The sequence below is a fragment of the Amphiprion ocellaris genome, chromosome 20 (genome assembly GCF_022539595.1).
Source record: "Amphiprion ocellaris isolate individual 3 ecotype Okinawa chromosome 20, ASM2253959v1, whole genome shotgun sequence".
Lineage (NCBI taxonomy): Eukaryota > Metazoa > Chordata > Actinopteri > Pomacentridae > Amphiprion > Amphiprion ocellaris.
The window spans coordinates 10,280,084-10,331,784 of NC_072785.1; the positions used below are offsets into that span (position 1 = coordinate 10,280,084).

General features: G+C 40.4%; 5 protein-coding genes and 1 long non-coding RNA gene across 12 annotated transcripts; 1 reads left to right on the forward strand and 5 right to left on the reverse strand.

Moving 5' to 3' along the window:
• Positions 1-817: 817 nt before the first annotated feature.
• Positions 818-6,964, reverse strand: si:ch211-266g18.9 (transforming growth factor-beta receptor-associated protein 1). The gene is made up of 11 exons (XM_023277381.3): positions 5,541-6,964; positions 5,190-5,384; positions 4,835-4,989; positions 4,117-4,199; positions 3,611-3,958; positions 3,410-3,467; positions 3,183-3,326; positions 2,889-3,023; positions 2,660-2,810; positions 2,158-2,579; positions 818-2,039 (listed from the first exon to the last, which is right to left on the reverse strand). The coding sequence occupies exons 1-11, from the start codon at positions 6,214-6,216 to the stop codon at positions 1,896-1,898; spliced, it is 2,511 nt and encodes an 836-aa protein (XP_023133149.2). The 5' UTR covers positions 6,217-6,964; the 3' UTR covers positions 818-1,895.
• Positions 6,965-7,074: 110 nt separating this feature from the next.
• fhl5 (four and a half LIM domains 5) lies at positions 7,075-11,379 on the reverse strand. 2 transcript variants are annotated; one of them, XM_023277336.3, is made up of 6 exons: positions 11,251-11,379; positions 10,879-11,056; positions 10,474-10,648; positions 8,924-9,093; positions 8,578-8,764; positions 7,075-8,416 (listed from the first exon to the last, which is right to left on the reverse strand). In XM_023277336.3, exons 2-6 carry the CDS (start codon positions 11,038-11,040, stop codon positions 8,265-8,267), a joined length of 846 nt encoding a protein of 281 aa, XP_023133104.1. In that variant the 5' UTR covers positions 11,041-11,056; positions 11,251-11,379; the 3' UTR covers positions 7,075-8,264. The 2 variants fall into 2 exon arrangements, with proteins under 2 accessions (XP_023133104.1, XP_054862197.1); XM_055006222.1 differs by lacking the exon at positions 11,251-11,379 and having other exon boundaries at positions 10,879-11,216.
• A 6,101-nt stretch (positions 11,380-17,480) lies between these two features.
• On the reverse strand, positions 17,481-24,248 carry fut9a (fucosyltransferase 9a). Of its 3 annotated transcripts, none has more exons than XM_023277385.3 (4): positions 23,982-24,248; positions 23,775-23,867; positions 21,622-21,865; positions 17,481-21,316 (listed from the first exon to the last, which is right to left on the reverse strand). In XM_023277385.3, exon 4 carries the CDS (start codon positions 21,306-21,308, stop codon positions 20,226-20,228), a length of 1,083 nt encoding a protein of 360 aa, XP_023133153.1. In that variant the 5' UTR covers positions 21,309-21,316; positions 21,622-21,865; positions 23,775-23,867; positions 23,982-24,248; the 3' UTR covers positions 17,481-20,225. The 3 variants fall into 3 exon arrangements, with proteins under 3 accessions (XP_023133153.1, XP_054862017.1, XP_023133150.1); XM_055006042.1 differs by having other exon boundaries at positions 23,978-24,248; XM_023277382.3 differs by having other exon boundaries at positions 23,775-24,248.
• Positions 24,249-26,265: 2,017 nt separating this feature from the next.
• Positions 26,266-33,319, reverse strand: manea (mannosidase, endo-alpha). Of its 2 annotated transcripts, none has more exons than XM_023277354.3 (5): positions 33,162-33,319; positions 31,121-31,733; positions 29,734-29,843; positions 29,500-29,576; positions 26,266-29,359 (listed from the first exon to the last, which is right to left on the reverse strand). In XM_023277354.3, exons 2-5 carry the CDS (start codon positions 31,632-31,634, stop codon positions 28,726-28,728), a joined length of 1,335 nt encoding a protein of 444 aa, XP_023133122.1. In that variant the 5' UTR covers positions 31,635-31,733; positions 33,162-33,319; the 3' UTR covers positions 26,266-28,725. The 2 variants fall into 2 exon arrangements, with proteins under 2 accessions (XP_023133122.1, XP_023133123.1); XM_023277355.3 differs by having other exon boundaries at positions 33,027-33,232.
• A 1,823-nt stretch (positions 33,320-35,142) lies between these two features.
• LOC129347815 (uncharacterized) lies at positions 35,143-37,316 on the forward strand. Of its 3 annotated transcripts, none has more exons than XR_008600086.1 (3): positions 35,143-35,412; positions 36,765-36,940; positions 37,061-37,316. It is a non-coding gene; the product is annotated as an uncharacterized LOC129347815 (long non-coding RNA). The 3 variants fall into 3 exon arrangements; XR_008600087.1 differs by having other exon boundaries at positions 36,803-36,940; XR_008600088.1 differs by lacking the exon at positions 35,143-35,412 and adding an exon at positions 36,067-36,137.
• A 118-nt stretch (positions 37,317-37,434) lies between these two features.
• Positions 37,435-51,358, reverse strand: LOC111573267 (serine/threonine-protein phosphatase PP1-beta catalytic subunit-like). Its single transcript, XM_023277340.2, has 8 exons — positions 51,258-51,358; positions 47,582-47,713; positions 41,141-41,371; positions 40,930-41,034; positions 40,736-40,807; positions 40,322-40,473; positions 39,526-39,660; positions 37,435-39,405 (listed from the first exon to the last, which is right to left on the reverse strand). The coding sequence occupies exons 1-8, from the start codon at positions 51,307-51,309 to the stop codon at positions 39,301-39,303; spliced, it is 984 nt and encodes a 327-aa protein (XP_023133108.1). The 5' UTR covers positions 51,310-51,358; the 3' UTR covers positions 37,435-39,300.
• Positions 51,359-51,701: the final 343 nt, after the last annotated feature.

Below are 51,701 nucleotides of genomic sequence, written 5' to 3' on the forward strand. Positions count from 1 at the left end.
GATTTTACCATCTTCTTCTGCATCACATGAGAGACCTTTAAATTGCACCAAATCATCTTCTCTGGAGTCTTATTTTGTGCAAGCGTATTTGTATTTGCGTCTGTATATTTTTACCTTTCGGTTACTTGCGGCTGTTGGTCAACATCAAAGGTGAGAAAAGTATTTCTGAGGCGCAGCATAACCACAAGTGTTCAAAACAACATCAACGCTCCCGGAGGATGTCGTGAGAAGGAAGGAGTGGACATAGTCTTGGCCGTGGGTGCAGCCAGTGGTCACCGGTCATCAGGCACGGCCCAAAGATCAGCCAGTCACAGAGCAGCAATAAGTCAATAGAAACCCTAAGAGCCTCCTTCACGACTTAAAACGAGTATAAAAAGGAGGTGATGCTTTATGTTTTCCTCTGCACTGATACCTTTCAGCTGTCCACCTAGGAGCGCTTAAAATGACTTAACAGCAGATTAAAGTTAAATGCCCAGATTATCAAAATTACAAGGAGCCGATATGGAGGAGTGGATGTGGCAATTTTCCTGCAACCACATCAAAGCAAAAAAAAGCTGGAAATACAGTTTTTGTGGGTCTTGTGAGCCAGTTTACTCATATGAGTCAGAGGTTAAATTTATCCGCTCAAAGTGACAAATTTCAAGTTAAGGCTCAAGTCAAGGGTATCCTTTGTGAGTCCCCTAATCCTGTTTCATAAGATTGTGGAACATTAAATGAACACAACCCTCAGATGCTCTACGAGAACAATGACAAACTCCCCCAACAGCCTTATTAGGAGAGAAACTGAAGAAATCTTGGCGAGGGAATAGCAGAGAGATAGGCCTAATCCCTTCCAACATATTTATTCAATATTTATCTACATTGCAATTAGTGAGTCACCCCCAGCCAAAATCCTTACAAGCAGTCTGGCCAAATGTACAAGTTGTCGTTCCAGCTCCTTTAGGCGTCTCCTTAGCTCTTGTCTCAAAATGCATCAGGATAAAGGAACAGTTATGGTTAGCCTTAATGACAAAATTACAGCAGAAATAGACAAATACATCACTGTGTCATCTGACTTAATAATATGTGTTTGAGTTTATTCATAAGATTCCACAGTGTACATGTGGACACAGTGGAGTTTGTGTGTTATTATTTGGGATCCACATCTATGATGCCTCCTAATGATACAGGGTTGATGTTGGTAAAATAGCCGCTGATTTCATATTCCATACACAGCACCAACATGTCATGTGGTTGCTTGTAAAATTAGTTTATGAAATAAAAGACCCACAACTCTGCACTTCCTCGACTTGTTTGCATTTCATTTTAAACCTGTAATTGTGATTTTTATATTGGGTGGTCATAAATGTATATTAATGCATGGGCTCAAAATAAAAGTGTCTCACGTCCAGTTGTTGACTTTCTATTTCCTGCTTTATGCAGACAAATATACACAGTGGAAACCATGATGGCAGGGATGTATATATACAGCATTGGAAGATGGTCAAATTCTCTCTGGTCGTCAGGTTGACCACACGTGGTTTCCAAGCAGAACACCACCGTCTGATCAGTGAATATATACGCATGAGTGTCCTCCACAGTTCACTTTATAGCTATTGCTGTCTACAGTCTCTCAAGGAAATGGCTCAGAGGTGCCGCCTTGAAAAAGTGCACTGCTTGCTCTTTTGCATTTTCAAACCAGTTATTTACACAATCTATTCTATTTTATCTAATTAGAGAATGTGTGTGTTCCAAGGTCCATGAACTGAATCCTTGTACAGAGTTTACATCGATGGCACAGTCTAATCTAGAAAAATGATCAGGTAGAAAGCAGATACTTATTCAGTAAAAATGATTCTCAACAGTGCAGAGACATATAGTGCAAAAACAGGAAATAGACCGGTGTATCAATGTCTTTACGATGCAGAGTAGCCAGTGCAGCTTGTGTGCATCAGCTCACCTTGCATGTTACGGGCGAACTGTGGAGCTGCAAGGTTTCTCTGACAAACACTGCACTTCTGCTCCTTTTCCACTCTGAACTTTGTTTGTGAAGCCTGCATCTACAGAGGAGAGAGCAAAACAACAGTGATCATAAAATGGAGGCAAAAATACATGCAATTTTCATTGCAGTGTAAAAAAAAAAAAAAAATGTGTATAAAAATATGTCATTAAACTCACCCACATGACCTTGAGCCTTAAGAGCTCGGCCTGGGCCAAAGCCTTTTGCACCCTTGCCATCTGCCTCTGGTGGAAGGTTTTCCTCAGAGATCCAACTATGAACGGGGAGACCAGCTGAACAGACCAGGATTCAGGAAGCAGCTGGATCACTTTCTCTAATGCAAACAGCTGAGGGTGGTTGTTGAGCAGATCCACAGCAGCACCTGTGAGAGCCTCAGAGCTCAGGTAGATCTGGAGCAGGTTCAGCAGCAGGACCTGTCTGAAGTGTGAGCCTCGGCCTTGAGCCGCCCTGCAGCAGAAGGCCTCTGCAGCCTGGAGGTCTTTCTCCTGATGAACAAGCAGCTGCAGTGCTGTGGAGTGTTCACCAGCCCTGCCGAGGAGAACGGCTTTCTCCGGGTGTAGGGTTGTTGACTTCACTCTGTCTGCAATGAGAAAAAAAAACAAGACTTTTACCATTTTAATGTTGACAATTCTGTCATTTTCTTTTAAAATGTCCACTCACCATACACAGTGGAGATGTCATAGAATTCGGAATCCCATAGCATCTGCTGCAGCTTCCCTCTGGTCTCCCTCGCATCTGACTTTGTTTCCTCTTCCTCTTGCAGCGTCTGATTAACATATGCCACGGCCAGACGGTTGTGATAGCTCTCCTCCTGAGGGCAAATGATGTCAATTATATCTCTGAGCATTTAATAAAGGCTGTTAGATTAAGTAGCTGCTGCTGTACCCACCTCACTATTCAAATCATGTATTAAAAACTCAAGATACAAAAGCAATGCCAGGGGATACTTCTCCAAGAAGGTGAGGACATTTTGTGTCTCAAATTGATCATCCGGAGGACGCTTGGTGAAAATCTGCACACCTATCTTAATCAGATAAAGGAAAACTGTTTAGTTAAATGACAAAATTAGGCTCATAAGTGAGGCAATTTAATAGAATGTGTTTACATCTGTTGCATATAGTTACACTGAGCAACTCTGCCCTCTGCAGTTTAGTTGAGACCTTCAGAAATGTAAAAAAGGTACCTCCTGGTTTCGTTGCAGAGTCCAGTCTGCAAATGCCCACACAGTCTCTTTGTCTTCCAGCTGACTGAGAGTCCTCACTATGTGTCCATACACATCTGAGCAGGAAGGGTCTTGGTGGAAGCCATCTGTAATCTTCACCCAAGTCTGGAAGAATGTAACAAGCTCAGACACACTACTTTCAGATGTAACGTTTGCATAGTTATGTGTGATGTTTGGGGAAATAATACCTTTAGTGCATCATTTTGCAATCCATGGCTCTTGTAGAGTAAACCTAATGCAAAAAATCTGAAAAAAAAACAAGTCAAATAGCAGAAATTGTGCAGATGTCCCACACACACTTAATTGTTTGAGACAGTTCCAAACAAAAGTCCTGAATCATAAGTGTGATTGTAGGTCATCTGTGAAAAAAAATAATCCTTTATTTTCACCTGTTGTGTTGCTCCAGAACAGGAACACACTGGTTCAGGCTGCACTCATTAGGAGAATCCACAAGCTGCAGTAGATTCTCAGTGTCTCCCGGTTCTACATACAGCCTCAGGAGGGCGCCGTCCACTTCCTTACTGCACTTCAGGCCTTGCTCTGTGCCTCTGACTGCTCTGAGAAAGTCTCCCAGGAAGGCCAGGTAATGATGAAATGTGTTTCTGTCGTCCTGCCAGAGCACCTGGAGATCTCTGCACTTGTTCACTTGATCAAGATGAGATTGAAAGTCCTCGCCGAGACACAGCTGCATGCCAGGATAGAGGCGGATGATTTCTCTGGGGTCCAGCTCACCTTTACTGCTCCAAGTGGGTAATGAGTATTGATTTGTGTTAGACTCTCAGTGTAGAATTCAGCCCAAAAGACACATTTCACATACTGCTACTGTGCAGCTTTCTGAGATTTATTATACATGTTTTTGAATTCGGAGTGTCGTGTGAGGGGGTTTTACTCTCACATGAATAAATCTCTGGCCTCAGAAAAATCCTCCTGGTAAAAATGAGCAAATCCAGCCAGGCAAGTGATGGCCTTCTGCAGCTCCTGCCAGTTAAAAAAATAAATAAATAAAAAATTCTTTTAAAAAACAGGCACACATTGCATGACCATATTTAATGTGGCAATATGTGAACTGAAATAATTGGGACAGATGACATTTGTGACTATATATTGAGGGCAATATGTTACACAAACAGCACAAAACCATACAAAGGATTCAAAATGACTGTGATTAATAAATGTGTTAATGCTGATATCTTCATCTTTAACCTGTATCCTGAGCTCTGACACAGATTTCGCTCAATTTCAGACACCATCTGCTGTCCTCAGTTGCATTCATCCAACTGGAATACACCTACAATGCACTCACACTGATGTAGGCTTGATATCCTGAGCCAATCTGTTCTGCAGCGATGAAATGTTAAATCCAAGCCACACTATGATGCAATGCCAGCTGGGTTTGTAATGCATACATATTATCTACACATCAGTAGTATACATGAAATCTATGCAGCCCTAAATATTGCATTACAAAAGCAGACAACAGAGAAAAAGTCTTGAGTACAAAGTAGGTTTGAAGTTTAGTTTAGGCTCCTTAGCCAAAGCATGTAACAGCCAACTTAGATTTCAAAGCAGGGGCATGTTTCCATCCTGCAGTGAGTCTGTAAATCAAATTTCACCTTGTATGAGTCAAGTGGACGATGGCTTTGAACTCCATCCAGCAGCAATAAGGCCTCCTCCACTCTCTCGTGTCCTACAAGTGCTTGGATTTGCTCTTCGAACGGCACCAGGCTCAGGCTGAAAACGTCTCTCTCCGTGAACACTAACGCGCCGTCTTGAAGGGGAGATTTGTTTTTTGTTCTCAGTGTGTCGGAAACGGTAGGTGCAAGAATGATTGACTGAATTAGTACAAACTGAGACAAACACAGTGACACAGTCTATTAAAAACACACACACACACACACACACAATTTGGCAGGCTGGAGGTGTACAATATGCCTGGATGAGTTGATGAATCGACGTTGCCTGGTTTACCTGATGTGGAAATCAGACCCTTTGCTCCGCTGAGACTCACAGTCTGTTTGTGCTGCTGATCTAACATGCTGCAGACAGACAGCATTTGGGGCTGCAGGGTTAGGATGTAAGGGAAACAGACTCCGGCTGCCAGCACCTCCTGAGGCCACTGCAGGGGAGGGCGCTGGCATATCCCTGTCTTCATCACAAACATGCCTGAGGGATGAGGATGGAGAAATGATATCTTGGCAAAACAAATATCCTCTGGCTGAGTGATATGAAATGATTAAATCTATAACTGCTTTGGAAACTGAGCATATAACGACACATGGAGTTTGCACTAAGCATGTAGAACATTTTGGCAGCTCTCACCCAAATATCCGGGGCCGTTCAGGAGGAACTCCCCTCGACCCACTGAGGTGACGATGGCATGCTGCCTGCTGTGCTGATGAGGAAAAAGCTCCTCAGTGCTCCCAGTCTGGATATCACACAGGAGATACCTGTCACTGGTGGCAAGGCACAGACTTGTACCATCTACTGCCAAAGCCACAGGGTCTTGGAGCAGAGGGACTTCCTTTACAACCTCCCACCTGTCAACTCCCACCACATGGATCCGGATCACTTTCCGGCGGCTGGAGGACGTCACCATCTCCACACATGCTGCCTGCGCTGCCAGCGATGAGTCGCACAGTTCAAACAAAGACACATGCTGGATTTTCTTCAGAGCAGGAACAGGCTCCAAGGAGAACATGTTGAGGGCAGTAACGCATCGGTCCCACAGGACCAGCAGATGGTTGAAAAGTGGAACTGCCCTCAGTTGGGTTACTGAGCTGCTTGAGCCTAGTTTTCTTGCCCTACCTTCTCTGGTTTTGCTCTGGTCTCCATTTGTACCAAGGGTAAGAAAGAGGTGCTGGACTGTTGCATCTTTGGTCCCTATATACACATTTCGGTCATAACACTCAAGGCACTGGATGCTGGATTTGTCCCTCTCTTTCAAGGCTGCTAGCTTTTCGTAGACTTGTTGTAGTGTGAATGCTTTAAAAGCCATTTCAGAAATTTATGGATGTTGGATATGCAAAGGTAAAAGAGGCAAACGCAGCTCGAGTCGAGTAATAATTCACCAGCATGCAGGGAGAAAGAGACTTCTTTAATGCCAAATCTTTTTACTGTGAAAAGTCCTTGGAAAACATGTCTGACTGAATCAAAGCTGCAGTTCTTTTTCTGTGAAAAATGTACAATAAGACGTCCCTACCTCTCTGCTGTTCAACCTTCCTCTAATTCCTCCACAAAGTTTATGAAGTGTAAAGTAGCTTCACCTCCCCCGTGTGACTGTGTACTGACAGGAAATCTATGTCAGCATTTTACAGCGCTCATCCTGCCATGTGAGGATACTTGCACAACTCTTCCAGCAGCCACACCAAGAAAAACGACTTTCTTTTAAAGTATGAAAACAAAGAAGATGGATTTTTTGAGGTGGCCACAGTTATGGTCACTTGTACTTTTACACATACATGTATATATCCATATGTATAAATATATGTGTAGTATGTGCAAGGACTAAAGTGGTGGCTTTGGTCAGTGTGTAATGGACAAGAAGGAAAGCAAGTCATCTGCAGCTCAAACTATATATGGTCTCTCTGAGCTTGTTTACAACATACATGAGGTCACGAGGCAACAGAAGCACAGCAGCGGTTTGTTTTACACCAATGATTGTCTAAAGGATGGCTCTGAGGGGATACTGTGGTCATAAAAAGATCAGCATTTTAAAGCTACAATCACAGCTATATTTGTTACTCTGAACTTTGAGTCTTTCTGTTTTCCCTGAGGAGTTTCAGATAAATATAAAGTGGCCTCCTCTGGATGGCATTATTGGAGCAGAAAAAAGACAGATTAAGATGAAGAAAAGCAGGACTATAAAAATATTTATTCAAACAAGCTTCAGTGTGCAAAGCACCGAGGGAACCAAAAATCCATGTATTATTCTCTGTTTACATAGTGTAAGTACATTTTTATGTAGGCATCACCAATGTACAATAAGCATACAGTAGCATGCCACAACATTAAAACCACTGACAGGTGAGATGACAAATACTGTTGCGATGCATGTTTTTGCTGGCAAACTTTGGGTCTTGGTGTTCATATGGATGTTACTTTGACACTTATAACCTACCTAGACATTGTTTCACTCTCAGAACAGGACGGTGCACCCTATCACACCGCAGAAACTGCTCATAATGACTCAAGGAACACGACAAAGAGCCCACGGCGTTCAGCCTCCAAGTTCCTGAGAGCACAATCCATTTAGCATCTGCTGGATGAACTGGAACAAGCGTTATCCACCCCCTGAGCCCTCAGGAAGCAAGGGATCTGCTGCCAATGTCCCAGAACTGGACACCACAGGACACCAACAGAGGTTTTATGCCCATCCTCTGATGGATCAGAGCTGTTGTGGTGGCACAAGGACCAACACAATATTAGCCAGGTGGCTTTAATGTTGTGGCTGATTAGTGTATATGTATAATGAAAGTCAGACCTGCATTCAAGTGGAAAATATGCTTTTTAGGGCTCCACCTAACAATTCTTTTCAGCATTTAACTACTGGTTATTTTCTCAGCTAATCATTTTGACCATATAACATATAAAACTAATGAAAAATGCAGGCTATTTTTCCAAAGTGACATCCACAAATTTCTCAATCATCAGTTCAAAACCCAGATATATTTAGTCTGTTGTTGCAGGTAAGTTTTTGCTGATCAAAAAGAAAAAAATTCGAATTGACTAATATTATTAATAAATATCTTTGTTAAAAATGAATGAGGAGAAAAAAAAACAAAAAGATTTTTCATTTCAAGACACAAGAAAAACATTCATCAACAATAGCACATTCAGCAGCCTAACTTATTAAAAAAAAAGATAGATGTTTGTCTTTATGGAAATACCACAGTCATTTATAACGCAAAGATAAGCATTTGACATTCAGAGTTTAATTTTGTGCCAGGCATGCGAACAGGAAATATTCATGGAGCCACAGTATTTTTATCAGAATATGAGCTGTTGTTGTCATTCGGGTGAAGCTGTGATCCCTCCATGAAAAGGTTATTTCTCCCTCCCGCAGTCAGTGCACAAAATGTTGTCGCGCTGGGTGAGAAATCCACGTCCCACCAGTGACACGGAGCACTGCATGCAGGTGAAACACTCACTGTGCCACTGGCGTTCCTCGAAGGAGATGTACTTGGCCCCAGCCAGACCTGCACACACCAAACAAACATCCATGTATCTCCCAACAGTAAAAGGTTAATGCTTACTCTTGACCTCGTTTACCTGCAAGTTCCTACACAAATGCAAATGTCTATATGAGGAAGAGATGGTGTCAGAGTGAATGAAAACATGATGGTAACCAGTGACTCACTGGTGATGGCTTTGGTGCAGCCCACACACTTCTTTGCATACAGGTTGCTGAAACATTCGAGGCAGTAGGGGTAATTTTCCCTGGAGGTGAAGCGCTGGCCTGACAGCTGCTTTCTGCAGCCAATGCATAGGAAACACTCGCGGTGCCAGGGCTTGTCTTGGTAGGTCACTCCACCTGTTGTGATGGCCTAGAGGAAACACAAACCCAGGCAAAGAAAAAGGAGACACAACACGATGTCAGTCCTCTTGACATGCAGTGGCAGTATGAGCAACATTAAAATGCCACAGCCGGGGGAAGGATTTACTGCGGTGGTCAATACATATAAACCACTCAGCCGTAACCCTACCTTCTTACAAGCGCAGCACTGGTAAGCAAACTGCTTCTCGAAGCAGGGAACACAGAAGTAGCCGGTGTCTTTGGGGATGAACGACTTGGTTCCTATTGGCTGCTGGCAGCGGTGGCACAGGAAGCAGGTCTCATGCCAGCTGTTCCCCTTGTATTCCATTTTGCGGGAACCTGGCACACGGGACGAGAGCAGCTAAGTCAGCATATGGTACCACTATGACAGAGACACTGAGCATCCCAAAATAGTCCTGCTTGTCTGTAGGGAGGGGACGACACAAGCTAAATAATCGTGAAGAGAATTTTGGGAATGGAAGAAATTCCGGTGCTCGAAATAATCAGATGGAACATAAATTTCATAATTATCACACCATATAGCTTGTAATTGTGGTCAAATTTACATTTTCATGACCATATCCTCTGGACCATTTATCTTATAAAATTGTAAGTTCATCCTTGATCATGGAGAAAGCTGGTGACAAAATATTTATTAAGCAGCTGCTCTGGTGCTTTTAATGGCACTATGCTCACCAGCTGTCATCATTGATTTGTTGAATTTCATTCAACATCTCAACTGTAAAGGCCAAAATAGATCAGATGTAAAAGGGAAAAATGGAAATTTGAACGTCTCCAACTGAGGCAGGTGAGAAAACTCCATCTGCTCCGATCAGCTTGTTTCCGAGGTCAAGATTGAACTTTAAATCTCAGATTATTTTTTCTCAAATGCGTAACCGTCATCATCATCATCATCATCATCATCATCATCATCATCATCATCATCATCATCGTCATCATCGTCATCGTCATCATAAGGACTTGGCAATAGGCCAAAGATATCAAATTGCTAACATGATAGGACTCTTAATAACAAGTTTGTTCAACCTACCACTTTGGATAAATGTCAGAATACCATCTAATTAACAAAGATTAGTAACAATAGCCAGTGATGTTTAGAGGTTTAACCGACCATTAAATGGTCATATATTAATACATCAATACGTCAACATTTCAGAAAATATGCTTTTTCCTGATTCCACTGCAACAGAGATGCAACTTTGTGGCTTTTAGAGGTGCGAGTAGGTAAATGTTGTTATCACTAGATAGTCAGGCTAACTTTGCGAAGCTAACTGTCTCTCTGACCAAAAAATTGTATCAGTCCTCTCATATAACTAGAACAAACATTAGAAGTAAACAAATGCAGGTCAAAAATGGTAGTTTAGTCATTTAATAGCTATTCTAGAGCTTTCAGTTGCATCACAGTATCTTCCTCTTCACTTAGAGTTTGACCAACTGTAATGGAGTTAGTATTTGCTGACTAAAATCAGAGACTGAAAGTTCATTCTGGACTTTGGATGAAATAAACAACACCTGAAACAGCTCATGAACAGACTTTGTGAGGATGGTTTTGTCAGCAGTGTCCAATGCCACGGCTGAACTTCCAATCTCATGAAGCATTTATGTCTCTATAAAGCTTTCAGTTACTACGTTACATGTGCATGTCATGAAAGTAAGTGTTTCAGGCGACATTGTTCATCCCCATTCATCCCTACATACCTGGCATGATGGTTTTCTTGCAGGTGCTGCACTTGGAGGAGTAATCATGGGCGTAGCACTCAGTGCAGAGCAACAAGTCATCCTTGGCAGCAAAGGCCTTTTCCACCAGAGAGCGGCTGCACTTTGCACACTTGAAGCACTGCTCATGCCAGTGGCGATCCTTATAGGACAGGTCCTGCCAATATTATTTTTTTTTAATTATTTCAAACATTCGCTATCATTCCTTAAGATTAATGGTGCATTTAGAATTCATTTAAGAACAGCTATAAAAATAAAATGCATCAACATGTTACTTATCTTCTGATCGCTTTTAAAAACCGTCAGCATTGTAATAATTACAATCTTATTTTGCACACTACTGAGGTGGAAGCTACTCCTTTCTGGAGAACACTGGTGCTTCCTTACCTTACAGTTACAGCCAATTGATGAAGAGCAGCCCTCACAGCAGTTAGCGAACAGGTTCTCATAGCACTTAGTGCAGTACTGTGTGTCCTCTTTCATTATGTACTTCTTCCCCAGCAGGGAGTCTTTGCAGTAATGGCAGTCGAAGCGCTCGCTGATAGACATTGTTTGCTTTTCTTAGCTGCGGGTCAAAGAGAGCAGGAGGAGGAAAATTGGACAATAAGGAACAATAGAAAAGATTGAAAATGCCCTGTAATAGTCCAGGCAATTTCTTCTCCCTCTCATCAAGCAAGTAAAGAGGCCAAGCTATTTTTTCCCCTTTCTTTGCGAAAAACTGAAAAAAAAAAAGCTGTGTCGTATTAAAGAAGTCTCTACCTCAGCTGATGTGGGGTGAGGATGAGGCTGAAGCCGGGGACTGCAGACACTGGGCTGGAGCAGGGATGAAAAGGGGTCAGGCAGGATTATGGGGTATCCACTGGGGGGCTCTTCTATAAATACAGGCCCTCTTATTAGCGGTAATCTCTGGGGAGAATGGACATACTCCACTGCATCATTCTGCACCTTTTAAGGGAGCTGATGGTGCACAGAGGCTTGAACTGGTTTAATCATTGTTCTTTTTTCCCCAAAAACAATGAAACACAAAGAAAATAGCAACTTTAGGTCAAGAAGGTTATCGTTGGGGAACCATACAGCCTATTAGCTCACTAATGTCAGTTCAGTTAATGATGAAATTTGAGCCGAAGCAACCAAAATCTTTACCACTCCCTAATATCACTTTGGACATTGGGGCCACAGCAGAGCGACTTGGCCACTTGGATGCTGTGACGTGTCTGGACACACTTGTGGCCTTTGTCAGCGCCTGCTACACACACAAGCAGTTGCAGATGGCTTATGAGAGGTAGGTGCCAGCAGCTTTGTGGTTGCCAGGTACTGAACTATACTGCCAGGACCTCTCAGTGGCTATTGAGAGCGCTTTGGCAGCACTTCAGAACGGAGAAGCTGCGGGCCGGTGGGTGTTCAATGCATCCACGGCGAAATACACGAGCAGAGAGCAGAAATGACACTTTAAACGACGACAGTCTTACTAACAGTGATACTCCCGTTACTTCATTTAAAATCAATTCGGAGTGTGTCACTGTGGAACAAATGGTGCCATGCCCAGATCATAACAACACAATTTATAATTCAGGTGCTTCACGTTTCTCTGTGTAAATGTTTGTCTTGTTCAACCAAGCTAAGTGAGTGCACAGGTATGGTTGTCCAAAACAAAAAAACAAAAACAAACAAACAAAAAACACACATCTCTCTTTTCCAAGTGGTTAAATATTAAAATGCATCTGTTTTTCTTTGACTGACAGATAACTGATTACATTTGAATTTCGGAACATGTGCTCATATCAGTTTTCCAAGGGGATCAAGGGGGGCAGACATCTTCATAAAAATAGCCTGGGAAGACCACCAGCCCAGCCCACAGGCCTAATCCCTCGTATCCACACACAGGAAGGTCAACGACAGTGATGAGGTTGAGAGGAACGCAGCTCTGTGTACATGAACTCTCTTTCACTCCGTCTTCGCTCTACATTCACTTGAGTGCCGCTCCTTGTAAAGAAAGCGATCTCGAATTACCCCTTGCAATAAAAGTAAGCCATTTTTGGACCGGCAGATGATGTAGGAACACGGTTCTGCAGTGCATGTAGGTGGTACCTACATGCCTCTGAGGGATAACGTAAGGCTATGTTATTTTTGACCTGCCCGATGTGTGTTATGTAAGGCTTTCAGCGAAAAATAACCGTATCATGTCAGGAATTCAGGTGTGGGCAAGGTTTTGTGAAATATTTCTTGATTTAAAATCATGCCATCCTACAGGTTCTTCTTATTTCTAAGTAGGCAGATCTGCGGGATTACACGAGTCATCTCTTGCACTGGATTAAAGCATTGAATCCTCGCTCCCTGCTGATGTCCAGATCAGTGACAGTGAATCACAAAGGCCTTAAATATACCCAGAACCAACTGCAGGACAAATACAGTCAATGCCTCGCAAAAGCTTCTAATCTTTGTTGTTTTGCTGCACAGTACTGTACGTCTGTCATCATGTGACATCCAGGCGGCAGGATGGAGGTGACCTATATTCTCCAGCAAACAAAAACTCTCATCTCTTGAGTGTGTTGGCATATTATGAAAAATAAATTGCATGTCAACAGGCAGAGTCATTCACTAGATCCTGAAGCAGAGGTTGTTGTACAGTATTTTGTGTTTAATTTGTTTCCTGCTTGCATGTCTAATTTAACTGCTTTGATTTGCTTCTGATAGATAACAGGTGCTGGTGTTTGTGTCTTAGATTATTAACTTCTACACCAGACAGTGCCAGCTCTGCCGAGCAAAAGGCATGCTGATCTTGCATATTCCTTTTTGCCTGCTTAATCCTCTGAAGTCAACTAGTGAGCAGCTGCCAACAGATTTCGTATGCGGCCTGTCTAGCCTCAATAAATAGGCCTTTATTTGACCTGGACTTGGGTGTCCTCTTATCTTAATGTATTCAGGCTTTACAATAAGGTGTCAGTGGCTGTTTTTTCCCCTTAATCAAATGATCTCCGAGAAGAAGAGAAGCATTTACTTTGGTGGCTCCTTTGAGGTGGTGACTTGCTGTATGCTGAGACAGATCAACACGCCACAGTTGCATCTCTCTGAAGCACAAAAGCCTCGCTGCACCGAAGCTGACAGCTGGTTGGCATGGTGATGACAGCATAAGTGGGATCCATTAGGGTTGAGATGAGGGGCGGCTCTAGTAGTTAATAAGAGGACTCACACAAACCCGTCCCTTTGAGCGAGCCTCTGTGGTCTTCTGCGACATAGAGAGCTCGCTTTCAACGCGGTATATTCAACAGAACAGGATAGCCACATAGGGGGCTGCAGGGGGCCAGGAGATACAATCTACTAAGTCTACAATCTAGCAAAACCTTACACCCCTTCAGGGAGGCCCTGAGAGTGCCTGGGTAATGCCTCCACCAACTCCGCCTGCCACCCCCATCCCAGTTCTCACCAAAGTGAGTCATGGTATGAGTGGGTGACAAGACCTGTCACAGAGCCAGACATATGATCTGCGCTGCTAAAGAGGAGAGAAAATCGTGTACTCCTTGGTATGTACAACTCATTAAAATGTTCTCCGCTTCCACCTCCTGCATCATGGAGCTTGTGGTACTTGGATTAACTGTAGACAAAGTTAGTGATTGCATTCGGGTGACAGCAGCAGCAGGGCAGAATGCAAAACATCCCAGTTTATACCTAGAATTTCAATCAATTATTTACAGCCTGCAATTGAAATTCTCGCATAACTGTGACAGGAACAAACTTCAGTAAACCTCAGCCAGCCTCAGATCCCAGGAAGAATTGCATTTTTTTTTAACTCCAGCTTTCAACAACACTGTCCAAGAACAGTAACTTCATCCTCAGTGAAACTCGTCCTAATATATAAACAGTGCAGCATAAATAAACACACTTCATTAAACAGTAACTGCGTCTGATTTTTGGGAAGATCTAAAAAAAAGAAACAACAGCACTCATTAGTTTGGCAGGAATCTAATCTGGGTTTCATTTTTTTGAGTTAAATGCCAGAAGAGGTAAATAGTGCAATGTTTGCTGGCACCTTGATGACACATTTTTAATGGGAATATGCTACAGCAAAAACTTGCAAAAAGCGATGTTTTTTATTGGGGTTTTTTTGCCAAGCAAAAACAAGCTGGCACCATTATCACCTGTAAAGCTAATGTTTGCTAAAACGTGTTAGCAAACATTTTCCTGCTTACACGTGTTTTCTAACTTTGTCAGTGTGCAGCAGGACTGTAGAAGTTTTCAATGATAACAGCCCAAATTTTCTGGAAGAGCAGTTAGATTGAACCAAAGCAGCTAAGTTAGATACTGGAAAACCAAAAAAAATAAAATAAAAAAATAAAAAAATTAGCTCAAAGATGCTAAACTGCACATTAGATAGGGTTGCCACCCATCCCTTAAAATACGGTATCGTCCTTTATTTGACAATTAATTGTTGCAAATTGTTCCGTATTTTCATAAATGCCCCGTACACGTCTGTCACACACACATCAAAACTGCATAAGGAACAAAATAAAACACAGGAAATACTAAGGGCAGCCAATTTAAACTTCGTAGGACCTACATAGCGAGGACCCGATGCCAGGTCCAGCAGATCACGCTGCACCCGCATGTTTAGAAATGTTTACACCCGAAACTCCACCACGTCCATAGAAGCAAAAACGTTTGCAAATGTACCAACGTGAGTGAGAAGAGAGGAACCACTGGCAATGGGAACAAGGCAAACTGTGTTTTCTGTTGTTCATGGACTGGCTGAAGTAAGGCAGCATCAGGAGACCAACATGTAAGAAACATGAGAACAGAGAGAACCCAACCAGCAGGTCACAGTTTATCATCATCTAATCATCTCCTGAAGTCCATATGGTGAGAGACATCAGTATCTGGTTGTTAATTTACCAGAGGATGCTTATAATCATGCTGATGTGGTCTGTACTCTACAGTATTTTAGTGACTCAATAAATGCCTAAGTTGTTTTTTTTTTTTAAATGCTTTTTAGTTTTTAATAAACATTTAAGAGCCTATATGTAATCAATAAATGGCCTTTGCTTATCTAAAGAAAAACTCACTCAGAACTCTATGTTAACAGCAATAAATAAATCAACAAATAATGCATATACACATAAATAAGTTAATACATTAACTGTGTTAAGATAAGATTTACATTTAGATTTAAAAAAATGTCTGTAGAGAATTTCTTTGTCCAGTTCTCTGCATTCAGTTGTTTATGTTTTTGCAGGATACAGTATTGCTCACTGGTTGCTCATTACATTTTATTTCATTAGTATGGTTTCACTGTTTAAAATGATGCCACTTCTGTTCAGACAGAACCTGTGATCATAAAACAATACAAAATTCTTAGTTCCGTGTTAATAAAGCACTTAAAGCTTTAAGTATGGCTAAATGCTTTTTTCAAAATTAAATATATCACTCCTTAGGTGGTAGTGGCCCCAAGTTCAGTAAAGTTGGAAAGATATTCACAGATTCAGACTTCTGACATCAATAACTCATTAAATATAGGTTATCAAAACATAAACGATGCCTCTTTCCCCTCGTTGTAAGGCAGACAATGTGCTACAAGCCCAGTTTTATCAACAGTAGCTGATTTTCAAGCTGCACAAGTAACATTGATGTCTATGTGCAGCCGGCTGTGTGACGAATGCACAGGAACTGTCTGCAAAACCACTGCAACAGCAAAGAGAGACACAAATATTCAATAACTTCAATCTTGTTCTCTGTAGGTACACAATATGCTACAAGCCCAGTTTTATCAAGTAGCACATTGTGTACCTTATAATGATGGAAAAGAGGCATTGTTTATGTTTTCACAACATATATCTAATGAGTTATTGATGCTGGAAGTCTGAATCTGTGAATATCTTTCCAACTTTACTGAACTGTGGCCCAGAGGAGCCGTGGTGGGCGTCCTTCATTTTCATTTCTGAAAGGTGGCAACCCTAACATTAGAGCTTGGTGGAATTGCAGAGTCAGTGATAAATTATATCATCAGTCATTTGATCCATTGCTGTTGTAATAACATTAATAAGGACATTTTGAGACTATCGTTTACGCAGCTCTGACTTGACTGATGTTCTGTGTTGCATTTAACCAAGCAAATGTGACACCAGCTGCTGAGGACAACGGTCTTCTCCGAGGCACTGTCTTGACATCTATAAACCAGGGAGACAATCCCCCCGCTGCCACCTGAACTTTCACATTAATCCCCAACTGACATGGGTGGATTATTAGCACTGCCGATCCCAGCAACACACGCACTTATCGCACACTTTGACCCGTGGCGTCGAGTGGGGACACTTGACAAGGATGTGTCATCTCTGCATGGTGGAGGGAGACGACTGCAAATACCAGAGTGCTGGTGAGGATATGGGGTAACTAACAACAGCCAGGGGATCGAGGCGTAACCAGCACAACACTCTCCTCCCTCTCATCAATCACTTATCAAGGCTTCTGGATAGCTATTTATACCTCCGCCTGCATTACATGGCACTGTAGAGGAGCAGTGTGGGCAACGACTGTGGAAATTACATTCGATATAGATGCAAGAACGCATGCGAGGTGATGTCGTGTAAAAAATGTGTCGAGAAATCTGTCCAACCTGGAAAAAAATTTCAAGATTGTACAAGACAAGACTTATGTGAAATTTAAAGATGCAGTTTGACATTTTGGGAATGTTTGTACAGTAAATGCCGCCAGCAGCTGCTCAGCTTAGCTTAGCACAGACACTGGAAACAAGTCGAAGCAGCTATATGAGGGATTAAAGGGGTAGTTTTTTATGTGTACAAGTTGTTGCGTTGCTTTTTGTGCTGCTTAAAGCGATTGAGGCTTGTTTTTTGCAATGAATTCATCACAAAAGATGACAGTTGAAGAGATTTTCTCGTCTAAATTTTGGCAGGAGAGCAAGTAAGTGTTTCAAAATGTCGCCACATTCCTCTTGTATCATCAACAAGCATCTCTTTTACAAAAAGCACCGCATGCTCCACTCACGTTTGCTCATTAGTCCATATCTTTATTTTTCTTTTTCACACTATCAGACATCTACAGTTAAAACACAACATTTGGCAAAATACAATGATTTGGCAAAAAACTTGTACTGATTGACTCACTGATTACTTCAGTGCACTGGCAGAAAGAAAAAATAAATAAAAGTGAGAATTTTGGAGAAACCACACACGTAGATTTCATCCCACTCAGTGTTTTTTAAGGACACCAGCGAAATCAGTGCCAGGTCATTCAGTATCCAGAGACATCCTGATTCACTCTCTAGTGCTGTGACACATTCACAGACTCAGAGGAGGAGAGGACGGAGAAGCTACAGCTCCTTGTGTTTGTTTTTGTGCAAAAAAGAGAGAGAAAGAGGATGAAAGAGACAGACAACACGCAGAAAATAAAAAACAAAAATATTAGCTTTTGTTTCTTAAAGTCACCAACCACATTGGACAAAGAAAGCTTTGTTTTCACATGAGATTGGACTGTACAGTATGAAACCATGAGTGGCAGTTTCATAGTTAATCTGCAGGAGAGGCCGAGGTCTTGGATGACAGTTTTTCTGAACTCACAATAGCCTCATCTAAGACCAGCACAGTGAGTCACACAACTCCACATGAATAAAAGTGCTATATCTCTGCTGCATTTTGGCACAACTTTTTCAATTAGGTCATGCCAACAGGATTACCACCAAATACAAATAGAAAAAAATAACTTCTTGAATGTAAAATTGCCTCCCCTGATGAAAACATCCACCTCACAACACTGAAAGCATTGTCTCTGACGTCATTTATCCTTTTCAAGTGTCTCTCTCCTTTCACCTTGATTCACAGCCTCTCCAAGCACCAGGCGTTACTGACGAAGGTACAGCAAAGTCACATTCACTTCCCGACAACACTTGCATGTTATAAAGAGATCTGAACATTAAAAATATATACAACACATTGTTTCTTTTCCCCATGAATGCAAACACCCACTGAAGCTCCCTTGGTCTGCTGCACATACAGGAATGATCTGTGTTAGTGGGCTGGTTTGATCCGACTGATGCTTCAGTTCACTACAAGGTTTATACACAGGTTTCACTATGGCATTTGGAACCATACTCCATAAGAAAAATAATTGAATTCATCCTAATTTACATCAATGGTCCCTTTGACAGTGAAGAAATATCAAAATGATAACCTACATCATGTTTGAGACTTTGACCAAGTAGCCGCCGGCTCATCTTGCATAAAATGTTGACATGGTTTTGCACAGTACTTTCTGTAAAAAACGTAATCGTCATGTCAGTAGCTGCTGAGTGCTGTTAAAATGCATTGTTCAGTGGATTAGCTGTTCATACGACATGTAAAAATGACGCGAAATCTACAGATATTGAGCTGTCTGGTGTTGTAGCGTGATCCCGAGTGTGTTTTGCAGTGCTGTAAACAGGAATGGAAACAAAAAAATTGTCTAGAAACACATCTTTCACATGCAAATGCTTAACTTCCAAACAGCACAGTGGTGTCATGAATCCCAGACAGAAATATGGATAGTCTTGTGATTAGCATAAACCTTTCATATCTTTTACATTTATGATAACATCTGGTGCAAAAAGTTGAAAGAAATATCAGTGTCAGTGGTTAAGGTCACATTATGGAATGAGAGTACAGTACACAGAAAAGTAGATTAATCCAATGATTCACTTGTGTGTTAATTTTGTGCTCCTTCTTGACACTGTAGTCAGACAAAATTGCAGACTTTTTAAATCAAAATGCAACATAATGAGGTGTGTGGGAGTCTCATATTGCAATACAACAGCTCTGTACTGTACTATCATCATCTACATGGGATCAAAATGCACTGTCTGTGACAATGAACAATTCACAACATGATTAAATAGCAGCTTCCCTCTCACAGAGCGGAATCTGCTGTCGGAGGACTACCATGGTGGTAAAGATCAGCATGTGCCATCTGCAACTCTGTCACACGATGACCGTCTGTGTTACTGTACATATGTGAAGATAGGTACCAGTTGGATCAGCAGTAAATGCAAACCTATAAAAATATGAAAAAAGTAAATGACAGCTACATAATCCCAAAAATACACAATATGTACATGATGCTGTTGAACTACTTTCACATTTGAGTTCAGTAAACACTGCATAGGTGACTGCATCACTAGCACAGATGAGATTGTTTTACCGTGTAATGCCTCACTTGAATAAATATTACATAAATATTTTCACTTATACATCAGTCTCCTTCTCGAGCCAACACTTTCCCCGATGCATACCGTGTGCCACTTCATGAAAAGGTGATATTCAAAGAAAAAAACGCAACCTTGGATCATGAATGTTATCCGTCATACAGGAACATTCATACAGTTAAGCAATCGTACTAATAATAGAACCGAAACGTAAAAATAGCAGCAAATGTGGTCATGTTAAGCAACACACGGGTTGAAATAACAATAAGAAATGTAGTGCATCTGTAATTAATAAAAAAATAAATAAAAATAATAAATGAGTAACTTAAAAAGGCAAATTAAGGCTTAGCAAAAATTCACTTGCAAATAAAGAGCAAAAGAAAACAAAAGCTGGACGACTCAGTCCAGTTCAGTTGGGCCACTGAACCAATAGAAAAACACCATTTGGCTGCTCTGGACAGAACAGTAATGAACCTTCAAGTTAACCGAAGGACAAAAATCTTAAAGCACTGCTTCCAACGACATAACAAACACTGCATAGCCCTTCAAAGCACTATCCGCCCCAGTACCACTTGTCAAGGTTATTGAATGCTTTGTACTCCTTGTGCCTACGCAGGTAATCACATGCCAGGCATGTGTGCTCTGCCCAGAAATAGGCCTTCTTTACTTTAAAGTGTCGCCGCCACTCAAAGTACCTGAGGTACATTTCCTCGTTCTTGTCCAGGAGCAGCAGGTAATCGGCCAGCTCCTTGGGCGAGGTGAAGTCGTCCACGTGGATGAAGGCGTCTCCCTGGATAAAGTTCTCGTAGTTCTGCCTGGGCGGGCCGAGAACTACTGGCACTGTCCCGACAGAGAGAGGGTTGTACAGTTTCTCAGTGATATAGTCCTTGTGGATGGAGTTCTCAAAAGCCAGGTAGAACTTACAGCTGGCGATGGTGGGGAAGTAGTCTTGGTCAGAGATGTACTCCCCGAAGGCTTGTCCATACGCGTGAACTTCAATGTGTTTGTACAGCTCATTATAGTATTTTACCCGCACGTGGTCCTGGTTCCAGTTGCTCACGATCCAGCAGATCAGCTTGTTTTTGCTGGGTGGCACAAAGTCCTCCTCGCCCTCTGCTGCTACGATGGACCCATAAGGCACTTCAATGTCAGCATCCTGACGGTAATTCAGAGTCAGATTGAATAAGTTCTCTATCCCGGGAAGCTGGGACGAGTGCGACGGCGACTCCAAGTTCATCCATATCCACTTCTGGAAAGACGGACGCTGGAGCGGCGGCAGGTTTGACAGGTCGGTGCAGATGTCTCGGTGATGGATGACGACCCCATCTGACTTGTTGTAGAGGTTTCTGTCCGCAGTGATGAAGCAACCCTCGATGTTGAAGAGGGAGCTGCAGACGCTCAGGTCGTAGGTTTGTCCGAAGGGCCAGAGCCAGATGAGCACTGTGGTGACGTTTTTGTCGCTCTTGGTGGAGAAAAGGTTCTTGACCCGGTCTGTGGATACTGTCGACTCTACGGGACCAGATAACCAGCTGGTAGATGGTTTAAAATACATCAAAAACAGAGTCACAAAGCATCCCAGGATGAAAGTGCCGAGCAGAAGGGGTCGTAGGATTCTGTGGAAAGGTGCAGATGACATACTCTGTCCTGCGAAGGGCAAAACCAAAGAGAAAAAGGCAGAATAAAGTCAGGATGCAGCATCAAGACTAATTACCTAATCGTGTACAGACCTTGTACATTATCATCAGGTATTAATAATGTCTATTACACTGCACCATTTACTCTGAGCATCATTTGTACCTCAGCTAAATACATCTGCATGTAAACCGAGCACTCCTATTCTTGCTTAAATCAATGAATACACAATCTTCTATGCAAACGGCACCCAGCACTTTGGATCAATGCTCATAAAGAAAAAAATGACAGCTCCTCAATCACAATATGATACAAACCTTGTGGATTTGACTGAATGCTGAAATCCAAGCAAGAGTGAAGGCTGAGGGAATCGGAGGGAACAGTTCCTACATCAGATCGACGGTTGGATCAATCTCCGCTGTGATTCTGGGCTCATAGAAAAAACCTCGCAGTTCACCGCTAAGAGACGATTCTTTGCTCTTAAGCAGAATAATAATGACCCCTAATGATCTAATGAGGTGTGTTTGATCTCGAATGTACAGGTCTTCCTAATGATGCCTCCTTTATGTGAGCAGAAAAAGAGGAAGAGAATCAGAGAGAATAAATTAGACAAAGAAGAGGGAAATAAAACATGATATCACCATAGGTAAACAAAAACATGTCTAGAGGTTACGTGCAGAGATAAGCTTCACCTGCATAAAGACATTGGTGAATTTGCATAAGGAAATGTCGAAAGAGAATCTGAATAAATTAGGTAAAGTCAAGGGAAACAAAACCACACACCACCAACGGAAAAAAACCATGTCTACAGGTCATGTGCAGAAATAAGCTTCACCTGCATGAACAAATACGTCAATTTGTTTTTAAAAATGACCATCGCTTTCAATGTTTTTTCAAAAATAGTCATCTAATCTTGGATTTTATTGGACATTTTGTAGTTAAACATGGATGTAAGCTCCCATCTGTTATTAGTGCTTGCCATATTCTATGTATTGTAAGGGAATGCTGCCATCTTAAGGCTGAGGGGAGCAGTCAGGCCCCCTGCCTCCCCAGCTCTCTGTGCTCAACACACCTGCATGTTGCATAAAGAGGCCATACAAGCAGATTGAGATGCCAAGTGCAAGAATTAACCTTGAGGCATGGTTTTGTTCTTCCCATGCATCACTGAAGTACATCTGATTTAATAACACCGTGGCATTTTTTTAATGTGCAATATCCAATATGCATCCATCATCTTTGACTTTTGGTGCACCCAAAGGCTCCATGAACCAGGGTCAGATGAGTGTAACTCCTTTAAAAGGCTTGTAGTATCAGTACATTTTCATGTAGGCAAATCCTCTTACAATGCTTTCTGTCAGCAGCAGCGATAAGCTCTTGGAGAGGATGCAAATCCATGCAAACCTTATGTATCGGTGTCAATTATGTAAAACACACCCGGAAAGGATGAACTTTAGAGCGAATGATCAAATCAAGCCTATTAAATATTAACTGTGTGGTGAAGTTGCAGTGTCTCCATGGTGATGCTGCTAAGGTCAGAGTTTAATATGTGAAGAGGGAATGTGGCTCGCAGTGTTTTGGTTTTCCATCTCTGTGCACTGACATAAAAAATGAGACCGCAGTGAGACTCCAGCACTCATTCACATTTTAAACAACATAGCTGCGGTTTTTAGGTAAATGCATTGTGATGGATTTGGGACACGGAAAGAGCACCGCATGGGTGAGTAGTCTGCAGCGAGAGCTACGTTTGAAATGACTGGAGAGAATCAAAAATCAGAGAGAGAGAGAGAGAGAGAGAGAGAAACGCAGACATAATTTGGCAGCAGAGATGCATCAAATCCCAAATGGGAGCTTTTTAGTAACAGGTAGGGCAAAAGGGGGCAAACAAGAGATGTCCAGCAAATGTGCATCTTTTTTTTTTCTCTTTTTCTTGCAATGATTTTTTTCTGTCAGGAGGTCTGTGCTGACTGGGAAAAGGGACACTCCATCCCAGGTGAGAATTCATTTCCAGCCAAGTGAGCACTGAAGGTCATTTTAAGACGTGATGCTACACTGGAGCCACTCTTTTTTTTTTCTTTTTTTTTTTTAAATGGTTGTCTTTTTTATTTTGGCATGACACTGCATTGAAGTTAATGGGAATCATGGGGATTCAGTGGAATATATGTTGACTTTGCACCAAAAAGTGCAAATAATAATAATAATAGCGCAGATAATAGCGCTGGGAATGTACAGCACACAGCTAAGAGTGCATTTTTTCCACATTAATGGTATTCGACTTAACATGTAAAACTGCAGTGTGAAAACAAACATCCAAAGGAGGGGGACAAAAATGAGAAGCCACCGGTTTTTATCGCACAGTAGGGATGGTTTAATTAGCTGGTGGAGGATTTGATGTTAAAAATCAGGTGCCGTTGCTCAGCCATTGGGTGCAGGAGAGAAGGGGAAAAAAACACAGCCATGCATTTTTACTCACCATCTCGACAGGCGTGAGTCAAAATAGAGCTTTCTTCTCATTTCCTCTCGGAGATCTTCTTTAAAGACGCCTTGCAACATGACGGAAGATGCGCTTGGAATACATCAAAAAATAAAATAAAAAAACAGCCCGAGCCGTGTTTGCAGCAGTAGATCTCACATCCATCGTCTCGATCCTGCAAAAAAAAAAAAAAAAGATGATACCTACTGTAGTAATGTGCGCTGCTGTATCTTCTTCTCCTTCCTCGCTGCTGCTGCTGCTGCTGCTGCACACCGACGCAGAGAATGATGGAGGAGAAGAGGAAAAAAAAAAGAGAAAAAAAATTGGCGGCTACCCCGTCAGCCTGCTCACTACATTCATGGCTTCGGTGTGTGATGAGGAGGAGGAGGAGGAGGAGGAGGAGGAGGAGGAGGAGGAGGAGTAGGAGGAGGAGGAGGACGCCATGTATGCTCAGGGATGTGATGCGATGTGGAATAATTCCCTGCTGGCTGCCCATGCGCTACCTTGCTCTGTTTACCGTCAATGCAGCTGCTGCGGGGCTGTGGCGGATCTCCACGGTGTGTGTGTGTGTGTGTGTGTGTGTGTGTGTGTGTGTGTGTGTGCGCGCGTGTGAGTGTGTGTGAGTGGGAGACGTGATGCCCAGATTCCAGCATATTACCGCTTTAATCACCTGCTTAAGGTTCGCATTTGGATAAACAGGTGAATCATCAATCTGCTGCGAGGAATCCAAAAGGTTAAAGCAACGTGCGCGGTGGAGAGCTCGAACCGCCGCTCAGTGGTGACGAAAACGCAAATCAAACAGTGCATTTATGCAGATGGATTAATTCTTTTCCTATCATCCGAGGCTGGATGCTGCAACTAAGCAACGCCTCGATCAATAAAGGAGGTTAAATTCCCCCACAAAGAGGCTCGCAAACGTGGTTTGCAGCATTAAACATGCTGAGTGATGTCTTCCAGCTCCTTAATTAATCATTTAAAGAGGCCCCTCTAATGATTTAATGTTGTACTTCCACAAAGTTGGACGACTTGTTAGAGACTCATTTAAAAATGCATGATCAAAAGTGAAACTGCAGAGTAATAGTAACAGAATAATCAATCATTTTCAAAACACGTTACAGAGTGCTTTGCAATGGGCAGCAAATGAATCATCAAGTTTAAAGGCAGGAAAAAAATGGTTTCTATGGAAAACCAATGTAGGAAAAGAAAGGTAATAATATATACTATATTATAAATAAAAGAACTATAAAATACCTTTCCAGGATAGGTATAATAAATAAAAGACAGTTAAAGAATATGAAAACTCATGTAAAATCCGGAAAGGCTCGCCAGTAAAAGTAAGTTTTAAGAAGGGATTTAAAAGACATCACCGACTTGGCCGACCGGATGTCCTTGGGCACACCGTTCCAGAGCTTGACTGCAAATGTCCTGTCCCCTTTGGTTTTCAGTCGGGCTCCTAAAACAGACAAAAGACCCCTGCTCAAAGAGCGTGCTAGAAATATAGCTTGAAGAAAGGCCACGACAGGCTTTGAAAGTAAATCAGTAAACTCTTAAAATCTATCCTGAAACATACTGGAAGGCAGTGTAAGGAGGCTAAAACTGGAGTGATAAGGTCACGTCTCTTGAGCTGAGTTCTGTAGAATCTGGAAGCCTAATTTCTGAACCATTTTATGGGTTTAAAAAACAGACTTTTGAAGAGTCACGTTTTTAAAAAGGATGGACCCTGTCACAACTCCCCATTTACCCATTTTCTTATCCGAAGTCGGGTCAGCAGGCTAAGCAGGGCGTCCAGATGTTCCTCTCCAGAGGTCAGTTCAGATGTAATCCTTTCAGTGAGTTCTGGGTTCGCCTCAAGGTCTCCTCCCAGTTAGACGTGACCAAGGGGTCACCTAAACAGATGCTAGAACCACCTCTACAATTCTACCATTTCTTTTAGCAGACGCTTTTATCCAAAGCGACATGCGTCTGAGAGTAGATACAACACAAGGATCTAACCTCACCTCAGTTGACATCTTTAGATGTGAAAGTGACTTTACTCTGATTTCTCACCCTATCTCTAAAACCAGACACAGCCACTCTACAAAAAAAATAATTTTTGACTTGGCTGATTACTGTGGCCGATATTTGGTATTTTTCCGATTATCGGTATCTGTATTTTTATTTGCAGATTATTGATACATTAAATGTGCAAGGGTTAGGGTTAGGTTTCAGGACTCTGTGGTCTCAGAAATGTCTCAAGCAGAAACTGCAAAAACTGAACAAGAAACACAACCCGTTGCCACAAACGAGGAAGTTAGCTACTTTCACTGTGGCCAAGGCTATGCTAATGGCTAGTGGCTAAGTTAGAAGGCAGCCACAGATTACCCTGAAACAGAGTCCGAAAGACAATAATTAATAACGCTTTAAGATATGGACTTCAAAAGGCAATAAATGTGATAGAAGAGTATAATATTAAGAAATTAGAGAAGAACACTGCAGGAGAAAAACTGATCAGTCTCAGTCGATCCCATACAAAAAGAAGGGAGCGTCCTCATTTAATCACTCCTATTTCTGTCTTACATATTCAGTTATAAGGGCTGCACAGTGGATCAGTGGTTAGCTCAGATGCCTTGCAGCTAGTAGATCCCAGATCCACATCCTGGCCTGGGCCTGGGATCTTTCTGCATGGAGTTTGCATGTTCTCCCTGTGCATGCGTGGGTTTTCTTTGGGTACTCCGGCATACAGTCCAAAAACATGCTGCGGTTAATTGGTGACTCTAAATTGTCTGTAGGTGTGAATGAGAGTGTGCTTGCTTGTCTGTGTATGTAGCCCTGTAATAGACTGGTGACCTGTCCAGGGTGTTTCCTGCATTCACCCTAAGTCAGCTGGGATAGTCTCCAGCCTCCCGTGACCCCAATGAGGATTAAACAGTGTGTAGATAATGGATGGATGTTCAGTTATAGACACCCTTATTAAAGAAGAAGCCTAGTCATTAATGACAAGGCCACTGCTATCACATGCTGTTAAAACATTACAGCTAATGTGTATCGTTTCCAAATATTGGTTATCGGCCTTTCTTGATCACCAATAATTAGTATTGGCGCCAAAAAAACCCATATCGATCCATTTTGCCTCCACGTGTGAACAAAATCCTTCACTTGGGCAACTCAAACTCAACCAGGAATGAGCGATCCAACAAATTCCCAGCAGAGAAACCGTCGCAGATTGACTCTCAATCTTTCACAAAGCAGTCAGTGTCCTGCATAATAACAAGGCAAGGTTATTGGGGGCTTCTGGTACAAATGAGACATGAAATACATCCAAGGTGCCCAGTTGGAGGAACAACTGTCTGATTCTGACGATAAAGCCTGACAGTAGGTAAAGAAACATCTGGATAAGCCGCAGTCAGTGTTGAAACAAGCACTGTGGACAGATTGAGTTCAAATTGGGCACACTCAGTAAAAAGGGAAGTTTGGATAAAAAAGCAGCACACATGTTGCCAGCTGTTAAGCATCAGGGTGGAAATATTCTGCTTTGAGCTTATGTGGCTGCCGGTGGCACAGGAAATACTGCCAGGATAGCTGGGTGAATGGATTCCAATGAATATTAGAAAATTCTGGATGCAAATCTGATGCAGCAAGTCAAGAAAAAAATGAATGTGAAAAGAGGCTGGCTTTACAAGTGACCTTAAAATTGACCAAGTTCAAGAAATGCAAGACAGCATAAAAATATCTTGAAGCGGTCCGCAAGGCTGGCTCAATTCAATTTTCAATTCAATTTTATTTATATAGCGCCAATTACAGTCAAATTGTCTCGAGACGCTTTACAGAACCCATATGCCTGACCCCCAGAGCAAGCCAAAAGGCGACAGCGGCAAGGAAAACACCCTTTTAACAGGGAAAAAAACCTCGAGCAGAACCCGGCTCTAATGTGGGGGAACCATCTGCTGCTGGCCGGGCGGGTTGAGAGGGACAGAAGAGGTAGAGAGGTAGAGGTAGAGGGGTAGAGGTAGAGATAAAGAGGTGGGGGGGTGGGACACAAGGACCATAAAACACAGCCACACATCTGCAGCATCCAGATCAAAAATCAAAGAGTTACGAATAGAATGACTGTTATCTGGCTATAAAAAAGTGTTTTTACATCTGCCAACTTCCGTTTTAGCATCCATTTGCTGCAGTGGTTGTGTCTACTTCAGGTCAAAAACAAAATATGTAATTTATCCAGACATACCAAATCAGAGAGGTGTTCGGTTTGCTGAGACGATGAGAACAAACGCTTTCACACCATGACAACATGTACCACAGTGGGAGAGAAGGTAATCTATTGCACAGATAAAAATAATCTTGTTTTCTCAGCTACAAATCTGTTTCAATAACTGAACTGCTATCTTGTCATCCCTCGGCTGTTTGCATCACTATGACTCATCTTAAGATTTCAGACTGACGTGCCTTTGAAAAACACCAAGATGTACGTTGTTTTTTTCTTCTACTGTATTTTGGGCCAAGGCCAAGTTGAAAGCAGGGCGAGGCAACAGCTTTATACCACCAGTCTGCTTTGTTTACTTGTGTCTTTCCTCCTTTCCAGAGTGGACTTTATTTTCTATTGAGGTTTAATATAGTCACAGATCACAAAGAGGCAAAACATGCCTATGCAGTTTCAGATGAATATGGTAGACAGTGTTAAAACATGCTAATTATGTTAGGAATCCCGGAAAATGTAAGGCTGGGTAAACAAGAGGCAATAAGACAGCAGTTGAAGTAGCAAAAAAAATCACTAAAGTGCAAAAGAAAAAAAATACATCACTGAAGCCAAAATGAAGTAATTAAGTAGTTCACTTGTGTGTGTCTTTGCAAATCATTTGGCTTCTCTCATACTGTTATTCATCATTTGCATTTTGTTGTGCATTCTACAACTACAACTTCATTTCATTTAATTACCACCGTGAATAAACATTTGCTATGGCTCGTATTCAAGTCATTCCTGCCACCTTCGTCGTTCACCACCAAATATTGCGGCCCATTTGCGAGTTATCTCCAGGTAGATTGTTGGCTTATTGGGCAGATAGTCCAGATACACGGTTTGGCTTGTTTTGGGAATCGCCATTTCAATCTGAGTCCCCTCGTGCCACTCATTAAAAGACGTGATGGAGATAAAATCAGGCCTGGCCTCTAACGCAGCACTCAGTGAGGTTTCATAGTATTTGCCGTTGATGCGGTTTCGAGTGTTTTGGAAGTTCCAAGGCCGAATGCTTGTGTCGATATATCCTGGGCCCACACTTGGAATGAATATCAGGTTGTTATCGTCACAGAAAGCTTTAATAGCAGCCCAGTTACGCTGAGTGGACCCATAGGAAAAACCATTAGTAGCAAAGTAGGTGTAAACACCATCGAACCCTGCAGTCAGGATATCCCTCTTATGCTTCTCTTCAACCAGCAGGGCGACGAAGATGCCGTCATACGGGGTATCCCTGATGCTGGTACTCTCCGTGTGCTTCAGTAGTTTGGCCCACTGCTCCGAGTTCATCAAATATGAGTCATACACATAAAAGAGTGGAAGGAGTTTGCCAGTGTTGGTCCGGTACTTGAAAAATGCAGGGTGCTCTCCATATCTGAGGAGATCAGATCAGATCATATAAACAGAATAAAAGATATCAACGGAATATAAAGAAACACACTGATGACTGACTGATGTAACGAGTCGTGGCAGAATGACGTCCGACTGACACCGAAGAAACGCATCGATACTCACTTCTCGATGATGTATTTGACATTAGTGAACATGTTGACTTCATCTCTTCCTTGGTAAGGTTCAATATGAAAAGCCACCTGTAAGTACAGAAAGAAGCTCTGCATCATTTTTACGTAAAGGCTGAGTACAAACACAAACATTCTGATCAATTTTTTTGGATATTAAAGATGATTTTAAAGGAACCAGTCATTCAAAACAACCATGTCATAAATTCATTGCAATCTTAATACAGACCTTAATATGGTATTTATGTGCCACCTCCAGCAGCAAAGGCACAATGTCATCTGTTGGTTCACCGTTATCATCCTTCATGTTAGGAGGATACCAGGAAACAGCAACGACACCTGGGAATAAGTACAATAACTCTAACGTGAATATAAGAGCTGGCTGATACCAAACATTCAGATGACTGACAGGATTTATTTTTAAATGTATATTAAGTATATATAAGTTATTAGAGTTCTTTTCTAATATCAACATTTTCCTGTGAATCACATCTTAAATTATTAAAGTTGTTAACCAAATAGAAATTAATTTTAGAGACTGAAGGCTCTTTAGTTTTGCTGCTTATTATCACTGCATTATTTATTATACCATACACATTACAGGGCTGGGTAGTCATTCAGTATTGTAAGCATTATCGACAAATACAACACAACCCTCTGAGCTGCTTACGATGAAAGGGAACAAAATCAGCTGAACACAAACAGACATTTTTTTTTTTACAGAGTAGGTTTTTCTTTAGACTCAATGCATTACAGTGGAACAGAGTGAACTGCATCAAAGATCAGTTTATTGTAAATGTGATTTCACATACATTACCTGTTTCGTAGGACATACTGTTACTGAAAATATTCTAATAAATGCCGTTGTTGCTATTGATTGCAATAGAGATGCACTAACGTTCTCTGCCAATGATGACTCTGATATCTCAACTATAGTTGGGCAACCTGGCAAAAAGATCATATCACTATTTTTATTTAATCGAACTCATTGGATTATATGATTAATTGTGCATATGGATGCTTGCATACAAATCCTGTCACTTCCACTCAAAGCTAAAAGCCCAGATCGCAAATCCCTGCATCCTGGTTTAAATCAGATTTTATTCAGAAAGTTATGAGTCGCCCATCATGCTGTCTTCCGTTTACAAAATACACTACAGCTCCAAGATGCACAGTGTGTCCAATGAGCATGGTCATAGTTGTGTCACAACCAATCACAGCGCTACTGTTGGCTGATATAATGAAGTGATTTGTACAAATCCTCTGAAAAACAAATGATATGCCAGATTAAGATAGTCCACTTTATAAGATCATCAGGTCACTCACCAATGAGCTCAACTCAATTTACAAGCAACTAGTCTCAAAACAGTGCTGTCATTTATACCAAACTGAACACCTGCTGAATCAGTGGGATCGTTATTATTTCAGGTAATATGAGGCAAGGACTTGCTGTGGCACTCTTTGACAGCTTGCAGTGACCAAACAATTCTAACTCATAGCAGAAAGAGAATAACACAATATCATGATATCATCACAAGCCTGTTTTGTTGGAAAAAATACCTGATTTTGAATTACATTCAAGCCTGAACAGAAACTCCGATTCATTGTTGTCTTACCAATGGCGGCTGTACGCAGCTGCTGCATGTGAGCCTCTATAATGGAGGGGTCCCTGGAACTGTAAGCACCTAAAGAGGGATAAAAATTGGCCCCAATGTCATCAGGTGGGCTGTGCCTCCCCTGTGGATATCCCTGAGCTACCTTAAAGTCCCAGTGTGGCAGCTGCGGGTGGTCCCAGTGGATGTATTTGCCATCGAACTTGGGGCTTCCAAACCAGGTGTAATAGAAGGCGTGGAGATAGTAGTTGGGAGGAGGGAACTTCCTCAGTGCAGCCTGCAGCTCTGCATCCTTGTCTGACTTGTTAGCGTCATTCATTTTGGTGTCATCAGGTTTATTGTTGTTGTTTCTCTGGACGTCTGGATCATTCTGTCTCTCCAGAAACAGCTCAATGCCTCCTTGGCTGGTGAAAGGAGAGTCCTCTGGTGTGAGTGCCTTTAAAACTACTGTTATAACAAGTACAAGCAAAACTAAGGCAATTAATGTGATGCAAGATTTGCGCCTAAACCTTGCCATTCTTCAGTCAGTGCTTGAGGCTTTCCATAGTTCATCGTTGAAACGGCAGTGAGGTACTGTTGTTGCACAGGCTGCCATTGAGGTGTGTTTCACTTCAGCCTGGAGGTTTGAAGAAACAATACATATGACAAAGTTACCAAAGGGCTGCAACCACGATCATTTCCTAAATGACTCCTCTAATTATCGGTTGGTCTGTAATAGGTCAGATGCACATTTGAATTATTCACAGCCCAAAGTAATATCTTGGAATCCCTTGATTTGTTTGTATCACTAACACCCCAAACGCAAAAAAATAATATTCAGTTTAGGGCTTAAACTAAGAAGTCATTTTTTGATTAATCATTTTATCTATAAAACTGTGGCAAGTGTCCATCACAATTTTAAGGATGTCTTTAAACATCTAGCTCAAAACTTTGATATATTTTTTTCTAATTAACTATAAAAATGAAACAAGGAAAAAGAGCTTTTTTTTCTTGCTTGAAATGTGGGTTTAGTTATTGACTGATTATGAAAAAAATGGCAGTTTATCTTGTTCCCAGTGATGAAAGAATTAACTAATCCACTGTGACAGCTCTTATGTATTTTACAATAACATAAGGCACGGGAAAGCATCAAGTTCACACATTTAGGAGGATGCAAGGTAAAAAAATAAATAAATGTTTGGGATTCAATTTGATAAAAACAATAATGAAAACTGTTTCCTATCAATGCCCTGTGAATTGATTTATCCTTTAAACTGCACAGAAAATGCAAGAAAGTAGGAAACAATAATTTTCTAATTGCAATTAGAAATCTCAACGGCTGCAATTTAGATAATACTTTATTTTTTAAAAACACTACTTTATTTAACTTGCAATACTTAGAAGCAGCTCCTGAACCATGAATTACCAAAATATGTCAGTGTCAGAGATTGTTAACTGAAAGGTCCAACTTTCCTATTTTCTTATTGGAACTATTATTTTTGTTGTAAGTAATATTACTTTATGTTTTCAATGTAACACAGTCACAGATTTTGTGATAAAAAAAAACTATTCCATTTCAAAAATGCATACTAGCCACATGCTCTACATACAAATTCTCATACTCGCATTAGACTATACATTAATACAATGCTGGTTTCTCGTGTGGTAGAGCTCCCTCACGTTTTAAATCAATTACACAACAAATATTGAAGTGCAGCTCTATAAAATAAAGGCATTATTTGGTATTTGTTAGACATCTTCCTTTGTCCCTAGAAAGCAGGAACACAAAGGCAGACAGAGCTGCCTACAATGGGGCGTTGAATGTCAGAAATACAGTAATATAGAGTTACAGTACGCCCTCTATGCTCCTCCACATAATGCAGCTGTAAACACCATATGAACAAGCTAACATTAGCTCCTTCAACTCTACCTGCACTGAACTTTAGACTTGTCAACAGCAGCCGTACACGACGCGAATACAAAGGTCTATCCTCCGTCAGTCGAATTGTAAATACAGTTAAAATTAAAACTAAAAGTGCAATATAATGTCAAACACTAAACACACCCAGTAGAACGGCTCTTCATGAATTATTTTCGCCGTATGAAATGCAGAGGACGGGACACGGACCGCACTTCTGGTTCACCAGCTCGTCCTGGGAAGTGGCACAGATCCACAAACGCTCTGATAAAGTAAAAACCGCCTGCTGAGACTCATCCGTGTTATTTGCAAATCTGATTTTTACGGTCCGCGTCTTCAGCAGTCAACAATAGTCACAAGAGCGGCTGAACTGAGCCCCAGTGACCGCTGCTGCCCCCAGTCGGTGGGAAGGTGAATTACATCAAAGCAATCCAGCGTTGGGCTCATTCCATCCAAAATCATTGCATATATAGCACATTCTATCAGGAATGTACTAAATATCAATAAAAAAAGTTGACATAAATATATATATATATATATATATATATAAAAAATAAAATTTGAGTTGCTGATATTAAAAATGTCAGTGAAAAAGTTAACTCTGAGGCATGCTGTCATTGTATCGCATGTCATTTCTATTGTAATGAAAATACAAGAACAATATGATTATGTTTGTAAACTACAAATTCCAGGCTTTTATATGATATATAACATGTTGTGATTGCTATGAGTGAAATGGCTACAATAGCCATGTCAATTTTCAGCAAAAAAAGAACCGAAAAATTGGTGGAGAAAATTGCATTTTGGGGTAAAGTAAAAATTGCGTCAAAAATTATAGTGGGAATGAATTATTTTACTGTTACCACTTAAAGTCTCATTTAGGACATCATAAAGGTTAAAAAAATAGGTGGCATTTTGTGTGATAAAATTTTCTGATTTGACAGAAAACTTTATTGCACAAATTATATATATTTAGCCAAAAAATTAGGATACAAAAATGAAAAATAAGCCCATATTATTATTATTATCATCATTATTATTATTATTGTTATTAGTAGTAGTAGTAGTATATATTTGTTATAATTAAATTAAGATAAAATGTCATTATTGCCAAATCTTTTGCCAGATATTGCTCAGAAAATTTATTTTAATGAAAAAAAGAAATACATAAGAGGGAGTTCAGTGTTTGGGGTTTACATGTTGTTATTGTGGTTTATGTTAGTGTTAATGTTATGTTGTCAGGACCGTGAGTGTGGAGTGTAGTTTGTTTAATGTCTTCCTGCTACATTTCCTGTATGGTGTGTTCACTATGTGTTAAATTAAAAGTACCTGCCAGTTGCAGATTGCATAAAAAACAAATATCCTTTCTCCAGCGTTGTATTTCTGTGGAACTCGCCACAATATCTGAGCTAAAATAATGTCAAATGAAAATGAAATTTTGCACATGTAATTGGAATATTACACATGAAAGTGAAGTGTTGCACACATAAGACAACCATTTTAATTTGGATTAGGTTATCCAGCAATGTTGTCGTTTTTGCGGTACAACTTATCATGCCTGCTCAGTCAGTAATGAAAGTGATACGAAACTAACTTTTTTCTTTTATTTTTGTGACAATTTTTATGTCAAAAATATTCTTCATGTTTCGTTTTGTAACTACATATGTCTTCTAAAAGTGAAAATGTCACTCGTTGTACTCTGCATTATCAACTTTTGTCATTTTATTTAAACGTGTGCTCAAAGATGAGACTCAAAGCCATGGTTATGATGGCTTTAATTTTTGAAACATATATTTCTGATCTACTTGTCTAATGTTGCAGATTCTGAAAAGGTGAAAATTTCAGGCTACTTTAATAGTTTCTTAGATATTCTCGTTCAAACATTCAAACGTGCTGAAAGTAGGTCAACAAGCAATTTTATAATTTAAGAAAAATATGTCAGATAGTACCTAATATAAGATTTCACAGACACCATTTAAAGAAAAATCATAGTTATAATGAAAAAAAAAAATACAAGTTAAACAAATCCAAGACCCCTGATGATTTAAGATGGAGTATAACCATAGATAAGACGCTGCAAGTAAAATCTTTCCATGCTTCTTTTTGAGACTTGAGGATAGCTTCCTCATTCGTATGCTGGCTGTTGCATGTTATTAACTTTGTGTCTTCTCTCACCCTGTACCTCCCTGCAGGTATTTCCAGCTCTCAACCTGCAGCCTGATCTGCAGCTACTGGTCCAACCAATCAGTCCAGTGTTTATGTTCTCTTGTCTGTTCTCTCTGCCGACCTTTTCTCTCTTCCCTTTTACCCTCACTCCGACCAGACTGCCGTCCCCCTGCCTGGTTCTGCTGCATGCTCACCTATTGATGAATGGAAGAGGGATTTTTTTGTTAGTCAGGTGACTTTTTGGAATTAACATTACTGAAGGCTCTTAACTTTGCAATTTAATTTAGTCAGGTAAATTAGCATTTTATGTAATTTTAAAACTAAAATTGGCATCGTAAATCTCACTGTCAGGTCTTAAACTTGTTATGTAAGTTTGCAATAGTAAACTAATTTCTTTGCTGTTGTTTGAAATGTGCTTTATAAGGTGATTTTTAAGAAACATGCTTATAAGTTAATGTATCGCTAATTAAGTTACAATCAATTGAGCTATGTCAGTACTGTAAGACCCATAATACACTTCTTTATGTATATAATTGATATTATATATGAAATATTATAAATCAAATATAATTATATAATTTATAATATAATTTATAGTATTTTATATATAATATAAATTTTAAACATATTAGAATGATCTAATATTCTAAAATATTATCAATTATGTTATACATCATTTATATTATATGAGCCAATTTTCATGTGATTTCATGTGATGTAATTAACCGGGGAGGTTCATTGTAATGTTTATCAATGTAAATTCTAACCTGTTCACCTACAGTGTCTCCTTTTAAAAATATCATATACATAGGCTTCTGTATGTTTTACTGTAGACAGCAGTATGATGTGAAGTTTCTGTTTCAAAAATACACATTCTAAGTGTTTCCAAGTTTACTTTGCATCATTTGCTTACATTTAAAGTACCCAGCAGCCACAACAATACAGGTGACAGCACAAGTAAGCGAAGCTGACTGCAATTTTATTCTAAATTAACGCAGATACTGATTTGTTGTAGTATTTATTTATCACTGCACCAAGGAGGAGTTATGTGACGATCAGCATTGGTTTGTCTGTTTGTCTGTTTGCGACATTCCTCAAAAACGGATAAACAGATTTGGATGAAATTTTCAGGGAAAGTCAGAAATGACACAAGGACCAATTGATTCGATTTTGGCAGAGATGCGTTTTATAATCTTGATCCACAAATTTTTTCAAGACTTCTGTATCACTGATAGCAGCACGGCGTCACTGTAGCTATGACAAGTGAACAGTAGGTCAGCTGCATGCTGACGATCACATGATTGCGATCCTACTAAAAACTGACCGCTGTAGATTTATCAGGACTTATCTGTCAGAAATGATACAACGACTGAGCAGCCTTGGCAGAGTACTGTGTTCTCTGACTGCTTTTCTAATGTCTATTATGTATTGTAATTTCTAAAAATGTTAAATGCATTGCTCTGTAATATATAACAGCTTTCTAATGTAACATCAGCCTTCATGTCAACAAAGCTTGATAGGTTTGTTTGATAGATCATATTTTTAATATTTTTTTGTCTGTTAATAGTATTTTAATGTTTACAGTAACTTCTTTAAAGCACTCAGACTCATTATTTGTGCAGACTCAGACAATGGAAGGAATGCACCTACAAATGTCCTCTCGACACAGAAGAAGGAAAACTAGGAATCCTGCTTATCCGACCTACCTGATGATCGTGGAAGGCGATAACGTGGAAACTGTTAAAGCACAGAGTGCACAGGTTAGTAAAGGCAGACCAGCAGTTTACACGCATGGTTATATATTCATAAAGAAAAGTTGCTGTATCATGATGTTTTATGGTAGGTGGTTAATTAGCTCTTTCCTCAATTCTTAACCCCAGGAGAACCCAACATTCAGGGCAAAGCTCATCTACTACACTCTCGTCTTTCTCAGGGTGGCTCTGTGGATTACCTTTGCTTGGATCCTGTCTCACCTCCACCTGGGTGCTCCATGTTTCCTCCTGGCCGTGACCATTTGGTTGTACTCGAAGCCGATGAAGAGTGCTCTGAAATGGGCTAAGAGGCGCCTGAGAGGTCCAGATGCCTGAAGTGTCACACTGAGCTAAACAGATGTATGAGCAAAATAGCAAAAGAATAAAGAAAATAATTTGCTAAATCACTTCATTCCTTTGTGGGTCTTTCCTGCTTCAGGCCAACAGAAGAATGCAAAAACATTAACTGTGTGTTGAAACCAAGACACTACTGCAACAACAACTTTAGGTTCCATCCATTTTATTGAATTTATAGACTTTCAAACAAACTTGTACAAATTGCAAAACAGCTTTTGGTAACATGTCATTGTTCTCTTATTATCATTATTAGGAAATAAATTAAGTGGATTAAAAGTAAACATTATGAATAGAGAACATAAAAATACAACAGAAAGAATAATACAACAGAGAGCAAAAGAAGAAAAAAGAAAGAATGAAAGAAAAAGAGGCAACTGTTTTCCACAAAAATTCCAACTGCATCTCATGTGCAGTAGACAAGCTGAACCGCTAAACAGGCTAACCGCTGGTCAGTGTAATGTAATACCTCCTAGTGGTGAAGGACACCACATTTGGGACTGGCAATGCCATGAAAACCCCATCCTGAGCTGTCTATTTTGAAATTTACAAGATCAGATGTGTACTATTTTGCACTGTAGTATTGTCTTTATACACCAGGTGGCGACACAATCACATAGCGATGCGGACACTGCCTGGCTTTACCGCCCACTCCCAACTCCATCAGTTTTCATACCCTGTACCTCAACAGATTGGGTGATCTGAAAGAAGGACAGCTGTCATTTTACTACAAAGCCTCCAGAAGCAACCTGTCTTCATCGTGTTTGTTTTCAGTTCAGTGTATGCATTCTGCACTAAATAATTTAAATACTGTGGTGCAATTTATGAAGCTAATGCATACATTTTTTTTTACAAATCCGTCTTTTTTTTTAACACTGTAGGGGCTTAATATGATTGGTGAGACACTCACAAAAGTGCAACCAGTGGTTTCTTATCCTCTCCATACAAAGATCCAGATTTGCAAAGCGCAATTCCATAAACATGCAGACCTTGTATTCACTGTCCACTTTTAAAGTCCATAGCTGTCTTTTCAAATCAGTGAGTTGCATACATTTCACTTTCCACAGCCACAAAATTCTAAACTTTTCCCCTCATTTTTCACTATAAATCAAGAGGATTTGTATGGGGGAAAATATCTCGATGAGAACAAATAATAAATACACCAAGGAAAATGTCAATACCAGCTCTGTGTGAAAAGCAGCATGTTTTTGTGTGGGAGTGGAGTCGAGGCACAGGGAGGCATAACAGAGTGGAGAAATAAATCGATGCCCAGAGGGCGTTGTGTTCGGGTAGAGCGTGTCCACTGCCAGCAGCATCTGATTTAGCCTCTATACTTCATTCAAGCCGGTCTGTTCACATTCTTTGCTACTCATGGGGAGGTGCACTTCGTCAATGGTTAAATATATAAAATGTGCTTGTGCACAACAACCGCAAAGTGCACTGCACATGCCATAATGAGTTTAAAATGTTAAACTGCAATATAAGAAATGTTATTTGTGTCTATGGACTTAGCATTGCACAGAAACCGCAGTCCCAAATAAAATACACGGGTAGGATTCTCTCTGCTTTGTGAGAGGTCAAGGCAAAATAATGTTCAATCTCCATTTTGGTTCCTTGAAGAACTGAGAATTATTTTCGGTAACTTGGTCATATAGCCCCTCTACATACAGAAGGCATTTCCTTACAACACAGAACCTCAGAAAACCTCAAATAGCATTGGAAGTAAAACCACCAAAAAGATTATTTGTTAATAATATCAAAAATACCAACAAACAGGCAAAAAAATAAAACAGATTGGTCACAGCAAATTTATGTACACATACACATTAAGAAAAGAGCTGTCAGTGGAGTTGAGGAAGGGTTGGGTGAGTGGGGGAGAAGGAGGAGAAAGATTTGGGCAATTAGATAAGCCCTGTATCTTCGCTATACAGGGGAGTTACAGGGGTTGCCACGATGGCAGACCAGGGGTGGACGAGGTGAGAGGGAGAGGGAGAGGGAGAGTCACGGCTGTACGTTCACCTCTTCTTGGGGGCTTGGGTGGTGCGGGGTGGGGTGACAGGCCGACCAGAGTTTACACCACCATACTGGTACTTAGCCTTCTTCTCCGAAGGCTTCAGGATCTTTAAGACACAAAGAGAAATGAGAGAGAGAAGATCAATGTGTGACCGATACTGAGACAGGTCAGACAAATATCAGCAGTTCAAATAAATGGAAATGTCTCCCCAAAGTCTAAACACTACCTGGAAGGAGCACATGAGGGATTCATCAACACTCATCATGCCGCCTGCATTGTCAAACTCCCCGCAGTAGTTTGGAGCAGAAAAAAGTGTGACCAGTTGGCGTTTGGCAAAGAACTCATATCCATCCTCCACAACCTGTTAGACAGAAGACACATGACATTATTCCAACGCCCACGGCGATCAATACCAAGAAACAGATCTTCGGCTAGTTTCAGGATCCAACCTCGCTATCAAGGTTTGAGTGTACAAAACCACCTACAGCTGAATCAATAAGAAACGCCCAATGCAGAGCCGAAATAGCCGCGGCTAATTTAACAATAACAACTCTTCTGCTTGCTGTGTAGTCATTCAGTCAATTAATGTAAAAGTTCTCAGTTATTTATCTGTTAGAACTTATAAGTAACATTTTTAAGTCATTAAAAAAGATAAACATACCAAATGTTAGTGTCACGAATGCATTAATTGCCTTGTCATTCTTTGCTTACAACTATTTTAAATACAAAAAAACAGCTGAGTGCTTGTATATAGATAGATGGTGGAAGAAGAGATGGAATGGGAGCAGGAAATTAGGGGTACATAGTTGCTAATAAAATGTTTAGCTTTGGTGCCTATGTCTTCTCATCAGCAACAGTAATTAAAATGGAGGTCAGGTATCATTAAAATGAATGGATGGGCAATTATAAGTCTAAGAACAAACAAACAAAAAAACCCTCACAAGATCAATTTTCTGGCTGTGTGTTTGCAGGCATTTTCACTGCACATCCAGACTCTCAAACTTAATTCCACTCCTAATTACCTGGTGGGCTCTGCAGATGAGGTCCAGGTCATGGCGGTTTAGAAACTTGCTGACCACATCTGCCCCAAAGGTGAAGGAGACACCACGGTCGTTTTCTCCCCAACCTTGCACATCCTTATCTGGATCTGACCACAACAGGTCACACAGCAGGCCTGGGAGACACGAAGACAGAATACAAATGGAGATAGGAAGCACAGAAAACAGGAAAGAGTTGAGAGGACAGCATAAACAGACATCGAGTGGAACAAAGTGCTAAAAATCCGACTGACTTTTCTGATGTAACACAGAAGATCTACTGATGTAATAGTTGTTCACTCAGGAAGAGAGAAGCTGTTTTTTCCATGTAAACATGAACTTAAAATTCCTGAGGAGCTGAACATGGTCAGTATCAAGTATGTGCAGACACATAAGTACCTGTATCAGGCACATCTGTTGGCCTCATGATCCTGCGAATCTGCTCCATTGACTGCAAATCAGGTGAAAGCCCTGAAATATAGAGGTCAATCTTCATTGGAGATGCCATAAATGTATTTCAAACAACGACATCTAAATGCTACAGTTCCAACTTAGGACGTGGACAAAATTAGCATCATCAGGAGCTCTCTCACCTCCATGGCAGCAGAAGATCTTCTCATCAATAATAGCAGCAATGGGGAGGCAGTTAAAGCAGTCAGTGAAGGTCTTCCATAGCTTTATGTTGAACCTGCGCTTACCTGTTGAAACGCAGAAACACATATTTTCAGCAATAAGTTATTTTTGTTGCTCAGGACAGTTTGCATGTATATATATGTGTGCAGCCCTGAGTTTATCTCTACTTACACTCATCGTAGAAGCCGTAGATGCGGTTGATGGAAGCACACTCATGGTTGCCCCTGAGCAGGAAAAAGTTCTCTGGGTATTTGATCTTGTAGGCCAGCAGAAGGCAGATGGTTTCCAGAGACTGTTTCCCTCTGTCCACGTAATCACCCAGGAAAAGGTAGTTTGCCTCTGGAGGGAAGCCACCATACTCAAACAGCCTCAGGAGGTCTGTGTACTGCCCATGGATATCACCTAAGAAAAGACGTAAGAGGAGAGGACAAGTTGTTAATTGAAGAATATATAGGGGTAGTCAGAAGGAAATAAGATGGGCACTACTTATAAAAGAGAACAAGAATTTTAAATAGTTAGAAGCAGAAGCAGTGGCAGGATTTAGAGATCATTAAAACATACTAGAATATTATCAAAGCAACTACAAGAATAGACAGAAAGACCACCAACTACTCAAAACCACATTCTCATTCCCTTGTATGCACACACATCACTTTCTCTCTGAAGTTGCTCTGATTTAATCAGAAATGCAGGTTGGTAAGAATGTATGACTGCTGGTAGGAATATATGACTTTTCTTTACTGGCACTACTGCAGCAAACCGAAGGATATACACACACGACATGAACCATTACAACTGCCACCAGATCAATGTCGTAGCCCGTGGGCAACGAGCCACCAAGGGAAAGAAGGCTCACAATCCAGGTTAATCAAAAAACATGAAGGACACACATACCCTCATCCACACGCACATCCACAGAAGCTAACTTTAATTTTAACAACTCTCCCAGGACTCGGGGTCAAACTCTTCGTTGTTTGACATTAGCCAGGCAGTGATGAGTTGGAGTTGCTCTCATGAAAGCGCAGGATCTCTGCAGAGGAGACTCGCTTCATCACCTAGCCAAGACCTGCTTCCTTTTATATCCTCTTGCACCAACTTAAGAGTTGCTCTAATTTGGGCTAAGTGCTCCAGACACAGATAACTGCAGAGAGCTGCACCAGAATGGCTGGGACAATAATAACAGACCTTATTGTGACCAAAACAGAAAGCAAATTCATGTGCCAGACGCTTTTTATGGCAATGCATCATTACAAAATGGCACCAAATACAAATTAAAATGAAACAAGTCCTTGTTAGGCCTTGCAGCTGTCTGACCCTGAGATTAAAATGACCAACAAACACGGCAACTTTATACTGAAGCCATTTTACGGTGCCCGTCAGGAATCCATGCACCAAAACCCAAACCGCAACTGGCACCAAAACCTATATGGCAACGGGCTTCTGCTTATTTTTGTCTATATTTTAAGATGGCATGCAAAACTTCTCTGTGCAAATGAATGATTTAAGGAATACTTTTGAATGTTTGAAGTCTAACTCTGTCTTATACTTAGGCCCCCTAAAAACCTTAGTCAGTTTATTTGCGTTCCACCATCTCTTTGCCCTGAACACGCCTCAGGTTACCATCTATTTTGATTCAAATACTGGTGATGGTATCAACATCACAATCCTTCACATTAATAATACAATACAAAAAATTCAATGAAACAAGTCATAAAGTATTAACATGGTGCTCTAGAAACATAATCCAGGTCACAAGCGGTAGTATGAATTCAGGAAAGCTTTGAAAATGGCCAAACTTTAATTGTTGTTATTTTGACTTGCATATTTTTTATTTATTTTTTTTTTAGAAAGGAGAGGGATGAGGTGATGAAATGCCAAGTAAGGATCCAATACGTCATTATGGCCACATTTCTGTGTTCTAATTAACATTATTTTTCTGCCACAATTACAAAATTACTTCATTATTATTTTATCTTTAAGCATACACCGCAGTTGTGCCAAACTTGCTAAAGCTGGAACACACTTCAAACTGCATAAACCTACAAATGTCACATAAAACACGAACACACTGACTTTGACCAACACAGCATGTTTTAAAGGCTTGGCAGTCAAAAAGCAGCACGTACTGAACAAGAAAGTAAATACAGAGGACTCAGTAAATACAGAGGACATCACACAGAGAACAATACATTTTATTTGTGCCAACACAAAAACAGAAAAGGACATGAGAAAATAAACAATTAGCATAACTCATCTGTGCTGCAGTGTCTGATCAGAAAAGGATAGGGAATGTAGGAACAAAGCCACATTTGGATAAACTGGTAGATGGACAGGCATGGCAACACAGACTGTAATCTCTGAGGAGACAGTTGGAGGTGAGTGAACTGGGGCTTATTATAAGAGCAGATTTAACTTCAGCTGAGCTGTGTTACTGTAGTAAAACCTGGATAAACCGGATTATAAAATGATACTCTATCATTTAGCTTTGATTTCAGTATTTTTATTTCTCCCTTCCCCACTTGTGATGTTGACTATGCTCATTTTAAACACGTTTAAAATACAAGAAATCAGTTGTAGCAGGAATTCCTTCACAGCTACTATTCAATGGGTTAGCTTTACACTAAATATCCTCAACTCCTCATTAGGAGTTGTTGCATTTTATACGTTGTTTTGTTCTACTAGCACTATTTGTTGTTTTTTACTTGCACCTTAGCTTGGTTGTTCAACCAGCACAATTTGCACTACATGTAGTATGTGTGAGCTACTGGATACCTTTAATTTCTCTAAGAGAGTGAATAAAGTATCTCTCTATCTATGACTAAGTTATTACTGAGTGTAAATTTGTGAGCTGCTTTTCTTTTTATGGGTCAGCCTCTGCATGCCCTCTCACAAGGAATTGTAGGATGACAGTGCGTAAATTATTTACTTGACCTGCTCTGCAGTGTCAAAACAGTGTGAAAATAGCAGCACAGAGATTTAGGTTTTAAAAAGCAGACCAAAAGATGGAAAGCTAAAAAAGAAAGAAAACAAATTAAACAAACAAAAAACAATGTTAAATCTGAGGTCAGTGTTTTAAATGAGCATGATTTATCTTTCAAGACAACACAATATAAAAAGTCATAACATAGCTCCACGGTAATAAAAGTGCACAGCAGTCCATTACATGCCACCCATATGAGGTACATAAATGGATATTCATATCATCAAGCCAAGCATCGGGGCAATGGTACTTAAGTAGTAAAATTGTAATCAAATGCACCGTTGCGTGACCTTGTGCAAAACAATCAACTACTTCAAGAGCACCCACACAAAACCACAACACTACGATGACAAACAGTGAATAACACAGCTCAGAGAAACATCTAAATGAAACAACAGAAACACTAAACTACCGGTCTGTCTGTTTTCGTTTATTACAAGATGTGAAAGTATCACCTGAGGAATCCATATAACACCTCATGATGCAGGTGTAAAACTGAACATAACACATCACAAATAAGCCTGGACTCAGAGGTTTGATACAATGAGAAATGCAAACGGTGAACACAAATCAAATCAAATTCAGGGCGAGAAATAAATTCTGTGATATTCTACTAAAATATGACTAATGTGTAGTGACATTTGTTTTTCCCCTCAGCTTTAGCTGCACTTTTTTAAATATTAAAGTATGTCTTTGCACAGGCCTATGCGAGATATAAAACTTCCCTTGTGCTTGTGAGATCATGCCTGGCCCTACTGGCCGATGTCAAACCTTGTCAGAGCTTTGCTGCTCTTAAAGTGTGGCCACTTTTCTTTTGTCTACATGCATAAAAAAATTAAGTAGTCAGCTCACTCTTCCTAGAAATAAAATCTAATTGTCTGGCTAAACAGTGACTGTCAAATTCTCTGATTTAACTACAACGGTGAATGCTTGAACAAAATGTATTTTTAGTCTGATAGATTTGCAATCAACTTTTAATGAAGAAGATAAAATACTTTTAAATTAAAATAAAGATTTTAACCACATGAACCCTGAAACCACTTTTGTGCTGCCTTCGCTCTGTTCATAATAGTTTTTAACAGATCCTTTCCTAGTGTGCTTTCAATTGACGACCAGCACCACAGTCCTTGTTAACTGCAAAATTGTTCTGTGAAGCTCACATGAAGCTTATACGATGAGCAGAATGAGTTGGTCAGATCAAGTGGATATGCTGCAAAGTTCCAGTGTTTTTAGTGCAAAAATTCAGCTTTATATTTCCCTTGCCAGCGTTTTCATGCTCAAGCCTCGTATTAGAAAAACACTCTACCGATTCATCATTTCCATTAAAAGCACATTAGGGTGGCATCTCTTAAATGCAAGAATGAACAGGAGGGATAATTACTGTGAGCAAAACCTGTTTCAAAGTCCTATCCTTTAACTTTTACATTCAAAGCTGTTGTAGTGTACTATAAAATTATTTCATCTCATTACCTTCAGTTGGTAAAATGTTTGTGTTACTTCTCAGTTTGTGTTTGTACTCAGTAAGTAATTAAAAGCATCTTATTCAACTCAGATTTGATCATATACAGAATATACAGTGTGCATCCTTTTGGTCTTCCTTCAGCTAATTCAACACATTAAAAACTACATTATTTTTTGAATCAGGTCAATCCTGTTATGTTCAACATCTTCTACATTTTGCAGAGAACTATAATTGCAGGGTGTTATTAATCATTGTCATTGGCCTACATTATTTTGACAATAAAACTGCTATTTAACACATCCCCACAATGATGGTTTAATCATTATTATCTAGGTCATTGAACAAAGAACATCATTGTCAATAACACTGAATAAAAATCCAAGTAATGGATTTCATTTTATTTGAATAGATGATAAAGCCAAACAGTGGCAAAGCTGGAACAGTGACATTAAGGTGGTACATGTGAGAAAGAGTAAGCGCAGAACCTGATCCATGTGGCCTTAGTAAATAATTAAAGACATTCACTGTTTGGTCTTTACAGTCGGTGCCGGTGCTCAGGAAGCCTGCCGTCACTGCCGTGTGTTAAATGCATCTAATCAGTCTGGGGTTAGAAGTTCAGCAACAATGCAAAGAAAGATAAGTAGTGAATAAAAATTTTAACACAGTGACAGATAACATCACCTCAAACTCAAGTCTATGTGGAGGAAGACATTTGGGGCCTTTAAAAAGCCGGGTAATGTCAAACATTTGGATACCATCACTCTTTTATTATTCAGCTGATGAGAAACAATATCAATTGGACTTGATTAAAATGCTACTTTCAATTATAAGATGTATCACTGAAAAATATAAATGGTGCTATATGAGGCTGATACAATACTAGACTTGAATAACAACAATTTCACAACGCAAATGTGTGTGAGGGAAGGAACTGGTAAACAGTATATGAGCTTGTGTACTGTATTTTCAAGGACTTGCACATATATTAAACAGTTCATAGCTGTTTGTAGTTGCAGCACTACACTGGAGGGAAGAGATAAAGCATGTGGGAGTGTGCTGAGATATGCAGGAGCGTGCTAGAGATAGTGATAGTGGTAGCTATTTCAGCTGTGGAAACAGGGAGCTCACTTGTGCATGCGCTTCTTTGCTTGTTTGCAGTCTGCCTATATTATGCTTGTAAGACCATGACACACGGTCTGTGTATATGTATACAATATATGCAACCTTCTGTAACACACACAGGACAGCTGAGTCAAGAGAGTAACAGTGGCGTAATGTATGACCCTGGCTGAGGCAGTGTTATTCAGTGCTTTCCACATGTATATGGAGTTTTCCAGTCAGTGAGAAAAAGCGCCCAGCAAGGGAGCACTGGAGGCATGCCATATTAATCAAAAATTAATATAAAAAAGTAGCCGGCTGGACTTAAATGAATATTCGGCTGTTTGGCTGGCAGCCGGGGCATATGGAAAACTCTGGTTATCCGTTCTGGTTACATAAGTAAACTCTGAGCTGCATCAAAGCAATAGATTGCTGCTCTGGGCTGTGCAGATCAGGCTTTGTGGTCCGTGCTCTGCAGAGTGGGAGTTCGCCATTGGTGCACCCAACCCATCGGAGTCAGAATGTAGCTCTCTGCAAAAGCTGCACTTTAAAAATTCACATTATTCTGTTGTTTGACATTTGTGAAGGGCCATAGGAAAATATTCAAAACATATACAGTACTTGTAAAATCAATTACTGGATAACAGAGAAAGCAAACATAGAAAATGTCAACTTTTTTCCTTTCTTTTGCGGACAGTTTGAAGGTCTTGTGTTTTTCTTTAGCTGGTATATGACTAATTTCTCATTTTCATTGCAGCATGTCAGTTTAAGTAGTGGTGGGATACGCACAGCGGCACTGCATTGATCTTTAGAAATCAGACATTTTGGCAGGCTAGAGTAAATAACTGAAACTATATATTTTATACAGTCATTTTCAGATTATTCGTACCTTCCTGTGCTTGTAAACCATTCAGTTCAGCCAAACTTTGAATGCAATGTCAGACTAGAGAATAATACGCAGCAAAGACAGACAAACAGGAAAGCAGTAGAAAGCAGTAAGTAAACAAGCAAAAGCAAACATGAGATGGTGAGAAAATAAACTTTAACAAGAGCAGAAATGGAAAACACTGACCACAGATCTTCAGGGGGGCCTCAAGCTCCAGCAGGATGGGCTGGCTGAGGAAGATCTCCCTGGATTTGATGCAGAGGCCCCGCACCTCGGCCTCGGTCATCTGGACTATCTTCCCCGGACGGCATCCTCGCACTGGAGAGGAGAGAAAAAAACACCGTCAGTGCTATCAACAGTTGTTATCAGTGTTAATAAAGAAACACTGGCAACCCCCAAACACCACAAAGTTCATCAGAAGGAAGCCATGAGAGAGTAATTTTTAACCTCAGGGAAAGAAAAACACTTATAGCAGAAGCACATAGCTATCTTAAAAGCTGATGAATTGTGGGCGTAATGACTCTGTAGCTTATAGCTGCTTAGTCTCAGCCATACTTTAGAAACCCACTGCGTCCACTATGAGAGCAGCTTGCATCTTCAGCAGTGGTGTGGGTTTATTGGCTGTGTAGTTGCACTGTTAGCTTAAGCCTACTTTCTGGCATTCTGCCAAAGCTCAGGGAGCACATTTATCAAAACGATGAAAACAGGAGCGAGAATTGCAAACGCTTGCTATGGTCAGCAGCTGAAATAGTAAAAATATGAAAAGTGAGATTATACATAAAAAAGTTGCTTCCTTGTCATGTCAACTGGAGGCCAAAATATAGATATGAAAGTTTAATTTAGATTTAGAAAAAGTCTGATTGTCTGCATTTTATTTCTGGCTTGGACAGCTTACTTAGTGCAAAATGAACCGTTCAGGATGGAAAGAAAAATAATGAACAAATCCAGAACCAAAGCATTATGTAATAATTAACCATTTTATTTTATTGCCTTAAAGCTAGACGCCCACTAAAGAGTCCAATACAGTGCAGCTGAGCCTCTGGAAAGGATGACAAATTCTACATGCGTCAAACAGGGAGCAAAAATGGATTTACTAATGTACTGATGACGAATTCCCAAAGCTTAGTGCACGTGTTATTGTGCATATAGAAATGTACACAAGCAGGCATAAGCTACTTATACAATATATGCAAACTTCTTTCCTGTCACTGTTTCATGAGTCATCGAATCCAAAAAAGTTTGAGAGAAGTAACAGAACTAGAGGAATGTGGATGCTCACAGATGGTGAATCTTGAGTGCCAAGAACTATTTGAGGGCTCCACCAATTTTAATTATGGTGCTTTAAACCATCAATTTTCCTTATCCACCATCTACTGTATCTGCACTGCCTCGTGCCCGTGTGCCGCACATGGCGTGAAGCATGAAATTGCAGAAGTAGGGCTCTTTACTCAGCAGCCAGGCCTCATCAGAGCAAGAGTGAGTTAAGCTTGGATGCTTAGTCTGCTCAGCTTTAACACTGAACCCTTTACTGCTCACACTTGCACTCTGCAGACTGGCACTTTCAAAAGAGATTATGTTCCTAAGAACATTGAGGGGCAAAGGCTAAAATGAAGCAATGCCAAGGATTTGCAACAATCATCAACCAAATCACTGTTTGTGTGCGTCTGAAAGTTTGTGACTGTACACATGACTGGATAAAGGAACACTGTATCCCCTAAGTTTTAATTGTAATGAGTAAATACTCTTGCTGACACTTGGCTTTCCCTCAAGACCGAATTTTCTGAGACAGCAAAACATACAGTAAGCTATTGTGTGATGCTGAGATGCAGAATAAAGGCTCAAGGCCTTTCAAAGTATCTCGTTTGGAAACTGAGCACTAAACAATTTTTAGTCTCTTGATATTATTCTGTATATGTGTGCTGAACATTAGGAAATATCAGCAATAAGGGGTTTTTAACTGTTTTCAGAGCAGGCTCGAGACCAACACTTTATATACTTCCACTCCTTTCCTTTGGAAATTCCAGAACCAGAATCGACTGGAAAATAGTTTTGCTCTGGTGGCAGCATTTCAATCATCATAATTATCAATTTATCAGTTGCTATCAAGGCGTATGTCTTTATAATACGCACTAATGACTCTGTATCAAACCCACACCACTAACTACAAAGCCAAGCACTTATGTAACAGGTCTATGTGATGATAACATCCAAATTAGTCATTTGCTTTGTCAGCGTTAAAACAGAAAACAATCGCCATTGTCTTTTATACACCACCAAGATCATAACAAAAGTGAAAACTTATGAAAGATGCTAAGTCCAACTTGTGATAAAATTCGAGCAACATAATTAACAAGTTATCATGTAAGCTGAGTGCCAAGAAATCCAAGATCCAAGCTATCCAGCTGAGAAGAGAGGCAAGCCACAGTCAGTCTCTAGCTGAATAACAACTAGACGAAGACTATGATAGTGGAGATGCAAATTGGTATTTTTTTTTATAAGACATTAACTGCAAGCTTTATAGTATCATTATTTATTGTTTCAGTTTACTTTAAACTATTTGATGTTATTTTTTTAACAACCAAAACTGCAACAAACACAAGGAAGAGGCGGTGTGACTGTTTACCAGCAATAATTGCACATAACAAATCCTAGCATAACATCTTGTCTCTTCCCTCCAACAGAGTCACACATAGTGATGGAAAGTATGCCAAGGACAGCTGAATTTGCCGTAGTGGTCTGGTCTAGCTCAAAGGATATCTCACCGGGGAACAGAAAAACTGTTTGTCTTCTTTGTAGCAGGTGGATGGCCAACACAAAAGGACTCTTGCACATCTTTCTCTCTTCCTAGACCAAAACTTAGCCCTCACACACCAACAAATGTCCAAAGTACAAAAGCAATAATAACTTTAGATATGAAGTTTTCTGTGGACTGACCTAAGAAACATATTGCCTTGACATTTTCTTCTAAATTTGATGCCTTCCTTTTGCCATTTGTTATTCTCTCTTGTACCTATAATAACACATACACATTTAAAGGGAATGTGAGCATGAATCAAGACAACCTGTCCTCGAAAAGACACAACTACAAACCAAATGACCCAGAAAAAAGTAAAATGACTCAAAAATCTTACTGTTTAGCACTAGAGGATCTAGTGACGAGGACATCCACTATCAGATGAGAGGATTAGCAGTATATTTTGTATTTGAAATTTAGTTCCACAGCTGAACTATCTGTCCAAAAATCCCCTCACAGGAAGGCGACATTAACCAGGTCACAAATGGAAACTGAGCAGTAACTAAATCATAACGTCAACTGTCAGCACCGCGGATATAGAGCTAAAATTCAACCGTGTTAAATGAAAGGCAAAGGATGCTGCTGGCAATCGGCGTTTCTGTATTTTGTGTTAAAACGTGTTAATTTAAAAACCGTTACAGGTTTCACGCAAACAGAAAATCGTCCCCTGCCCCTCCTTCTCGACACCAGCCGTGTATAATTGAGCAAATAAATGGACCCTAATGCCGCAAAAAAACACCAGAAAGAAAGTTTAATTAATGCTGAAGTATTAACCACGACGGGGTATGTCAGTAGCCGAGAGTAACTTAGATATTACTGCGCAAATTGAGACATGTAGGCGTTCACTGCGTACACTGTTTATAAACACGGCCAGCTAACGGTAACGTTAGCCGGAGCTAGCCGGGCATAGACCGTTAACTGACTGACTGACATTAGCGCTACTAGCTAACACTTTCCGGCGTCCTGTGAGGCTACCGCGAATAGCTACGAAATTACTCTCAGACCCAGTTTAAAGGACCCAAACGTCTACCTCTGTTTACCATCAAAGACTGCAGTAAAATAATTCACCTTCTAGCAGCCGAGAGATGAGGCTATCCACGTTCAATTCACCCTCCGCCATCTTCACACTGATGTAGTACAATGTTGGCCGGTTCGATTCCCCCCGCGGACACCAGGTGGCGCTGTTGCAAACAAACCCAAACGTAATAGATAAATACCCCAATATTCCCTTATTAATTTAAATTTAACCACTTTATATCATTTAAAAAAACTTATCAACGTTAAAAAATAGCTCTATTACTTTATATTATTTAAAATCCCTTGTATTTGCAACACTTGCTGCTTATTTGTCTTCTAGCACTTCCTGTTTACTGTCTTGCAACACTTGGTTTTTCTAACCTTCATGTTAGTGTTTACTCTCATGCATCAAAAAGACCAATCTGAATTTCTATTAAATGAAAATCCACTTGGCAATGAAACTAATTTGAATTCTGTAACAAACTACATTGTACC

Bases quoted from the DNA above. Each gene is read 5' to 3' on its own strand.
- si:ch211-266g18.9 (XM_023277381.3), bottom strand. From the start codon at position 6,216: ATGGCTTTTAAAGCATTCACACTACAACAAGTCTACGAAAAGCTAGCA. The intron at 3,327-3,409 runs GTATTATTTCCC...ACATTCTTCCAG, and splicing joins TGCAAAATGATGCACTAAAG to ACTTGGGTGAAGATTACAGA. The intron at 3,024-3,182 runs GTACCTTTTTTA...TATCTGATTAAG, and splicing joins CTCTGCAACGAAACCAGGAG to ATAGGTGTGCAGATTTTCAC.
- fhl5 (XM_023277336.3), bottom strand. From the start codon at position 11,040: ATGTCTATCAGCGAGCGCTTCGACTGCCATTACTGCAAAGACTCCCTG. The intron at 9,094-10,473 runs GTATGTAGGGAT...CCCGTGTGCCAG, and splicing joins CAAGAAAACCATCATGCCAG to GTTCCCGCAAAATGGAATAC. The intron at 8,417-8,577 runs GTGAGTCACTGG...TGGTGTGTGCAG, and splicing joins CTGCACCAAAGCCATCACCA to GTCTGGCTGGGGCCAAGTAC.
- fut9a (XM_023277385.3), bottom strand. From the start codon at position 21,308: ATGTCATCTGCACCTTTCCACAGAATCCTACGACCCCTTCTGCTCGGC.
- manea (XM_023277354.3), bottom strand. From the start codon at position 31,634: ATGGCAAGGTTTAGGCGCAAATCTTGCATCACATTAATTGCCTTAGTT. The intron at 29,844-31,120 runs GTAAGACAACAA...ACTTATTCCCAG, and splicing joins GCTGCGTACAGCCGCCATTG to GTGTCGTTGCTGTTTCCTGG. The intron at 29,577-29,733 runs GTCTGTATTAAG...CTGTACTTACAG, and splicing joins CACATAAATACCATATTAAG to GTGGCTTTTCATATTGAACC.
- LOC111573267 (XM_023277340.2), bottom strand. From the start codon at position 51,309: ATGGCGGAGGGTGAATTGAACGTGGATAGCCTCATCTCTCGGCTGCTA. The intron at 40,808-40,929 runs GTGAGAGAGCTC...TCTATATTTCAG, and splicing joins GATCTTCTGCTGCCATGGAG to GGCTTTCACCTGATTTGCAG. The intron at 39,661-40,321 runs GTAATTAGGAGT...TCTGTCTAACAG, and splicing joins TCATCTGCAGAGCCCACCAG to GTTGTGGAGGATGGATATGA.